The sequence below is a fragment of the Lichenostomus cassidix genome, chromosome 5, assembly GCF_008360975.1.
Source record: "Lichenostomus cassidix isolate B80296 chromosome 5, HeHo_3.0, whole genome shotgun sequence".
In the NCBI taxonomy this organism is placed as follows: Eukaryota; Metazoa; Chordata; class Aves; order Passeriformes; family Meliphagidae; genus Lichenostomus; species Lichenostomus cassidix.
In genome coordinates this window covers 9593125-9654228 of record NC_139486.1, presented here as the reverse complement: position 1 = coordinate 9654228, position 61104 = coordinate 9593125, and the positions used below count along the sequence as shown (strand labels likewise).

The 61104-nt window shown below is 44.5% G+C and overlaps 2 protein-coding genes and 3 long non-coding RNA genes across 6 annotated transcripts; 2 read left to right on the top strand and 3 right to left on the bottom strand.

The window, feature by feature from the left end:
- Positions 1-594: 594 nt before the first annotated feature.
- Positions 595-8683, bottom strand: CKB (creatine kinase B). 2 transcript variants are annotated; one of them, XM_085061274.1, is made up of 8 exons: positions 8527-8683; positions 7414-7626; positions 6146-6300; positions 5082-5214; positions 4014-4185; positions 2438-2561; positions 1537-1726; positions 595-955 (listed from the first exon to the last, which is right to left on the bottom strand). In XM_085061274.1, exons 2-8 carry the CDS (start codon positions 7604-7606, stop codon positions 777-779), a joined length of 1146 nt encoding a protein of 381 aa, XP_084917400.1. In that variant the 5' UTR covers positions 7607-7626; positions 8527-8683; the 3' UTR covers positions 595-776. The 2 variants fall into 2 exon arrangements, with proteins under 2 accessions (XP_084917400.1, XP_084917401.1); XM_085061275.1 differs by lacking the exon at positions 7414-7626 and adding an exon at positions 6782-6969 and having other exon boundaries at positions 8527-8636.
- Positions 8684-10269: 1586 nt separating this feature from the next.
- On the bottom strand, positions 10270-13751 carry LOC146435916 (uncharacterized). Its single transcript, XR_014852427.1, has 3 exons — positions 13328-13751; positions 12080-12258; positions 10270-11586 (listed from the first exon to the last, which is right to left on the bottom strand). It is a non-coding gene; the product is annotated as an uncharacterized LOC146435916 (long non-coding RNA).
- On the top strand, positions 13047-36905 carry TRMT61A (tRNA methyltransferase 61A). The gene is made up of 4 exons (XM_085061277.1): positions 13047-13189; positions 15777-16141; positions 26401-26667; positions 35492-36905. The coding sequence occupies exons 2-4, from the start codon at positions 15811-15813 to the stop codon at positions 35818-35820; spliced, it is 927 nt and encodes a 308-aa protein (XP_084917403.1). The 5' UTR covers positions 13047-13189; positions 15777-15810; the 3' UTR covers positions 35821-36905.
- Positions 36906-37163: 258 nt separating this feature from the next.
- Positions 37164-40464, bottom strand: LOC146435914 (uncharacterized). The gene is made up of 3 exons (XR_014852426.1): positions 39191-40464; positions 38967-39061; positions 37164-38772 (listed from the first exon to the last, which is right to left on the bottom strand). It is a non-coding gene; the product is annotated as an uncharacterized LOC146435914 (long non-coding RNA).
- A 6032-nt stretch (positions 40465-46496) lies between these two features.
- On the top strand, positions 46497-54119 carry LOC146435913 (uncharacterized). Its single transcript, XR_014852425.1, has 3 exons — positions 46497-48341; positions 51050-51320; positions 51408-54119. It is a non-coding gene; the product is annotated as an uncharacterized LOC146435913 (long non-coding RNA).
- The last annotated feature ends 6985 nt before the right edge of the window (positions 54120-61104 follow it).

Here is a 61104-nt window from a genome sequence, read left to right as displayed (position 1 = left end):
CTCTCTCTGCCCTGGCTGAGTCAAAATCACTTAAGAGAGAGGCATGGGCTGACTTAATCTAGGTTTCACCTCACTCCTTACCCTCAAAAGAACAACTGGTTGTTTGCACCAGCTCTCTGCACAGCCCAAGATTGAAGACAACCTTCTCCCCACAAACCAGCTCAGGGTCAGTAATACCATGGGCTGTAGCTGACCTGAAAGCCTTGCCCTGCAGCCCCCAGAGGGCCCCTCTGAGAAGAGCAGCCCTCAGTACACAACCCCATCTCCCCTCCCTCACAGGAGTCAGCCTGGCTTGCAGTACTGAGGATAATGACAGTTTACAGTTGGCATGAGCAGATGCACAAGTCAAAGCCTTGGAGGTAGGGCATGTTTGCAGTGACTCATGTTTAACACTAGTTCTTCAAATTTACAGCAACTACAATCAAGTTAAAAGGTTCAACTTTTGAAACTGCTTTAACAACATTTCAACTCAGCTGGTCTGCAGCAGCACACTCAGAAAGACGTGCTTGCACACAAAACCAGACCATCTAGCATAACTATGAAAACCAAGCCACTTAAATCTCAAAGACATTCAGTTAACGTATCTAAGACATCTCAGGCCAAACAATAGTTTATTTCGTTTTCAGCAACATCTCAACCATCAAAAAAATAAACTCTAACACAGATGGATGGAAGACTTCTCTACAGTGTAACTAAGTGGGCTCTGACCCCAAGGGTTTGAATTGGAGTGACATTTTATTCATCCAATAAGTTAGGAAGCATGAGAATAAAGTGCTTTATTTCTGAGCTGGCATGAGGTCATCAATGGACTGGCCTTTTTCAAGACGTTTCTCCATTTCAATGAGAAGCTTCACACCATCCACCACCATCTGCACCAGCTCCACCTCAGAGAAGCCAAGACGATCAGCATTGGAGACATCAAACACTCCTCCAACAGCAGCTGTGTCCACACCACCTGCAGCAAGAGATTCAGTTACAACATTGACCTCAGCTAGAGCAGGTGAGTCCACCTTTCTTCGCACCCTAGACTGAGGCAGGGACACAGCAGGACCATTCCCTAACAAGCTGCCACTGGTGCCTCCTCCTACATGCAGGAAGATAAAGCCATGTATGACTGCCAACATGAACCACAGAACATGCCACTAGGCCAGCTCTTTATTCTTCTGACCCATGAGCAATCTAACGTGAGGTCACAAGCACACACTGGAGCCATCTCCTAGCCAGAAGTTAAACCAGAATTCCCGTCTTTGCTTATAATGGGAACAGCTGCCACCAGGTCCACCTGATCTGGTGCTAAGAATGACACACAGAACATTAACTAGACAGCCAGACACAGTACAAGCAGAGCACAGGCACCCTCAACTCCTCCAATATACAGTTTCAAGGCTTTGTTCTCTCCTTGTGCTTACAAGGGTACCTTTTGGATGGTGTAACAGGCACTGATAGTGTAAACCAAGACATGGCTCTGGACATAACCAGGCTTCTGCTGGTGTCTTAGGGCAGACTGACTCAGCTATCAATGTTATCAACTCTCACCTGTGCCTCGTTTCTGCAGACGAAGCTTCTTGAGGACTTCTCCAAATTTCTCATGTTTCCCAAGGTGTGGGATCTTGATGTGCACACCAGCACGGAGCCCTGTTCCAAGGTTGGACGGGCAGGTCAGGATGTAGCCCAAGTGTGGATTCCACATGAACTCGTAGTTTTTGGCCTTGAAGAGAGTTTCTATCTATAAATAGAAAGAACGAATGTTTAGAGCTTGTTCTCTGCCTTAAGACTGTAGGACATCCATTAGTGCTCACGTGCAGCTTTTGTCACCCAGCAACAGCCACAGCACTCAGAACAGCTATTTCAGCCACCTAAGCTCCCTCCCTATAGAAAAAAGGGCCACCAACAAGGGGCTTTCAAGGCCTTTATCTTGCTCCTAGCAGTGAGAGAGGCTAAGTTTAAAAACTATGCTTCTTATGTCTCTATCTGCTGGGAAGCTGGATTTAGTACATGTCAAGCTGGCACATCTCTTAGGATCAGGAAAGGGGCCTGTAAAGCTTAAGATTATACTAAGACCAGAAGCAGAGAACAGCATCCAGTCTAAAAACTTGAACCCAGCTTTGCCCATCCACATTCAAACAATTTCACCCCAAGGTCTCTCAATGCTTTAGAGAACTATGTAGAATTTCATTAAATTACAGAAAAAACATTTGGATAATGGTGCCACCACATCAAGAGGACATATCCTAGATTTCACAGCCACAAGGCTTTTTGCCAATATGGGCATTTTGGAGCCCTCACAGCTCTGGACCTCATCAGGGTGTTTCCAGAGATACAGGCCATGAAACACAACCATGCAGGACTCCCAGAGGGGGCTTGGAAATTGCATTCTCAGCTCTACTCAGAGAACAATATATCATTTGAGCCTACAGCTCAGACAATACTGATTTACCTTTGTTAGCCCATCACAGAAGCGGGTAAATACTTCCTTCATGTTGCCACCTTTCTGCATGGAAATAACTCTAAGGTGATCCTCCTCATTGATCCAAACAAGGAAAGTCTTGTTATCATTGTGCCTAGGAGACAAAGCAAGCAATTTGAAATGTGAGGTGCAAAAGTGAGGTCCAAATTGCTCATCACTGTAGCTTTTAGTTCAAGAGGCTCACTTAGCTGCTTCAACAAGATTGGTCCTCCTTTTGCCCACGCAGGACCTGAGTTAAGCTGGTAGATGTTACCCTGCTCTTTTCAAGAGGTAATTTGAATTGGCCTTTACAGAGTGAGTAACGACATGGCATTAGCAAGTCTTACAGTACCAAAACCTGAAACCCCCTCATCCCCCTAGCTCCTTTGTGGCCCCAGTTTACAAATTTAAGGTATTTCTTCTGCTCAGCAATTTGCAGAAAGGTCACCAACAGACTTTGAGGGAGCCCTATACAGTAACGTTTATAATGACACCATGCGTAATGAAGCCTTTTTAGCAGAATTTTGTCAGATTCTGTCAAACTGCACTTTGTACCTTATTGTCACTAGTGATATTAAATCAGGGCTCTTCAGAGATGCTATATAAAAATCTTTTGAACAATGAGCCCTTCTTGTCCCAGCTTGCAGCTGACAGCAAGTATTATCATCAGTGTTTATCACGCTGGTAATTTCTGAACTTGATTAGGATGAAAAATTAGCTAGTAGCCGAGGAAAGTTATTTATGCAGACAACACTAAGACATTACACTTCAATGCTGTAGATTAGTCATGCTCAGATGACAGCACTATCTGGTGCTGGCAATCTGCAGGTAGATGATGCAATCTTAAAGGTGACCTACAGAAACAAAGCGTGCTTCCTCTGGGTTGTACTGGAACAGCTGCAGTAATAAGACTGGAGCATTCCTGTTGATAAAAACCCAGCCCTTAGCTTACAAGGGAGCAAGTTAATTATGCTGCAGAAGCTCCCGAGATGCAGAGTTTTATGTAGGTGACCTACATCTAAAACAAGTAGAACCCTTCCATTCCACACCTCTGCATCAGTCAACTCCTGTCACTGAGTCTCTGGGGGTAGGGGGAAATCTTATCACTAGTACAGGTAAAGCCATACTAGTCCTGCACCAGTGAGTTTCTGCAAGCAACGTGAAGAGACTACACGGGAATAACTACACATCCACTCTGAACTAAGACAATGGTACAGTTTGTACCTCAAGTTACCCTCAACTCTTGTGGGAAGAGCTGAATGTAGTGGCACATCTACTCCTTTACAAGTGATCAACTTCCATAAGCTGATTCAGTTTTTGCCTGGTGCTTCACTAACCTGTTCTGGATGGGCAGGCTCTGGTTCCAGGCTAGCTAAGCTGGTGTGTTCTTACAATGTAAGAACACTTGTCCAAATTCTGCTGGTTAAGCTGCAACTTCCCCCACAGACATTTCTCACCACATTCAGTAATACAAGGTGAGAAGCTGCTATTTTGTCCAACAGTACGAGTCAGCACCAAAACTGCAAGACTTTGACTTCTATGACTGCTTCCTTGCAGACGTACTCACCAGATACCCCTGGCATCAGGCCAGTCTCGTGCCATCCCAGATGCCAACAGAAGAGGAGAAACTGGCTTGTCAAACAAAAAGTGGTCGTCAATCAGCTGCTGCTGCTCTGCATCGGTCATGTTCCTCAGAGCATAGTATTTCCCCTTGAGATCACCTTCCAGACTACCCAGAGCTGAAAGAGAGAGGCTCTTTTAGAATGGGACTAAAAGTGCTAGACTTTCCCAGCACTTTGGAGACCACACACAAACTATGGCAATGTCTGATCTGCTGGGACGGGTTCCTCCCTTGCTTTCATCTGCAATGGCAATGCCCTTGTGGCATTACAGAACCTGAGGCAGTATCAGATGATTTGTCTGCACCTTCCAGGCTTATACAAGTAGCCTTTGTTCCCTTATGTGCAGTATAGAATCGTTACTGCTGCTGAACTGTACATGTGGAGACTGCTTTTCTTCCAAGGAGAACCAAGGTTATGAATGTAACAAGCAGTATTATTCTAGTCAAGGACTGTTACCCCTGCCCTTGAGAGGTTTTGGAATAACTACACTGTCTCCAAAACTGCTCCTTGAGCACTGGGAGGCAATAGAAAAAAAAAAACAAAAAACAGCTGAGGAGTTTCACTGAAAACCAGGGATTATTCTAGTCAACTACAGACTGGAGCAAGACTACACCTCTAAGCAAGCTGAAGATTAATAAAACTCAATTAAAAGCAGCCACAAAATACTGCACCCCATGACTCAAGCCCTGTAGTTGCTACATACCTGTTACATTTCAGGTTTGAGCCCTGATGAACCAACCTCTTTCCCCACACACAGACAGAAGCTTTGAGATCAGCAGAGGTCAACTTAATGCAGTCCAACTTTCCTCTGCCATGTACTCTTGCTCTCAGCTACAAACTGCAATGCTGAGGCAGCTCTAAGGTAATGAGCCTTTTCCAGGGAAAGCTCCATGTTCAGACTAAGTCTCCAGGGAGGTGGCTTTTACCAAGTGCCTCCACTTTCAAAATGCAAAGGACACTTCTTGCGCAAAGGACTGAAGTTGCTTCCCTGATGCACCCAGCTCTCACTTTACCTTCAACAGAGAGCTTCTCGATAGCGCGCCTCTCTCCTCGACTGCAGTGCGGGGGAAGGCAGAATCCACGGATGCTTCTGCCAGTTCTGACACGGGAACTGAGCACGTAATTGGGATCCAGGTCATCACCTCCCTACAAGATTAGGAAACCAGTGAGTATAACCCTGTTACCAAAACACCTCCCCTAAATACATGCAGCTCCCATGCATTTAAGAATGCACTTTACACCTGAGGTATTGACTACTTTGCCCCGTAAGCCAGTGCCTCACTTCAGGACTATTTTCTTCAGCATTACATCAAGAATCCATGTAACATAACTCTTGCTCTGAGGCCAAGGCTACAGCTACTAAGTAGTCCTAGAAGACAGGGATATCACCAGAACATCAGTTTTACGTCCATTTCAGATTGTGGTCTGGGCTTCTGTTACCCCTTCAGATCTGCAATCTAGAGATATCAACACGAGGCAAAACCTTGTTCACACAGGAGTTTACTCTTGCAAATGACAATTATTCATTACCATTCTCCCAAGGCTCTTATTTTCAATATGACCTATACCTAGCCAATCAACATGGCATTTCCAAGACACCAGCTCCAAGAGTTTACAGTAACATCTGAAATCCACAAAATTATTATGAATACCTACTCTTAGCTGTAAAAATGTCTACTCTAAACCATTACACTATCAGCTGATAATTAAGATCCAGGATCAGACAGAAGAAAGTGTTTAAATTTCATGATAGTCCTTGACTCCTAGGACAGTGCTGTTTAGCTTGCCTACTACAGCCCACAGCTCATGGAAAGAAATACATACTGAAGGTGTTTGGCACAACCCATGCTGCAACAGCACCTGAAGCAAGCTCCTGCTGCACGCCAGCTGCCTGGCTGTACCTGGCCACTGATACCCTACAGCAGCAAACTCTTCAGGCTGATTGCACCACACTCACAGCCCAAGCGTCCATGCTTGGTGGAAGCAAGGGGACAGAGCCTAGGCAATCAGTTTAGGCAGCTGCCAACAACTTTACAGTCCTCAGACCAATAATGTGTAACTGATCAAAATTTTATACCTGCAGGTTATCAGCATTCAGGTCAGTCTTGTGCTGATCACTTGGTTTGTAGCCACCATGCCTGTCTTCAATAACTGGATCAAAGAGCTCCTTGAATACTTCATAGGATTCTTCATCACCAGCCACGCATCCTACTGTCATTATGAAAGGATGGCCTGGAGTGGTAATAAAGTCAGAAGAGCTAAGTTTGGGTGATGTTTGGCTGTACTCCAGTGCAGCACTAACCAGGCGAGTTCTTTAGTGGCAAGCCTAGTCACTTAGAAATCCATTCTTACACAGAAACATTTGGAGAGACCCTACATTTTACATTTCACCCAGTTAGTCAAATGCAGTGCTATGGAAACCCATAGCTGTTGTCATTAAACCATGCTCATTTGTCAAGCTTGGTTTAGGACAAATTTGCACAGCACATCTAATTTCACTAGCTATTTTAGATCACTGCATAGAACCTTATGTCTAAACCATCATGCTTTGCTGCAAACAAGCATGCTTTGCTTTTTGCTCCTTCTGCTACAGAGCTACTTTTCTGTAGTCTGCTCATAAATACCACTTCCACAAGATTAGTTTTAAGTCACCATATTCAAAAGCACCAGTTACTTCAGCTGGTTCACACGGAATAGTCTCAATGCATTTTACCAGGATTATCAACCCCAGTCTGAATGACATCATCCAGGGTGAAGCCACTGGGCGTGACTCTGTCTCTCAGTTTCTTGTATAAATCCAGGGTTAGAACTTTGGCCATGTGGTTGTTGTGGTTGCTCAGGTCCGGGTACTCCTCATCAGGAGGCAGTCTTTGATTATTTAGTTGGGCCATTTTGATATTGCTAGAGTAAAAATAAATACTGTAATGTTAACATGTAAATACATCTGCTCCCCCTTTTTCATAGAAGTGCTACAGAACATCACATAACCAGTCTGGAATAAGAATAGACCAGGATAGCCAGGTAAACCAATTTTTCCCCCCCCTTCCCCAGTTGAGTTATAATTAGAATGCATTTGGTTTGACTTTTTTTTTCTTTCCAGATTGAAAGTATTTAGCAGAGCAGTTACATAATTGAAGTGTCTGGGAATTGGCATGTCAGATCACAGCATGGAACACAGCTTGATGGAAACATGGCCTCCTAACAGAGCCATGCCTTTAGAGCAGTCTCTCAATGCTTTACAAGATTTGCCCCTCAGTAGCTCAAGAACTTTGGGTGCCATTGTCAAGAAGCACTTCCAGTCACGAGGGAGAACAGATCATTATGCAGACCTAACGATCCCATTACCTGGGTTGTCAACCCCAGTCTGGATGCAATCATCCAGGGTAAATCCACTGGGAGTCTGTTTATCCCTCAATTTCTCGTACAGCTCCGGGGTCAGCACCTTGGCCATGTGATTGTTGTGAGCTTTCAAGTCTGGGTACTCCTCCGCAGGACTGAACTTCATCTTCAGGAGATTGTGGCTGTTTGAGAATGGCATGGCTGACCCTACCGCAGTCACTAGGGGAGAGAGATGGGAAGCCTATCACTGGGGGCTTGCTAGCCTCCGGACCGCCCGGGGGAACGCCAGGCACCCAGAAGGTCACCTTGGCTCACGTTCCACCCGCGCCTTTCACACCTCTGCTGCTACACCACCTTCCAAAAGCGCCAAGAAGGAGGAAAGAAAAGAAGTTCTTCACGTCCACCACTCGTGCCTTGTCCCCATCGTCCCGGCCGCAGGGGCAGAAGCTCTCCCGCCCTCCGGGGCGCCGCCCGGGTGAGGGGACGCGCGCAAGGTCGCGCGGAGCGGCCGTTGCAGCAGCGGGCAGACCCCGCGTGCGGCTCCGGGGCAAGGGGAACGGCCGGGCCGCCGCGGGCTGGGGGGTGCTCGGCCCCGCGGGTGCCCCGGGCCGGCCGGCAGGTGAGCGGGGCGGCACCGCTGCGCCCCCGGTGCGCGGCCGCGCCTCCTCTCGCCGCTCCCGGGAGAGGGGATCCCGAGGAGCGACAGCGCCCGGCGCCTTCCACCTCCGCGGAGCCCCGGCTGCTCCCCAGCCGGGGAGGGGAGGGCAGCATCCAACAAGCCCTTACACAACAGACGGCTCCCTCAGGGGACCTGGACGGGGCGAGCGTATGTAACTACCCTGCTAAATACCGGGTTAATCTGGTTTTAGAGCCCAGCCAGCCCGGTCAGCACCTGCGCCGGTCGCCGCTCCTCGCGCTCCTCGCGCCCCCCGCCCCGGCTGAGCCCCTACCGCGCGCCGCCCCTCGCGCCCCTCCTCACTCAGCCGGAGCAGCTCCACCCCACACAGCGGGGGGGAGCAAAAAAAAAAAAAGAAAAAGAAAAAAAAGAAAAAAAAAAAATGAAAAAGCCAGCTCCTTTGTTTTAAGGCTGCAGAACGGCTCGGCTGCCCCGGGACTTACCGGGCGCTTCGCAGCTGTTAGAAGAACCTCCGCTCCGTGCACTGCACCGCCCCAGTCCGAGTGAAGCTCCAGCCAACCGCCGCGCCTCTTTTATCTAGAGCGGGAGCCGGCGCCCCATTGGCCGCTATTTATAGCCCATTCATTCCATTGGGCCGTGCGTCGGAGGGAGGGGCGGGCGTTGTGCCGCCGGCCGGGCCCGCGCTTGCCGCCATTTTGCTCGGCGTCGGGGAGGCCGGGTGGCGGTTGAGGGGCGCTCGGGGCTCTCGCGGCGCTCAGGCGGCCCCGGCGCCCACCGTTCCTACGAGCGTGAGGGCAAGAGTGCATCCCGTGTGCCGCCGGCCAGGGGCTGCCACCGCACACCAACGTGGCCGGTTGCCGGTTCACACCTTTGTCGACACCTTGGTTGAGGGTTCAAACGCGTTTGTGATAACGCACCATCCCAGAAATAAAGGTTATGTGGTGTGCGGACTGGCCGTGCCGTGTGCCTTGTGCGTGGCAGCTGCTCCCGAGCTGGCAGAACCCCCTGAGGCGGCTGCGGATGTGGCGCTCAGCCCCCGGCAGCCTGGTTCTGCAGAGGAAGGACCTGCACCTCGCCTCCAGCACCTGTGAAGCCGTGGGCTCGTTTTACAGTTTGATTTGAAAGGAAGTAGGGTGGTTGTGTAAATTGCAGTGAATCCTCTGCTCTTGTCATGTGCCAAAAAAAAAAAGGTCTTCAGCTTTTATTGGAGAGTGGGTGATTTCCTGCTGAAGACAGGCGCAGGAACTCTGGGATCTGACCCATCTAAAGCTCACCTGAAATTCTTGAAAATAGTGACTTCCACTGGTCTTTTTGTAGGAATGAGCAGGTTTGTCCCCAAGCTAAGATGCAGCTGAGAATCCTACTGTTTGCAGAAATAAATGTATGTTAACAATGTGAATGAGTATCTTGATTTGACTTTCACTTTTACATAATGATATCTTTATCTTTCTCTAACGTGTTTCTCATAGCTCTCCCATGTTTATCCTCCTGTCCAAACAGAGTGTACTTATCCACGTGAATGTGGATCTGAGCCCCAGAGTTACTTTCCTTGACATGAACAGTGAATGTCAGGCAACATCACCTGAAACTCCCCCCACACTATCCTTTCAGCACCACGACCAGTACCCTCACCCTAACAACGAGAAGCATGTGCACTTTACAGAACTGCTTAGGACTTAAAAATAATAATATACATACAGAGGAAATCATTGCAAAATAAAAAGCCTAGACTGCTTCAAATAAAAATGTGCTGTGTTTGGCTGCCATCCAGATTTCCGAGTTATTCCAGGTCTGGTAGACTGAGATGCTGAGTATACAGATCTCCAGGAGAAGCCAAGAGCTCGGCATCTGTGCAAGTCCGGTCTCTTATCTTCCGGATCAAAGAACAAATCCTCTCTCTAGGTCTCCTCTGCACTTTTAACCTCACAAAATCTTCCCCTACACACTACTAGTTTCACACAGTGCTCATGCTTCAGAATAGTGTAAATCCCAAATAAAGTATGGCTAAATAAGTATTAAATGATTATAAGTGTAAAATTGTACCCATAGTCCTCAATAAATTACAATATAAATGTAATATTATTGGATTACCTCTGCTGCAAACATAATTCTGAATGTGGAATTTTTTTAAATGTAAAACACAGATTTTTTTATTTTTAATTTGAAACAGAAATATACTAAAACCATTTTCTTACATTACACCATATTTTTGTGGTGGTGTTCTCCACAAAAAGAAAAAAAAGGCCTATCAGGGTAGGTTCTGAAGGCTCCTTTTATCATATTGCATAATCTGTTGCCACACAAACAAAGAAGCAATCAACTGTTCTGTAATTTAATTGTTCAGATTTGTGAAGTCAAGGTCACCTCAAGATCCAAAACCCAAGGATCCATTTCTACTCACTGGATATGCTCCTTCCCTCCCAGTCTTGCAGAACAGGGAATACCAGTCATGGTAAGCAGGTAGTAGTCTCAGTGTGCCATACATTACAGCATTTCCAACACAAACACACACCTCTTCTTCACAGAACTTGGATGATATGGAAAGAGACTCACGAGCATAAAACCACTAAAATATATCCAATGTACATGTTTGATAAACAGTGCACCCTCTAACCCCCTTTTCTCACTACTCTTTGACAAATTTCTAGCATGCAGTAAGTCAGAAGTGTCTGGGTTTTACTCAGACAGCATTTTAACATTTGCTGAAAGCTGTGTGTAAATTGGATCCTATCTTTGTCACAGCATTCCGTGCCAGCTTCCCTAGTGGCTTAATTACAGATGCTGTGCCCTATGTCAACAGCCTCTGATCACCTGCTCTATCTGCCTCATCTGCTGGGAAACACTCACTTTGGATAAGCCTGTATAGCCTGTTAGACTGTGATAAAGGCACCAATACTCACTGTTCATGCTGGGATGGTATCTTAGTGAATACTGATTTATATGCCATGTTTCCAGATGGAAAGGTGGGCTGATTACTCCAGAGATCCTTGCACTGAGCTTTAACAATGAAGAATTAAGGGAAGTTAATCATGGGCCATGCAGCTAACTTCCTAAGAGGCTTAATTATAAATGTTGTGTGGTGTACAAGTGCAAGAGGAGATGGGTGTTAGCTAGCGAATGTGCCTTCTGAAATTACTTGCGTGAACGTAATATGAACCTGAAGAATTAAAGGATAAACATCATCTTGGAAACACAGAAGAATATTCCAAATTAGGAAACAGAAACTGGTTTGCTATGAACAACTGAATTGTTTCCAATTCCTAATCTACAACTAAACACCACTTAAAAATTAAACATAACACTCATGTACCAGTAGATTAAAAAAATTGGCCATAGCTGCATCTGCTTAACTTGTCAAATGAAACTTCTCTTCCCATTTATCACTTAAAATATATTTGCCTAGTTATTATCCTTGGTGTATTTTTTCTCACTGCTTAGGCAGTCTGTTGAAAATCACTGATTGTTTCCAGTGAGCTGAGTGCCTGTGGAAATGAGGAGCTGCTGAGTGTCTCAATCTTGCATACAGTCAGGCCCACAGTGATCTGAACAGCAGCCCATCATGGGAAAGAAAGGACACAAGAACATAAACAATGACAAATATAACCAATGACACTAAAAATGACAGAAAATCAAACAAAGTGGGTGCAAATATAAAGGCACAGTAGAGCCATGATTGCCAGTCAGAAAAACAGTTGAGTAGGAGTTTGCAGTTTAAGAAACCTCTGAAACTGCATACATTATGTTTAGATTAGATGGAGAAGAGTTTCATAACTAACAAAGACTACTGCAATTATGCTATGGGCAGGTCAACACCATAACAAAAAACATGTTCTCACTGAAGGTAATGGGAAAAAAAACCCTTATACTTGGTGGAACCACGTTAATAAAAAAAATCACAGATCATCATCTAAACAGCTCTCCGTTGCTGTGTTTATGATTGTGAAAGGATGACTTTTTCTCCATTATCATGTATTACAGGTTACTGGTGAATGCAGCACAGTAAAGAGCATTATCTGATTTAGCCAGGAACACTACCAGCACGTCCAGGGTGATTCACATGCTCCCTGCTATGCCCATACCGCTCCCATGCCAGGTGGCCTGGGCTTGTTGTGAGCAGAAGATGAGGTGATATTCTCCTCCTTTGCTCCTCCTTGCCTCCTGACTGCAGCCCCCGTACCACCAGGGCAGGCAGGGCTCTCCACATCACTGCAATCCTAAACACGAGACAGAAGTAGGAGTTAGTACCATGCTGTTAGGGGGTTAGATAACAATTCTGCTGCTTCTGAGCCCACAGTGTGGTTTCTCCTGCAGCCTTATGAAACCCCTGTGAAGAGCTTGGTTGGCCTCGAGCTGCCTTTCCCTGCGGCTGCCTTGGGGGAAGGGCATGTGGAATTTTCTGGAAGCTGTCTGCCTCGGCCCTGGAGGCAAGGCCTTGGTCTGATAATGGCAAAGGCAGAGTCATTCCCTGAGGAAAGGGCTGCAGCCCTGTGGGCAATGCCCTTGAGACACCCCACACGTTCAATGGGTGATGAATGCCGAGTTCCCATTGGGACTATCCGTCCCCATTGTGGCTTTTCACAGTGACCCACTGGGACCCCTCAAGTTAACCTGACAGGACAGCTGTCCAAGGCAGGAGTACACAGCCTGGGTGCCCGAGGGAGCTGCTGAGGGTGGTCAGTGACCGACCCCACTCCTCAGGACCCAGCAAGGAGCACTGAGAGGACAGGGTGGAGGGAGTCAGCAGGGGGCTGCGGGGGACAGGCGCCTCGATGGGCCTGAGGGGGACAGGTGTGCTGAGGGGGACAGGTGTGCTGACGGGGACAGGTGCTTCGATGGGACTGTGGCCATGACGAGATGAGGGCGACAGGCGCCTCGATGGGGCTGTGGGCATGACGGGCTGAGGGCGACGGGCGCCTCGATGGGGCTGTGGGCATGACGGGCTGAGGGCGACGGTCGCCTCAATGGGGCTGCGGGAACTGCATCTGACCGCGCCGGGCAAAGCGGCGGCGACTCCCCGGCTCCAGGCAGAGCTAGTGGGGGCGGAGGCGGCGGGAGCGTCAGCAGCCTGCGACCGGGGCGGAAGGAGGCGCTGGGCGGGCTCCGCGTGTGAGGAGAGCCGGGCCGGGCCGGGCCGGGCCTGGGGAGGTAACGGCTCGGGGCAAGGGGAGAGCCGATGGCAGGCGGGGGGATGCGGAGCGCTTGGGGCGAGTGCGTTCCTCCCCCGCAGAGCCACCGCCCGGGGCCGTCACGGGTTAACGCTGCGCTCCCGCAGGCGAATCCCACCTCTCACCCCTTCCCTGCCCACTCCATGCTTCTCATCCAGCCGCAGCTGAAGTCCCCGGGTCCGCTGGGACGGTGTGATGCGCTGCCGGGGTGCAGGAGGCGTGTTACCATTCTCGGAGAACGGGAGGGGGCTCAGGGGACCCTGGTACCGGGGTCATCTCTGAGCGGGGCAGGAGCGACTCCCCAGCCTCCGTGTGCCCGGGCGGTGAGGGGGCCGTGCTTGCCGCCTCTGCGGGATGTTCCCCTGCCCCGTGCCAAGCAGCCAGGCTTCAGGAGGGGGAAGGGGCAGCCTGACAGGTCCCTGTGGGAGCTGGTCGGGGAGAGAGATATGTTCCTGGGTTGTGATTGAAGTGAACACAGAACCAAATGTTAGTCGTTTAATTTGTGTGGCTGCGAGGGGTCGCCTGGGGCCTTGGGTTTAGGTCGCTGCAGCCATGGCAAGCTCACAGAAAAGTCCTGACTCAGTTTTCTGCCACTGTCATTCCCACCACTGCCACCCCCCACACCGTGTGGCAGCAGCGGTGCTGCACCAGTCCCCTGCGTGCTGCCCTGGGGAGAAATGGGACAGTGCTGGAGCCTCTGCACTGCCCGGAAATGGAAATATCGCGTTTGTAGCTCACTGTGCTCCTTGGCACGGGGTCGAGGCAAAGAAACTTCCCAAATTCCTCACAGACCCAAATTTTACCCCAAGTGGATGGATATAATATGTCAGGTGAGGTCTGAGCCTGAGAGGTGTGTCACTTGGGATGTCAGCGTGCACTGACATGGATGGACTTGCTGGATGTTAAAGGTCCCAACTTTGATGATTCTCTGATTCACTGCTGTGACAATTAGCTGTGGTAAGTGTAGTGGCTCCAAGGAAGGCAAGGAAGCTGGGAGCCAGTTGGTGTGATCAAAGGGAGAGGAATTCACTCAGTGTTCCTGCAGGCCTGCTGCAGGAATGTTCTTTTGCACATGGGTGTAACTGCAGTAAATACTGTGAAAGAAATGGATTCTATTTGAGGTCATTTCAAACAACACTTGTGAGAGCTGAAAACTGAACTTCATTAATAGTATCTGGAATGAGAGCTATAAGTGTCATTTTTAAGGTGCAAACTATAAAACACAGCATTTGTTCTATCTCATGAAGTACTTTATGTATACATTTCTGAATTCATGGGATGCCCTTCTTACCATTTCACCATACGTCCAGACAAGCCTCTTTTGCTTTGGCATCTGAGCACCTTACGCAATAAGTATGTCATAAGATTTGGAAGTTTCAGCCACAAACACATCTGTTTATCAGCCTCAGTGACTGCACTGGAAAAACTATAAAACTAGCTGCTTAACAGCAAATTGAGCTACATGGAGTTCTGGTCAACAAAACCAGACTACAATTTGAGAACTGAAGTTTTTTAATTAAAATGGTGAAGCAAGACCAGACTGTTAAACATTCAATACAAAAGTGCTGGAATTAAATAATTATTCTGAAACTAAAAGTAACACTGCTTTTAATTTTGCCAGGGATGACATACCAGAAATCTGACTTTCAAAGCCTTCTGACACAGGCTTTAATTTTTAACTTTGGGATCCTTATTACTTCATTAAACGATTATTGCATTAACTGGTCAACCTGCAGCTTAGATAGTTAACTGCCTTATCTGAAAAGCAGTGTCAGGTTTCATTGTAAGCTGCCTTCTGATTTCTAGTTTGTCTTCTCAAAGCCATCAAAATTTAATTGCAATTCTCTGAAACAGCTCTGAGACCATGGGGCTGAAGTGATTCAGCTGTTGGCATTAGCTTGCAAATGGTTGTTTACATTTAGCTGTAGCAGAGATCACTTCCCAGACAATTACTTTGCACCTCCAATGGCAAATTAAAGGCCACAATATTATTTTTTTTTTCCATGCAGTTAGTCAAGTTTATGCATAAATTAGTGCCTTTAACTATCTCTAAACATTCATTTGGAAAACTTTCAAGTATACTTTTGTTAGAGGTCCTAACAGCTGGTGATTGATGTCCAGGCATGTAGCAGAATGTCTTTATATTGTAAATCACCAAGAAATAAGCAAGAAGATGGGAATAGAAGTTAGTACTTAATAACACTCTCTGAGTGCTCATGAACTGTAATTGAACAGGGTGCTGAAATTGGTACTAACCTGCAGTAGCATTGTGGAGCAGGCTGAGTAAATTATAATGTATTTCCCAGTTTTTCTTTAAAATGTACCTTAAACCAAGAAAAATACTTGTTATATTCAGATCTGTGGGATCTTTGCATTGATTGTAATTGGATCAAGAGTGCAGCAGGGGGGAGGTCCCTGAACTTCCTGGAGCTCTCTTGCTAACATCTTATTTTCACAGTGTGGTTTTGTTCTGTATTGGGGAAAATAAAATTACTTGGTTTTATGTCTGTAGATTCAGTTCCATTGTGATCCTGTGAAACTCTCCTGACATATTTATTCTCTTCTAGGAGACAATCATCAGCCAACTACAAGATTGTCACAATGAGTTTTGTTGAATATGGAGATACAATAAAGGATGGTGACACGGCTATTGTGTTCCTGGGCCATGAGTCCATGTTTCCTGTGAAAGTCCAGCATGGCACTGTAACACAGACTAAATATGGGGTCATCAGGCATTCCACAGACCTCATAGGCAAGAAGTATGGTTCCAAAGTGACCTGCAGTAAAGGAGGATGGGTGTTCATTCTTCATCCAACTCCAGAACTGTGGACCATGAATCTCCCGCACAGGACACAGATTCTGTATTCCACTGACATCTCAATAATCACCATGATGTTGGAACTGAAGCCAGGCTCCATAGTATGTGAATCAGGTAATAATTACTATGTTGAAATCCGTTATTATGAACTAACACCAACACTTTCATGAAAAACAGGCTTTTCTTTATATTTTGCAAAAAGTTGCGCTTTTTTCCACTGTGATACAATTTTCCCTGCCTACATGTTGAGTAATTCAATTTCATGTGCACGTGTTATCAGCTGCTGTTTCTTCAAAAATTGATGCTACCTTGGTGTGCAGCCTCATGTATGGGTATATCTCTGAGCCTGTGTTTGGTTAATTCATCTTCTTAAAGTAAATATTTTTATTTCCCTTCTCTAAAACTGTTGTTAAGTACCTAAAAATGTCTTAATATACATTATTTGAATCAAGATTCAGGTTTTGAATTTGCAGTTTCAGAGGACATAGTTGAGATAACCTAGTGAAAGAGACTCTGGTGATAGGGTGTTGAACTAGTAAGAGAAATAAATTGGCAGTATTTATATATGGTGCCATGTAAGTACATATATTTCACTCTTCTCTTCCCAAGTATAATCTTCTTGTAGCACCACAGCCTCATGCAAAAATCACTGATATAATACAATGGGTGATGTGTTCATCACAGGGCTGTGTTTTGTTTCTAAACTTGGTTTAATTTATTACAGCTTTTGTGATTTTGCTTAATTTGGAAGTAAGGAGTGACCATTGACATAAATGTTTTCTTGGTTGCATAGTGTTTATAATAATGTCTTTGTAACTTTGTTACTGCAGGCAATATGAACTTGATTGATTTGAGTGAATCTCTGTAGTTTGGAGAAATAGGAACTGAGGTAGTTTGTCCTTGTTTTTTCTGGCTGTTTGAGTGTTTTTATGAAGCAGTTTCATACACTTCCCTCTCAAGAATAGATATGGCAAAGGATTAGCATGACAGAACTGTGATGCACTGTACTTTCTTGCATTTACCATTTCCAGTTCCCACTCATGCATAATTTTGGGCAGCTTTTCAGGCATAATGACCACTTTCCAACACAACTGAAACAGCACTTGTCTCTGCATCCAGTTTTACCCCTTAAGAACCAGGCAGTGCATGGAGCTGGTTGCTCTACAGCAGCACTTGAAACAGGCAAAGCCTTGTGTAGAAGCCTCCGATACTGTGAAAATTGTTGGGTCCTATGAGTTTGTAATTTGGTTTGTAGGACTATCAGACGTTTTTAGTTTTGTCATGGGAAGTTGCTGTATTCATCAGCCCTTGCCCTCCCTGCTATATTTAGACAGTATGGGAAAAGTAAACAACAGATTATTTGAGGGGGGAAATTTTAATTGCTCCGTGTCCTGTCTCATTTGGAGTAGACAAATTTACCGAGCTGTACGTAAAGTATTTTCAATAATGTCGAAGGATGTCAGATGTCTAGAGAGGATGAAACTGTTTAATCTCTTGCTTATCTAAACAGCTGAGAAATGGAAACTCTTGATGATTTCCAAAAATGTTGTGAGTCAAAAGTCATAGCAACAAATAGTCCTTTTTGCTAATGGGAAACTGTCCCCATATTCATTTTAATGCATGTACTGTCAAGGTATTGCAACTTCAGCTTTTCAGGCAAAGTGAACAGTTTTACTGCTGTAGTTATGCTTGTATTGCTTGCAAGGTTCACTGTTCACAAAGAAAGAGAAGGAAGAGTACTGCAACAGATCCATCTGGCTAACCTTGAAGCAGGAGACCTTGTTGCAGATTTGCTTTGAATTAAAAACTTGACAGGTATTGACAACTGGAGCCTCCAGTGTGGTGATGTAACCTGCTTTGGTGCCATCCTAAATTCAATGGTATTTGATGATCCAAAATCATTAGTTCCATATTAACCTTGTGTGGGCTAGACAGAACTAGCCCAATGGCAATGAGTAGAAACAAGACAGGAAATCTAGTAAGACTTGAGTCTGTTTCCTGCTGCTGCTGGTTTTAGGTGTATTTTAAGCATTGATTAGCAGAGGTCTGTCTTTTTTATTATTTGAACTTATATACACTGTAAGGACTGGCAAAACAGGCTCTAAAGAAAGCTGGGCTCTTTTCCTCTTGTCTTATTAACTCGACTGTGGAAGTGTGTCCTGTATTTAGTCATTGTAAGCAAGTAGAATTGTGGATTAGTCTCCACCCACAACTGTGAGAAGAAGTGATTGAAAAAGTATGATTAAATACTCTCTATGTCATGTTGAAATGCTGTGAATATGAGTATAAATGATCTTCTGCATGTGATTATAAAAATTGAGTAGAATAACCAGCCATTAATTTTGTATCATTTGAATTATATAGTTTAAATTGATTAGTCATGATTAGTCCTAAAAGATACAAACATATTAGTACAGTTTTTACTGTTTTTAATCATCTTTAATAAACACATAAAGAGCAAGCTTGTCAGCAGTACATGCATAATTAAAATGACCCTGGCATACTCTGTTGAGGAGGCTATAAGGAGACTCTGCATCTGCCTGATGTTTCATGATGGAGGTGTAGGAATATGATCCTTTTTCTGTCTCCTGCTAATTTCTAATTTATAAAGGTATGTTGAGTTTCAAAACTGTTAGCACTGTTGCTGCAGCTAAGGTCTCCTGAAAGCATTGGTCCCTGCTCTGAGGAATTCCCCACTCAGATACAGTTTTTAACAGCCCCATCTTTCCAGAACTATGATACTCAAAATACCTGCTTAAATACCTGCTGTGAGTGGCCCAATAGTCTGAAAGTTTCATTCTTGTCAGGCAACTCTAGTCCCATTTATGTTTATTGCATGTGTAGCAATGCCTAGATAAAGGAAAAGGCTGAATCTTTCTTTTGTGTCACCCCACTCTCCAAATCTAATCTTAATGTCAACTTCCCAGGCTAGGCTCCCTGCAGGATAGCAACTCCATTTGACAACTGATTTTGAGGGATTTATGTTTATTTTTAATACTGCACTGGAACCAACGTGAAACCTTTCAAATATTTTTTCCAAACAAAAGTCCCTTCTTTCCAGTCCCAACACATCAAGGCTTTTTACTGTCCTCTCTCCATGGTGAGACGTAAAAGAGTGTCTGTCCTAATAGTACAGCATGTGAAACCTCATTTAATCTGATAAATCTCAGAAATATTTGGCTTCGATGGAGCATAGTATTAAGACAAAATGTAATTTAGTCAAAAGTACTTAAACCACCATGCCAGTGATCCTTCAGCATTCACAAAATCAGACTCACATGAGCAAAAATGTTAATTGGATTTTTTGTTTCCCTTCAGCTAAATCCCAAATTAAAAATTGCTAAACCCTATTCATTGCCACACAGCAATGGATTTCTGAGCTCAGGGACTGGATTCTGAAGGCTGAGAGCAGTGTTCTGCGTCCTTATGGTTTCTCAGAGAAGGGGTAACAGGAGCTGCCACCCAGCCTTACGGTAGAGCTGCTCAAAAACAATTATGAAATTTTCAAAGTCACAGCCTGGGTATAGATTTTGTTGAAGAGTACACTCATAAAAAATTAATGAGGACTTAATGATTAATGGATACTTAATAAATGATTAAGAGTTTATTGTGGAGTCCCAGCAAGTCAGTTGTATGGTTATGATTCTTCTGAAGTGCTTATAGGCTTTTTGACAACTACTGCTCATGTCTTTACAATTTTTGTGTCATAAGTATATGTAAATTGTTTGCAGCTCTTTTTTTAGTGTAAAGTACAGACCAAAGTTTGGAAGTATTAATTTTATTCTGGAATGTGTCCAAACTAATTAAGTCTGGTTTTTATAATGTCTCCCTTATCTAGCTCTTAGCAGCTGTTAAGGTTAGAGTGAGAGAAGAATTAGAAAACCTGATCCTTGTATAGCACCTCTTGAAATATTAGAAAGCCCTCATCACTACAAATATTATAAAGCACAATATTCTCTTGCTATACCAAAGCACTGAACTAGTGCTGGGCCCCCAGCAGAGGGGCAGTAAGAAAGATGTGGATCTATTGGAGCAAGTCCAGAGCAGGCCATGAAGATGATCAGGGGGTTAGAGCAACTTCCCTGTGAAGACAGGCTGAGAGAGCTGGGGTTGTTCAGCTTGGAGAAGGGAAGGCTCCAGGGAGATCTTACAACACCTTCCAGTACCTGAAGGGGCTACAAGAGAATGGGGGAGAGGGAATTTTACAAGGACATGGAGTGATGGGACAAAGGGTAATAGCTTTAAACAGAAAGAGAGTAGATTTAAATTAGATACTAGGAAGAAACCCTTTACTGTGAGGGTGGCTGAGGCCTTGGCACAGGTTGCCCAGAGAAGCTGTGGATGCCCCATGAAACTGTTGAAGCCCAGGTTGGATGGGGCTTTGAGCAACCTGGTCTAGTGAGAGGTGTCCATGCCCCGGGCAGATGGGTTGGAACTAGAGAATCTTTAAGATGTCTTTCAACCCAGAGTGTTCTGTGAGTCTGTGATGATTCTGTGAACCAAACCTCTGACCACATGAGGCATCACTGTAATGTATTCAGACTTGTGGCTGTCATGCAGCTGATGAAGAATGCTGTTCATAGCCTAAAGCGTTTGTTTCCAGACTTTCTGGACTCACTTTGATCTTATAATTTCACCTGACCGCCAAGCACACTTCTCACGCAGCTCTGAACTTAACCATATTCTTAACCATATTGTGTCCATTCTGTAGAAGACTCTTCCCTAAAATTTCAGACTTTTGAATCCATAAGGAAAATTTAATTCTTCACTAGAATCTCTAAGGAAAAATTAATTCTTCACTGTGGCATTAAACGCACAGTCTCTAAGATGGTATGGCGAAGACACTTTATTGCAAAACTCCAGGGTTCTTAAACTGTTAGTTTGTTATGAGTTAATGTACTTGTGAGGTACAACAAATGCGCTTAACCAACCACCATAGACCCCGATAAGAACAGGCATCAGATGAAACCAACCACGAGCCCCAAGGTGTGAGCACTTATTGGTTCTAATAATTGTTTTACAATTATGTAAATTGTTTTTCACCTTTAGTTTAGTTGAGTCATTCCCAGAATGCTTTCTAGTTAGCCAAAGTAACAAAAGTGAGCAAGGGTTTTACAAAGGCAGCAAAGCCCTCACTTTGCAAGGCTTTTCTGCTCCACAACACTTCACATTCTTTTGTAGGCAGTGCCAGCCTTGAAAACCTCCCTGCATCCTTCCCTCAGCTCCTTAGTCTGGTCGGTGAGCAGTGGCCCTCTCTGACCTCCAGCCTGCTGCCTAAAATGCCTGCTTCAGCATGGTGTCCATGACAGATAGCCAGGAGAGAAGCTAATCTTCTGTAAAGGGAACTTCTTGACTGTAAAGTGAACTTTTTGATTAGCTGTTTTTTCTTTCAGCCATCAGTTCATCTCCTTGAAATTCTCTCCCTCCCTCTCGTCTTCCTTCTCTCTCTCCCTGTTCTTCCTGTGTCTTACCTCTGCCACCATGATTTGTGCCCTTGCCTATCTTCTCAGTAAGGCATTTGGGTTAATTTCCATCAAATGCTTAATATCTTTTCATATATTCATTAAAAGTCATTACACAAACTTGTCATGTACAGTGAGCAGTGAGCAATCTTCGTCTGCTCAGTATTTCTTGACAGATTTTAGCTGTGGAGTTGTTAGCTCTGTTTCAAGATTAATTTTCCCTTGGTTTTGAGGTTCCTTCCGTTCTCATGGCTGATTCATGACCTGTCTTACTATTTGCTAGGGCCAAGTGGCGTAGCTAGGAGACAAATAGAGCAACACTGACATTGTTTTGTTGTATTTACTCATTTCAGAATATCTTAGGTAGCCAAATTTTGCATCAGAAGCTTTTCACTAAAATGTTACTAGATATTTTAGGGACCAAGTATTAAATAACACTTTGCATACTTTTCTCTTTTCCTGTATCCAAGCTGTATGAACCTTTTTATGCACTTAAGAGCTTATTCAGCTTTATTCCAAAATGCTTTTGCTTACACGCAGCTATAAACATCTATACAGCTGTAAACATCTATAGATCCTAAATGACAATTTGTAGCTCCTTTTTTAAAAAGAAGCACCACGATGAGAAATTTCTAGGGAAGACAAGACAAGAGAAAGCCTGCAAAGAGGAAACATAGAGGAACACAGAATCAGGTCACTTACATCTATGGCATGGATAGGATTCCAGGAGATTAGAAAAATATCCTTTGCAATAAGGAAACCAGACTCAACAGAAAACAATATAAAATGTACCCTGTATTCTACATCAGTCAAGCGCTGTGCTTGATGCTGCGGTGACTCTCAGTCTGGGCAGTATTCTGTGCTGAAATAACATGCTTTGTTTTTGAACAGCTCAGATGTTGTCCACTGCAACTTTGAGAAGGTGAGAAATGATTTTAACGTGGACATTGTCTCAAGATGCCTGAGGTGTGTAGAGGTTTCTCTGTGGAAAACCTGTCACCTGAATAAGTGGAGAGTGAGAAGAACAGATCTGTTGGAGGTCAGGACAATTGAAAAGTTTGTCTGATCAATACTTTCTTGTCTTCAGAAGGAAGTATCAGTAGGTGCTGAGCTAGAGTGTTTCATATAGGTGTCCACTTGTTAGGAATGAAATCCTAAAACTGCAGTGTTCTTCTTGTTTTGGGGAGGGGCAGAAACACTCCCTGGCGAATGTCATGTGCTTGAGCCCAAGAAGAAGGAAAGGATCAGTGCATCAGTATGCAGGGCCATTAGCCACATAACTCGTGTGGGTTTAACACAGGAGCCTTTGGACTGAAGTGGAGTCCGTTCCTAATTTACAGTGTGCTGATCCCATGCACAGTGCTGCCTCCTCAAATTTTGAGCTTTGAGTGTGGCATATTGAGGCCCCTGCAGCATCTCATTAAATGCCTGCAATGCAGATGTCTGCTTTTTGACTAAGATGTTTGAGATCACAGAACAGTTGATGTAAAAGAGCATCACGTTTTCCAAATGAAAATTAGCAATGACATAACTGCTCACCTAAGTGAGCTCTAAAGCACCAGCTGTGCTGTTAGGGTTGTATTCAGTACACTTTGAATTGTTGTTGTTGTACCTCTCCTTTGTAGAGTCCATTCATGATTAATAGACAGTAGTTAAGTGGGCATTATCCTATGGTAGACAGCAAACTGTTTCTAAGGCTATTTATAGTGCAGGCTGTCAGAAAGGGGAGCATACTGGTGTAAAAATTATAAATTAGTTGTTCTAGTTGTCTTACCTTCTGCTTTCTAGGTCATATCAGGAACACAGGCATTTCACTGCACCTCTGTGAGAATGAAAATCCACTGAAGTTCTTCCAGTTCTTATCTTGCCTCTTCTGGTACAAAATAGTAATTTCTGAGTATCCATTTTTTGGCCGATTTGTATACAGGTAATTCTGGTATGCTATTTCTGGTTTGGTAGCATTCTAGTATGTGTCTTCAGTAGTACTCCTTGCATTTTGCTGCTGTCCTGACTGATTCTGTATCATGCTAAGGATATATTTCATTTCCCAAGGAAACCTGTACCTATCTAGAACTTACGCTGAACTGTGCCTAAGACTCTTTGAGTTATGCTTTGCTTTTTTTCAGTAGTGATTTTGAAATAAGTACAAGGAGAAGTTGAGAAGGTGGCAGGAGGACAGAAATGTTGAATGTTGCAGATTTGCAGGGAAGAAGGTGAATGTAAGCATTAATTCCCCCTTCTATAACATCACAGAAACATAGGTTGAACCCCTGCCTTCAGTAGGCAGTGCTGATTGGGCTTTAGGGCTTCTGGCAGATATGGACTCATGCCAGACTCATATTTTAATGGATCACATCAAGTGTGCTGATCTACTGGGCACATGAGAGTTAAGGGTCATCATCATGTCACAGGTCTGGGTTCAGAATATGTTTTCTCTTCAAGGAGAGATTTTACAATGGTGAGTAATTCATAACCATCTTGTGCCTTATTTCCTGCAGTTTTGAGTGTGTTGTCACGGAGAAGGCAGGCAGCATCTTCAGAAATACTCCCATTAATGCTGTTAATTTGAAATGTTAAAATGGGATACATATGTATTGTACTCATGTTTGTGGTAGCCAGTCAACAATAAATAATTCCTGGCAACCTTGTTTAACAAAAGCTCTGTCTGTAATACGCCTGCAAATGGTGACTTCCGACATCCTGGTTTTAGTTCAGGGTTTGGTTTGGAGTGTTTGTGAATAAAAGAAGAGTACGAGGAAAAAAAGCCAAAAAATCTTAATGGGTTTTCCTATGGAGGAGACAAATGGTGTCTTCTGTGGTGTTTTTGAAAGCATATTTAAAAGGAAAGTGATTAAAAATGTAAAAGTATATGAACAAGGAAACTGGATACATGGATAAGCTGCCTCCCTCTTCTGCTTACAGCCTAGCTGTGCTGACAGGCCTCCTGTTCACTCCTTTAGATTAGCAGAGATGCAGAAAGTGTGCAGCACTACACATTTGACAGGTAAAATAATCAAATTCACTCATTTTACAGTAGTTCTCAGTTGTGTAATCCTCCCTTTTGGTGAGAATTATAAAGGCAGAATTTTAGTCTTTAGTATCTTGTTAACAATAGCTCCCTGCTTTCGTCATTAAAAAAGTATCAATGGAATACTATTTCTTTGCAATGCACATTTATCATTGATTTTTCACAACCACATGGCTGCTGTGCTCCCATTACTCCTTTGACCAGGGAAAAGGTCACATTGACATTTAGATCCTTCAATTGCCATGACAGGGTAGTTTTAGATGTGTGCACGTGTAGTTGTGTTTTGCTTTTTCTTTGTTTTATTTTAATACTACCTTGAATGCCTGTATTTTCACTTTGTTAAATACATGTGTGTCACAGTTTCTCTCTTCCCTTGGAGCTCTCTGAAGCCAGTGCTAAAAGCTGTAGGTCCTTTCTCCCCCTCTAATCTGCCGTGCTGAAGCTGTGGGGGTTGCCAGTCTGCCCCTGGGGTCAGAGCCTCTCAGAGGGAAGCAGAGGAGCAGTGCTGATTTCGCGGTGCAGTCGGTTGATCCGGTGGCAAACATGGGCCCTGAGCTCTGTTTACAGTCTGAATGTGTCCCCTTTCAGAGCTGTCGGATTAAATACAGTGCCACAACAGTATTCCTCCCCTTATGTGACTGGAGGGCAAGAACCTTGGATCTGCCAGTGAACTCGGACTTCCTGTATGATTATGGAAAGTCCTGCGCCAATTAAGCGGCTGTACCAGCCCCTGTGCCCCCTAATTAATTTCCTGTCTACTTGTTTCTGAGCTGCTGGACTTCAGATTCTGTCCTTTATAAGTTTTTTAAGATTTATGTTAGCTGAAAGAGCTTGCCTCAGGCTGAACAGTTATTGAAAATAGCTAGAAATAGATTTTATTTCTACAGAAGAAATGTATTCCAAGTACAGAATTATGAATCAATAAGCACAGATAATTTGGGGTTGCTGTGGGGTTTTGAATTTGGGGGGTTACTCTGTTAAATGCCACTTGAATGAGTAATTTGCAAAGGGAATTGATATATAGGTGTTTTCTTCAGTGAAAATGTTCGTTATTAGTCATTCATCTATTTAATACGCCAATGGATCATTTAAAGTAAGTTTCCTAAATTATCAAACTAAAACAAGGAAAAAAAATCTGTCTTGTTAGTCCCTGTTTGCATGTGGTAATTGTAGTTACCTACAATTTTGTGATAGATTTTGTTAGACTAAGTTAAGCTTGTGTAGGTGTTTAGGTGTTCAAGTGACCTGTGAAAGCAGGTGTTTGATCTCCTCTGCAAGGAGCCAAGAGGCCTTAGTTTTGGGTAATTCCAGTGGGAGTTGAGGATGGCTCTTACGAGATCTGGGCAAAGCAAACTCGATATCCTGACAGCCATTTGTTTGCATGGATATTAATAGGATTTCCAAGCGCGGACCCTTGCCAACATATTTTCTTTGTTTAGTGAAGTATAAGGTTTTGAAAATCTGCTAAAATTTGCCTTAATCTCTTTTCACCCTGCAAGAGTCTGACACTTTGAAAAAAAGCTCTCCAGTTAATTTCCCTGAATTTTTCCTGTTGAATTTACTTCCTCCTCTTCTCTAGTGGCAGTTGTTAAATCTACAGCTGACCCTTGGCATTAGTTTCCTACTCCAGGGAGATAGGACAGATCCTGAGTTTGCCAGATTTTTTAATGAATGCTTTGAGGACCCTGCAGACTGTTTCCTAGGTCACCTAGTCCCTCTCTCCTTGTGAAGGAAGGACTGTTCTCTTTCAGTAGCTGAAGCAGGAGTTTGTGTTCATTTGCGTTTTGAGCAAGTGTTCCAAGCAGGAAGACTAATGGAGAAGACTTTTGTTCTGATGTTTGGCACTGACAAACTAGATTTCATGACTTGTTTGTCTTTTCTAGGTACAGGCAGTGGGTCTCTCTCCCATGCCCTCATCCGGACGGTGGCTCCCACTGGGCACCTGTACACAGTGGAGTTCCACCAGCAAAGGGCTGAGAAGGCACGGGAGGAGTTTCGGGAGCACGGGGTGGAGCACCTGGTCACCGTGACCAACCAGGATGTCTGCAAAAATGGCTTTGGGGTCTCAAACATTGCAGATGCTGTGTTCCTAGATATTCCGTCTCCGTGGGAAGCCATAGGACATGCAAAGTCAGCATTAAAAGCTGAAGGTAACTGCATTTTTCTCTTTCTGTTCAGGAAGCACTGTGCACACATCTCTGCCTTTGAGCCATGCACTAGATGTGCTCCCTTCCCTTGTGTGATCACTGTTCTCAGATGTCAGTCTCTAGGCATCTCTAAGGCTATAAAACCTTCAAAAGGTGTCTTCAATTTACAGTGGAAGATTTGACAGGAGAAGAACAATCTTTTCTTACAGGCCTGTGCGAGCTGCTACAATTAGCATGGGCAGTTTATAAAAACTCCTTTGAACCTTTCTCAAATGCATTTTGCTAGATCCAAGGTGTATGGGAAGCAGAAGTAACAATAAATGCTGAAAGCAAATTTCTTTGGCAATTCAGTGGAAAGGTGTTTGTATAAAAGGTGTTCAGCCTCAATTCACATCAATCATTGCAGATTTGTACCTATTTAAGAGAGCACCCCAATGGTAATGTTAAAAAACATGTGGTTACACTTAAATATGCTTGCCAGTTTATGTCCTAAATTTTTGTGGTTGGAGCTAGTGGGAAGTTTGCCGTTGGATACAGTGGGAATGGAACATAAAGGATGTTCTAGCTTATACCAGTTACTCTGGGATTGTGGCAGCAAGTGAGAACTTCTGTTGATGTTTTGCACAGATTTCATCACTATTGAAAAATAAGTTTCAGTGAATAAATAATTATTTTATGCTGGAATATGTTTCCCTCTAATTAATGTCATAATAGTGTGGACCTGAATTAACTTTTGCCAAATTGCTTCCACCTACTAAAGTGACTTTTCTAAACAAGAGAGTATGGAGTGCTGAACAGTGCCCATGCTGGGACAGGAGTTTAAAAAAACTTGATTACTTGCCAAGGCCCAGTTCTTCATTGAAATATATAAGCACAGGCTGGACTTCAAGTGAATTGCTAAGTCTTTTTGAAATCATAGGATTTCAGCTTGTTCTTAAAGGTCACTGAATGTGCAGTGCCTTGCTGAGTCAGGACCAGCCCTGCTGTTAGGCTACCTCAGCTACTACTGAGAATTTTCTAGAAAGCTTTGTGATGCCCACATAACACACTTTCTTTAAAAAGTGAATAAATAGAGTAAGCTTTGTTAGCACTCTGTACCTGCAATGGTTACAGCTCAATTTGTAGCCGCTTTCCAGTGTGTCCTGAGGGGGAAAAAAAAAATCACTGTACTGTACAATGCCCTTCCCATGCTCAAATTATCTAATCTAGTGAGCACAACACTCAGCTGACTTCCCAGCTTAGAAGGCGCTGCATTGCGCAGTCCAATTTGAATTATTTAAGTGGTGCATGCTTGGAATACTAAGCAGGGCTGCTTGAACAGTTCCAAGTTTTGAATTCTTGTCTCACTCCAGCATTTGAAATCCTAGAAAATGTATTATAGTCCCAAACCGGCCATACCATCTGGCTATACTTTTCTGTGCTATGCTACAAGGTTACATCTGCTTAGGCAATATAAATAAGACTTCAAAATCCCACATTTTTGTGTTTGTGAAGTGGCGTCATTCACTTTATGAACCACTCAAAAGGCAAAGTTGCTTATCCTTGCTGCAGTTTTTGCTGCAGCCAGCCACCCATGTCTGAGATCTGGTACAGGTCCAAGGCTCCTCTTTTGGGCAACTTGGTACCTGACTGACTGGGGGCATTTTATTTAATTTTGCTATTTTGCAAATAAACAAAAACTGTTTTTCATATAAAATATAATTGATTGTAGCAGTAATATGTAAGAACACAGACACTTTTCTGTTCTGTTCTGAGTCATGCAGGTAGTTTTGTTGTGGTTTTTTTACTGCTGTTAGATGTAAAATATGATGGAAGGTTATCTGTAACTGCTTCCTTTTCCGTACCACAGGCAGATGATTTAGTAGTGCTTCTTTGTTCGCTTTTCAAATAGTTAAAGCTCATTTGCAGTACAGCCTGTGCACATTCTGCTGTTATTCAACCCCATTCTGAGGGTTCCTGTAGTGATAAAGCATCACTGCAAGAAATTAGTTGTTCCACTCTTTTCTGTCCACACCCTCTCAGATCTGGACAGGGTCACACTTAATCCATTCACACTGTGGGTTTTATTGTGATGTGCCATGCAAAACTCACAGCTGTACTGCCAGATAGTGGTAATTTAGTCCCTAAAGCTTAAGGTGTTCTGAATTAAATCAGAGCTAAGCAAATTCAATATACAGCATTAGCTACTCTCTTCCTTAAAAAACTACAATACTCGTGATAGAGAGTTCAGCTGAGACAGTATGGAAGAGAGAGTTCTTAACAAAACCTTATCAGATCAGTGTTTTCTCTCCTACTTCAGCTCAAGGTACTGAATAGTTGTAGCTCCTGGGAGGTTGAGTGTTAATGTAGCTTTACCTCTTTACAGAGTACATTTATCACTCATGTTATGCCTTGCAGTATGTTCTAAATACACTACTTGCAGCAGCTTGGCCTCCCAGCTAAAGCATTGCCAACTTCTGAAGAGCTAAAAGAATAAAATGGCACATTAGGTTTGTGACTAGAAGGTTCTTGTTCTCTGATGATGCTCTCTGCCGACTTTCAGGTTTGCCTCTCAGCTGCATCCTTTTGTGCTGATGTCATCAGTCATACTTCCAGCAGAAACACTGCTTGTAGTATCTCTGAGGCACTGCTGCACTGCAGAACTTGCTTTCATTTCCAGACCTGCACTGTTTTCCTTCTGCAGCATCTGCTGATTAATGTTTTCTGCAGTCATAGCTGTTGTTCCTATTATCTGACCTTAGTGGTTTTTGCAAAGTTGACATTAACCCCTTCAGGCTAAAGTTTTAAAAATTAAGAAAATGAGAAAATTGTGATGTAACGAAAATATCCTCAATATTCTACAGTTCTTAAATGCCCTGAAACTTTTGACTCACAGTCATCTCACAGCTGAATGCTGTAGTGCTTTGAATATAATTCTGCACCCACCTACTCTACTCTCATAAATACTGTCTATTTCTTCCAAGGCTGTGGAAGATGAGGGAGAAACCCACTGGTATAATAATTTTCATACAGATTTTAAATTTTCAGGTAGGGGGATGGAAAATTACAGCTATATATTAGGTTGGATTAGCCTCTTGCATTTTAAGTTGCTTCTTGTGGTGTTTAACAGTCTGAGTCACAAAATTATTAAAACCACCTCTTTTATTTCCTTTCTTTCCTTAAAGATTTTACCCTTAAATTCAGACTTTCCATTCCCTCTTGAGCATCAAAAAGCCCCTAAATTATGAGTTTGTCAAATTGTGCTCCTTGAAACAGCACCTGAATCAGGAAACATGTTGCTATCAGTTCTCCCTCCAAAACTCTGCAGGTAAAGTTTGTTTTGAACATCTCCTTCTTCAGGCCTCTGCAATTCCATGTCCATGTAGGAAGTCTCACTGGCTATTTTTCTTGAGCTCCAGAGGTTATTCATGGTCCCATTTTTAAACCACCCACGTGTGGCTTTGAGGAGCAGCTGAAATCCCTGGCCACAGCTCTCACCCCTGTGTGGTATCTGGGTAGGGTTGAATCACACTGAGAAGAGGGCATCAAGGCTGATGTTGTTTGGGCTTGGGCTGCCTCAGGAACACACAGGGAATGTGTTGGGGCAGGAAGCAGAGCCTGACAGTCTAGCATGCTGTCATTCTCCACCCATCCAAGGGGTACTCCAGTTGGTAACACTTCTCATAACCCCTGGATACTGTTATGGAATAAATGGATGCAGCAATAAATGCTTGCTAAAATGTCAGCTCCAGCCTTTGATAGTGTAGCACCTGCTTTGATTTGAAGGAGAATTAACTCAAGGTGACGTTAAAGATCCACCAATTCACTTCAAATTGAAGCATATCCTCTCAACATTGAGAGGCCATCTGCTCTAATGCAGAGCTGCCCCACTAGGATCTATGACCAGGTGCTAACACACAAAGCAGCTTCATCTGTTCACCAAGCAGTGGCTGTTTGCTGAGCCAGCCCCAGTTGTATTTCATGTGAGGGCATTGCCCTAGCTTGGGTCTCTCAGGGCTTTGTAGGTTAGGTTCAGAGAATGGGCCTGGCCTAAAGTACAAGTGATTCTTTCACATGTGGAGAGTCAAGCAGAAGGATTCCTGCATCAAAATGCTCACTGTGGAATGACAGCCAAAGCTACTGGCTCTTACACAGTTTGAAAGAAGTAGTTTAGGATGAACGGATCCTTAAAGAAAGTTGTTAGGTTTTCTTCCCCACTATGGAGCCAACTGATTTTTTAATTTCCTTGGTACATGCTCTTACCAGCCCATAATAATGAGCAGGAATAAATTCCTTTTGAGTGATGCACCTACAAGTGCAGAGGTTAAGGTCACATTTGCAGAAAATCACATCAAGCTCCTATTAATGAGCTGGCAAGTGATTTGGAGAAAATTCTCTTTTCTGAATCAAGAGACATCCTTTAATTTCTTCCAACAGCCAGATCCTCTAATTTCACTTGTCAGGGAAGCTACATCAAATCGCCCACGAGCACACGCACTTAAAGGACATTCTGTCCCCTTTTGCAGAGACAATATTTTTAGTGTCCTACTAGCACAGAGTAAATGCCACGGTGATGCTGCTCAGTGACTCTCCTGCCTCACCCCTACACAATGATAATGCCTGTGTGGGTTTTTTTTCTTCTTGGAGATATTTGTAATGTAATCTTCCAATTATGACAGTGCAGTGAAGTCCCAAAACCCAAGCTGTGTTCTTTTGCCAGAGGTAAAAATGCTGTGCTGTATTCTTTGTCAGAGAATCATTCTAAAATTGCTGGCCCTTTTCCCTAAATCTTAATGGTGCTGCACTACATGGGTTCTTTTTGCATCTTCTGAGTAATAGTGGGATGATGAAAGAACCTGTCAGAGCACTTGTGACACATAAAATAACTTACAGAAGTGAAAGCACATTTCTTGGACATGTTTTCTGAATCATAAGCATGCACTGGAGTTCTTGTCAATTTGGTGGCACTGAGATTTTCCACACTTAATGCACTTATTAGCTAAATGGTACTGGTAGAGACGTTAGTCCTTGCCCAGACAAACCAGAAACAAAATGGTTTGTTGGAATTGCACGGGAACGTTCTGGCAACTTTCGAGGCACTGGCCTCTTGTAGAGATGCAGTGGTTGTCCCTCAATTACCAATTAGATACAGTCTGTTGAAATGTACACTGCTATGTGGATTAAATTCTTCCTTTCTATTTCCCCCTTCCCTTAAGCTCTCTTTTCTAATCATTCCAGTCTGAATTGTACTTCCATTTTCATATCCTCGTGACCCTGTTGCTGGTTACAATGACTGCCAGGACTGTGTGGGCTTGTTCCAGGCTATGGATTCAGGACATTTAACCTCTCCATTAAATACTTCAAACTAACTCACTCCCTGTAAAATTGAAGGTAGAAAAAAACTTAAGACGTTCATACAGTCTCATTATTCTCTTCTCCTCAACTGTAGCACTTGTCAGATGCATTATACATGAATAAACACATTTTTAGACAGCTCTTCAGATCAAAAAGCTCACACAGCTTCCCAATGTGAACAGGATTAATCTCTCGTAATTACTATATCAATTTATGATGACACACAGATCTCATTAACCAAATTTAGGAACGGTAGCTTTCCTAAAAGGAGAGCTCTGAAAGAACACAAACCCAATTTGTACAAAAAAGTTTCCATTCAGATGTTTTCACTGCTCACTAGTCTGGTCCACTCCTTTGTGATCCACAGACAGAGCAATGTGCCCCAGCAAGGAGAGGAGAGGGAGGGAGTTCATGTCTTTTCTTCATTCACTAAGGAATCCTTGGCATGGCAAGACAAAGCAATGCATATTCAAGTCCTTTAAGCCCTAAAAGCCTCTTGGTGTCTAAAGGACAAGAGGGCTCTCAAAGAATCTGAGAACTGTGAATGCTGAAATCTAGATTTATATCTGTTTGGTGGCTGTGACAGAAGGGGTGTTGCCTAGCTGGTAATCCAGTGGGGTACAGAGGGCAGCCCACAGTGTGCAGAATTCAGAAGCATCTGCTCTCTTAAATATGACAGTGTCTCTGCCTCTAGGACCGATGAGCATGTCCTTCTGAATGCTGGTTTTCTACTTTTTTTTTTTTTTTTTTGCTGGTCTAAACATACCATAGGAATTGAAACTTCCCAAATGTTTCTATTTTAGACAGCCTCTCACAGTCTGGAACTGCATTTTCATTTTTGCCTTCCAACCTTCTGCTAATTGTAGCTTTCCAGTCTTCTCTCCTAATATCTGCTTAATCAAATAATTCCAGCCTGTAACTGCAAGTCAGATCTGGCCTGCCTAATGGTGTGTACAGGAAGAAGCAGAGGGGACCCTCTCCCACTTGTTAGGATCTGTAAGGACAGATGCTTGATGGGCTCTAAGCTGTTTGTAGGTATATTTATGTGGGAGGGATGTATAAAAATAAGGAGAACAATGGGCATGAAAAGGAAAAAAACCAAAATTGGCAGAACTACTAAAACCCATTGGATGGTCTCAGTTAGATGGAATACCAGCAGTTCACTGTTTTCTCACCCTTCACACCTGAGAAGCTTCCAGCAGTGCAGGAAGTAATGTTATGTTTTGTGCTTCCCCTCTGAATATTGCTACTGCAAGCAAGAGCTTTCTTCCCGACCAAAAAGCTTGAAAGCCTGTTTTCTGTAACCCTACTTCCCCCAGCAGTTGTGAGGAGGCAGCCTGATAAATCTTCACCAAGTTTGGTGTTGACATGCTGTGCTCAGCTGACCAGCCCGAGGCAAGAGGAAGGGTGCTCTGCCTTTAATTGAAGGCTTGACAAGAACCGTAGGTGGCTTTGCAGCTTGTATGGCAACAGCTGTGTGCAGGCTTTGAGTTTTTTTACTGTAAATCCAGAGCATGTGAATTCAAAAGCCTAAACATGTATCTTCAAACCCTTCGAGTCAGAATAAATAAGAATAGAGTTACTGTAAATATAAATATATTTCGCTTTTTTATTGCAATATAAAACATCAAAACCGAAAAGCCTGAATGAAGTAGTAGTAAGTCTCTGGTCTCTCGGCAGATTCTTGCTTTGCAGACAAAGAGTTATTGTGAACTGACATTTAGTTAAGTCAGACATTTGTTCAGTTCCCTACACAATAAGAATATAAATTCTTTCTTTATAACATGCATGCATCATAGTAACTTTCTAATTATGTAACAGTTCTTTTCCTGAGCTTTTCTGTTTTACATCTACAGGCGTGGTAGAAGCATGTAGTGCTTTGGCCAGAAAAGATTAACTGTCTGATTCAGGAACATTTTGGTAGTGCTGGCCATCCTGATGAACATACAAATCTAATTTTATAGGAGTTAATGGACTGGGCATGCAATTAAATCGGCGTCAACAGACTTGGTTCATAAAGACACATAGCAGCATTAATTTTGCAGGTGATTATTAGATTTGGGTTTTAATTGTCACTCCAGGGAATTACTTGTCCAGGGTACTTTGTTCTGAAGATTCATGATAAGAACCCCTTGGTGCAGAGACTTTACTTGAGGACTAAAATTAAATCCTACTTAGTGTATGGTGGATTAATGGTTGTGGAAAGTGTTCTTCCCCAGGCAGTACCCAGCACATCATTGCTGCACAGTAACTAGAGTGCTACAGTGACGCTTTCAGACCTGATGCTTTCTTTTTTTAGAGATCTGACTTTAGAAATGAAAAAGAGGAAAAAAAAAAAGAAAAGGGGAGTTTGAGATAAAGCAGGCTTCATGTAGTCTCAGCATAGCCTCTATTTTTAGCAGGATGCTTTGCTCTGACTTGCACGGGTTCTTTAACTACTGAAATGACTGGTATTGGAAGGTTTCACTGGATGAGCCCGGGAGAGGACTGGGAAGGAATGCAAATCAGGTCAGCAGACATTTTCATCTAATTGTAATAAGTGAAACAATCGCTGAAGCTGCATTGCTCAGTGTTCCTTCCTCCTGCACAAAAGCTTTTCAGGAAGGGCAGTTGCCTTGGGGGACACTGTGTCCTGGGTGAAAGCACATGCCCTGGCTTTATGGCAGACAGTGTCCTTATAATTCTTTGATCTGATTTGGCTGTGGCTTTTCAGAGTAAATCTGAATCATTCTATTCTCAGCTGTTAAGGTGACATTGTAGCACTTAGAAAGGTGTAGGGGGGCTATTAATACTCTGAATTCAGGATCAAAAATCAGAACTGTGCACAGACAAGGAAACAAGTGTTAGTTTATCACTTAAAAGTCCTGTCCTAGAGTTTTGCAGCATTTACTGTAAGCCTGCGCGATGTGATACCCAGTAAACCTCAATGCTCAGGAGACATGCTTGACTAAAAGGGTAAAGCCTTAACAGCTCTCCATCTATGGCCTGGAGAGATCCCTTTATTCTGTCCACGCATACCATCGTCCTCAACTAAACACAGCCGCTTTTGTCAGGGGCGTGTGCACGCGCGCTGGGGCTCTAGCTCTGTACAGTGTGTGGAGAATGACTTCTGGCTTTGTGTACATGCCAACTGCAGTTTGGTGCCTCAGTCCACAACAGTGGAGAGTGATTCCAAAAGAGCCACTGCTCGAAAGGGATCAACTTTAACGGTTTTACTGTGAACAAATGTCGAGGGTAACGTTGGATGTAGAAGATGAATGAAGTTGCTGTTTCAGTTTTTAAAGGGTCTGAAGTATCCTGTAGAGTTGTCCACGTTTGATTTTGTGCTGACACTTTAAACCCACAAAGTTGCCTCGTGAAGATTTTCTTGAAGAATGTTTTCACTTTGTCTGAAATGAGATGTCTGTGGGCATCTGGGAGAATTTGAAAAAAAGATTAAATGTGCTTAATTTTGGCTTTTGCCCTCTTTTCCACTACCTGTCTTATTTTGCAGGTGGCCGCATCTGCTCTTTCTCCCCCTGCATTGAACAAGTTCAAAGAACCTGCCTAGCAATGGAAGAATATGGTTTTACAGAGATTAACACCTTGGAAATTCTGCTCCGAGTGTACAACGTAAGGACAATTAGCTTGCAAATCCCTGACCTTGGAAAAGCAGCTGAGGATAATTCTAGCACTGGCTTTGACAGCAGCAACCCATCACACCAAGGTAGCCCATGTGCTAATCTGCAGCAAGGGACTGTGCAGTTCAAGAGTGGTGTGCCACTGAGGGAGGTGGTTGGGCACACTGGGTACCTGACCTTTGCCACCAAGAGCCTGGTGTAGTCCATGCCCAGTTTGTGCAGTCTGGAGTGGAGTTGGTGTGCATTCTGTTTTCATGGCTCTTTTTTGTATGGCATCCAGAGTTTTACTTGTCGGGGAATTCCATATATAGTCAGATTTGGTTGGAATATGCTTTGTTTAAATAGCACACAAGCATTAAGCAGAGCAGCATCAAGGGAATGTTGAAACTCTGGAATGGTGCTCCACTTGCTGTCAGAAAGAAGATAAATTAATAGCAAATGACCATTCACTGGAATGTGCAGAATTAAGATCTCTTCTCATAAGAAAGCAAAACAAACAACACACAAATTACAAAGAAGTTGGATTTTTTTCCTCTTTTTTTTCTGAACTACTTTCCCAGGTTTATGTTTTTATTTTTTCCTAGCACCACTGGACACTTTTTTTTAAAGTTCTCTAGTGCCTGTGTTGCTCTTAAGAATGTGAAAGTGCCTACTTCCTCCATTTTAGATAAGAAAGTTCTGAGATTGTAGGGCTGCCAGGACAATGTTCACAGTATCAGTCTTTCCTTGGAGTAGTTTTCCAGAGGATTATTGGCAGTGTTTGGGAGCACAACCTCTTACTCCATTCCAGAGTGGCATCTGCAAATCATTTTGATTACACAGAGGTCGAAGAAGTGTGGTAATTGTTGGATTTAGTTAAATTGGTATATTGTGCTCATCAGTTTGTAGTAGAAATTTGAACCTGGATCCATACAGTAATTTTCTAATGGAACAACCACTTTTATAGTTGATGAATCCACTGTGAAAATTAACTGAACAGCTGGCTAATATTATCTGAACACCTCTTTGTAAGTGGTGTGGATGAGGTTCCAGTTGTTTGGTGGTTTATTTCCATTATGGTGTATTGTTTTCCTGCAGCTGAATGACAGAAAGATTGCTTTTGGCAGGATTTCTGTCTCCAAATTACATCAATAATGCAAACTTAGTAAAATTCTCAACCAGCCTTATTAATTAAGTTTTCAGATCATTTACTCTTTGGTCTTCCATACAGAGCTGGTGGGTGTGATGAACTGTTTGAATGCTGGATTACTTTTTGTATTTATGGATTAAAATAATTATGCAAATTTATTAAGTTCCTTCTTTATTTCTGATTTTATTTTTAATGGTAAGTTTATAAATATTTCTGTTCCAGTCACTAGTTCTGTCACTCAAAGCATTTAGCTGTGCCTTGCATTCGATACCTGAGCATATCGATTTCTGTGCAAGAAAAACAGCCATTCATAAACTGCTGCCTGAACATTTAACCTGATATCCCTCCCCCATTCTTGACAAAAATAAACAAAGCTAAGCTTTTAACGTGTTATAGCAGAACGCTAATCCATAACGGTTTAAAGAGAGCTCAACCGATCACGACAGCAAAGATAAACTGTTGAGCAGATTAAAGGCAGAAAGCAATTCTGTTCAGCTAAATCAGTTATGTAAGTTGGCCTACAACTGCAGCATTTCCCCAGAAATTATGGGGAAGTTCCCTTTCTGCTGCTGCTCATGTTCTCCAGGCCGTGCAGGAAACTGCTGACGCTGTGTGTGGGGCTTGGTGGCTGTGTTAGAACATGTGTGCATGTGTTTGTGTGTGCACATGTTTGTGTGTGCTGGGATCACCACCAAGCAGCACAGCTGAGGTACTGACAGACACCAGAAGAAAGGATGGGGAATTACAACCACGAGGTTCTTCTTAACTTCCTTCAAGGTGATTCTCATTCACTAACAAGTGGGATCCCCAAGCTTCTCCAGGGATAATTCCAGCCCTAAACTTGATTGTTTTTTCCTGACAGACCTTCCTTTAAACTAATGTAACATTTAAACAAGGTTAAAAAGGAAGAAAGTGACATTTCTGTGCTACAAATAGATGTGGAATGGAAATACCAATGTGTCTTCCTGGAGTTTGAAACAAGGCTGATGCCTTTTTGCCTACAGAGCCCAATTCAAAACCTCTTGAAATAAACCATTGACTTTGCTTGGTCCCATATTGATTTGATCCCTGATGAGGAAGGGCAAGCATTGCATAAGAGGAGAAGGATTTCATTTCTATCTCTGCAATATTAAAAAGGCTTCTGTGTTTTTGTTGCCAATGGTAGCCATGGCCAGCAGCACTGCACCACTTCCTGCTGTTGCTTTGTTGTCAGGGTGACAGGGAGGATCCCACACTGTCCAGCATGGACAGTACTGTGCTGCCAGATCCCCCCATGTTTAATGCTGCTTGTGGTCACCTGTGTTCTAAATTCTGGCTGCACTCCCTGCCAAAAGTGGTAGATCAGAAAGATGGCTCTTTCCCTCCACGCTGTGGGGAACTGCCTGGGACATACTTCTAGAGACTCATTTCTCTTTTGAATACATTTTAATCACCAGTATGGAACAAAACGCTTCTTCCTGCCCTGGTGAAATTCTGTCACATGTTCACCTTTTCACTGCTGCCATGCACCAGGATCCCTCAGTCATGGACAAGCACTAGCACATAGCTCAGCACGACAGCCAGGTGCTGTTGTGCCCTGTGCCCTGCAGGCTGGCATGGAGAGCAGGCTGTGACACCTGGCAGCCTACAAGGCAAACAGCAGTGACTAAGATGAGTGATTAAGAAACACTCAACTCTGTTGCCATTCACAGTTTACCTGTGTTTTAATTAAAGCATCACAGATCTGTATTGCACTGTGGTTGTTTCCTGTCTACCTGTTAGAACAACACTGAAGAAGAGATAATCATAAATCCTGCTCAAGAAACTTAAAGGGATAAAGTGGCAAAAATTTGAGGAACTCACTCTTCTGCTTAGTTTCCTGCTCTGCCTTGGCCTTAGGTAGTTTGGGATACGTGATGGTGAGGAGGTGGTTCTTCCTGGGAAGTGTTCCAGAGATGAGGGTTCTGGTTCATGCTCACTCCCTTGAGAGTACATCTGTGCTCCATTAGTCCTGGTGAATGGGCTGAGTGCGGAAGTCATGGTGACCTAGGAAGGAGGGGGTCCCAGAGATGTGTTTGGGAACACGAGTGCTCATCCCAGCAGGGTCTGCATCACTTGGGTGCTGGACTGTGCTGGGCAAGCCTGTGTGTTCATGCCTTACCAGGTTCTTTCTGGCCAGAGACTGGAGAACTGTGCCCTCCTGGGCTGCAGTTCAGGGGTGTTTGGTGCTCCCAGCTCACCTCTGTGCCAGTGGGAGCAGTGCAGGCTCGGACAAGGAGGGTTGAGACATGGCTGAGCTCTTGGAGGCTGTCGCTGGGCTCTGTCTCAGCTTTTGCTTGCACAAATAGGAGAGAGGCATGATAAGAGCAAAAGTGGGAAAGTCAGCATTGCATAACCATGATGTTACACCAAAGGTACGTGCAGTTGTGACCAGTCAAAGGGAGGAAGGGGGTTGCTCTAGTACCAGAAAGTTCTGTCAGTGTCACCACGAGGGAAAGCATTTACATTCTGCTTGGCCTCTCGAGTGCTCCTGAGGAATGATGTTGTTTAGATGCCAAAAGAGGGGAGCCAGACTGTGTTATTTCCTTTCTCCCTACATGACAGCTTCCGAACTGGAATGAATCTGTATCAGCATCAACACAGGGAACAGAGACACCTTGAATTAAATAGTGAAATAAAAATAATTCTTCTCACTGGTATCCAACCCTTTACCTGCATTATCTCATCCAGGAGCTCTTTGTCCTTTTGCAGGCTGTTCTCTGCTGCAGGGTAACAGCTTTGAACTCTGAGGTAAACTGGCTGACACACTGATAGGAACAACCACAAAGGGCAGCTGGGAACACTGTCCTGTGGGCATCTCACTGTACCGCATGTTCCCCCTGGCTGCTAAGGTTGATTGCCCACAACTGGGCTTACCTTGCAATGAGTGCTCCCTTCCCATCATCTCCCTGCTGCTGCCCTCAGACCCAAAAGCTGACAGCCATACCAGCAGCATGCACCAGCTCTTCCTGCTGCTCCCAGCCTACTGAGATTGTACAGCTAGGCTTTGGGCAAAGCATTTTCCTCTCCTCTTTACTGGAGTGCAGGACAAGGGCTGTGTTTTGCCACCCCATCAGGACCTGCAGGTACAGCTGAGTGCTCCTGACTGAGCACCCTGCAAAGAGCAGAGCAGCACAGCAGCATTCGAGCTGCTGAAGACCTCAGCCTGGAGTTATTTTGGTGGGGGCTGAGTGGGTTGATGCTAAATATCGTATTCCTTTATAGTTGTTAAGAGGGCAATTTGCATGAGTGGTTCCAGTGGAGCTGTGCAGCTCTCCCCAGGGGTACAGATAGCTGCAGGATACGTCAGAGACCAGAACTCAGTGAATTCAGAGCTTCTGCTCCCAGAGGTGCAAGCTGAGCAGCTAAAGCTATGTAAGGAGAAGAAGGATCTTTTTCCATCTTTTTCTGAAAGCTGATCCTGATTCAGCATGAAGCCCATGTGCATGACTAGGTCTAGTCAGCTCGGAGAAACTGTTGCTTTAGCAACCTCCCTTTGTATTAGGCACCGTGCAGGAAGGGGAAGTCTGCAGTGGGATTTTCCTCTCCCTCATGTTGCTTTGGGAGAGCTATAGTCCCCCCTCCTAAGCTGAGTCAAAAATATGTTTGCGGTAGTTTTGCCTAGCACGTGTCTGCAATTCAACGTGGCTGGGCCCTGGGCATGTGGAATGAAAGTCTGTGATGTCAAAGTATTCTGAGCCAGAAGTTTATTCCACCTGAGGGGTGAGGAAGATGATGCAGTTGTAGGCTCTGATACAACTGGCCCTCCATTCCCTTAGAAATTGTCCATAAAGCACTATTTCAGAACAATTGAAAAATCAAGAGCTGCCTATTCATAGGAATCAGCTGGGTTTGAGAACCAAATCTGCTTGGAGGAAAAAGGGGAAGAAGCAGTGGCAAGGTAGAGAATGATTTCTAGAAGAAAGCTCTTCCTTTCCTGACCCTTTGCAATAAAGAGGTGATTCCCCAGGAAATTCCAGATTCTCCCCTTGAAAGCCACAGATCAGAAATGCTCAATGGTCAGGATGTCAGTTCAATGTTCAATACAGTTCAGGCTGTATTAACAAAGCATTTAGGGTGGGATCTACAGCTGATGGAGTGGAAAGAAGGGAGGGAGAGGAAAAGAAGCCTACAGTCAGCTCAGCCTGCTGGATTTACAGGTGCATCAAGTCACACTGTTAGAGGAGTTCCGTATGGTCTAAGTTAGCTTAGCAAAATACACAATGTAGTTATATATGATACAATAAAAAATCACCCATTTCAGTACATTCCTGGGAAAGAACATTGAATAGGAGAGAGATTTGATTGCCTATGTTGAAAAATCAGGTTTAACTAAGAAACTAGCTACAGCTTCTGCATGTTCTCCTGATGTGTTTTTATGTCCTCTATCAGATAACAAAAACCAAAGGAAACATTGAAGAAAAGGGTAATACTTGAGTGGCTTATATGAGGGCTCAATGTTCCCCTCAGACTAAGTGGCTTTGCACCTGCCAGCTCCTTCTGTGCCACTTCTGACAGAGCTGTACTCTAAGTGTCAAGGTGCAGCGTGCTTCCCTAGGAAAAGAAAATGCAGTTCTTCCGCATGGTAAATCGCTGTGTGAGACAGGACTTCTGCTTCGTAAGGAAGCAGTTCCTCATTTCTCATGCAGCTTGACTTTGATCCTGCAAACATTTACTCAGAGGGGGGAAGGGATTTGCAAAATGGCTGTGGCAGGAGATGGAAGTACCTGCAGCTGTACAGAGAGCATGGTGATACCTCCATGTTAGGGAACTGCTGGCTGCCTGAAGAAAGAGCAGGTTTCTCAAAGAAGGTAAAGGGACTTCATGCCCCAGCTCCTACTGCCTTTTCTTACTTATTTATTTCAGTGGGATTTCAGCACAACTCCGTTGATCACCTGAGCCCTGGTTGGAGAGGCTTCTTTGGGAATCGCACAGCACCGTGCTCCTTTCAAAGGCTGATGTGTAAGGGGATTGTGTGAGGCAGTGGCAGAATGGAAAACAGGACCTGACATCCCAGATCTTCTCACAGCTCCTTCCTAAATAACAGTGCTCTCCTAACGCTCAGCAAGAATCTCCAGAGCAAAGCTCTCACATGGCATCACCTCAGTGCTCACAAGTTTTTACAGTACCTGGATGCAAATACAGTCAGATAATGTCTCAACTCATTAGCAAATCAGAGCATGCAGCCAAATCAATGCTTAATGATCTTCTGAAACTTTAATTCATTTTACTCTGTAGCCATTTTCATTAATCAGCTGCATTAATTTTTTACAGATTAAAACTGTAAGTCAATCTCTTTGAAGTAGAAAAGTGGCATTTTAAAATCTACATTCTATCCCAAGCCTATAAATACATCTGCCTTATAGAAATCAGCTGTTTATGGTAGTTCTTATAGCAGAGAGGGTGACTCAAAGAGGCTTATGTGCTGCATTAGTTTTATCAGAGCTGAAAAAAACCTCCCCAATTCCCTGTGAATTAGAAGGATCAGTGACTATAGATAGATCCTATGCTCTTCCCCCACCAGCTGAAACATGGCACTGGTTTTGGATAGTCTATCCAAAGCAGTCACACTAGCAGAAAACAGTCACATTTTGTTGCACTTTTACAGAATACTTTGTCAAGTGAAAATCAACAAAGCAGCAACACCACAGAGGCTGCTAATTGCTCAAAACACATAGTCAGTGTTTTCCTCCATGCCTGCCTCACTTAGCTGTAGAATACCTAAGACTGGTTGAATTCAATTATACACCCCAAAATAATATTAAAAGACCATGAGTAAGGCTGCAGAGCCACTCATGCAAAAAGCTAGGGAATCTAATAGAATTAAGATACTTTCTGAAGCCATTAGTTGTAGGATAAATAAGGCTGAGTAACGAGTTCAGGGATAAGGGACAGAGGGTTGAGGTCCTAGCTGGGTCTCACAGGAGTCTGGAGGTCACAAGTGGCGTCCTGGTGTCTGTGCTGGCATTTGTGCAGTTCAACATTGTTATAAATGACCTGGAATAAGGGCTGAGCACGTATTTGGGGGAGTCTGCTGATGGTGCACAGTTATTTATGGCACTAAGGATGGGGACAGGTTGTAAGGAACTGCAGAAAGACTTTACAGGTGAGTCCTGCCTGATGACTGACTGGGCAATAAAGTGCAGGTGAAACTCATGCAGATAAATGCAAAGGGTTAGCAGGGGACAATCCTGTTGGGAATTGTGAGTTGATGGTTGCTGGGGCTGCAGCACCAGGAGAGAGAAGCTCAGTGCTCAGCTGACTGCTCCAGGCTGAGAAACACCATGAGAGCAGCACTGTCATGCTCTGAGGGAAGTACAAGCTTGTTCCTTTTCACAGGAGCTGTTTTAAACCTCCTTGCAGAGCGTGACTAAATTGAGCTAATCTAGGAGATCATTCCCATTTACTCCAATGTCCCTCTGTACTTTCCTGCGAGTGATGGTCTAAAGCTCTGTGACACTTCCCAAAACATGTAATGGCTGCTTCCTGCAGCTCAGAGTCAAGTTCCAGTTGTGTTTTCAACAACATAATAAGATTTATCTTGCAAAACTCGAGTGGTTCTTAGCAGTACATTTGCCCACTTGTAAGATGGGAGGTTTTCGTTATGACTTTGTTTCCTAAACATTTGAAAGCCTTTGAAAAGCAGAGGGCTTGCTCAGGTGTGTCCATAAACATTCAAATTATACTTGACTTGTTCTCTACCCTGTATTTATCCTCTGTGTGTGTGTGTTGCCATTTAGCAAGTGCAGCAGTCCTGGGAGACCAACGACGGCAGAAACCTCCTACCTGCAGTGCAGCCTGGGGACCTAAACCTCCTGGCTCCCATGCTTGAATTTGTGATGGACCAGAGAGCAAGACTTTAAAATTACTCATTTAAACTCCGTTACACCCAAAAACGAGGGCAGCAGCCACTGGAGCGCCAGGAAGGGCACAGCCAGGTAGCACCTTTGGTTGCAGGGCATCCCTCCCTGCCCTGCGACTGCCCCTCCCAGCCCATTGCCGGCTCCAGGGGTTTGGCTCCCGTGGCTGCGGCGGGCACCAGCCCTGTTCCCCTGCCTGGCAGCTCCAGTGTCCTTGGGAGGTAGCACAGTTCAACAGCAGCAGCTTGTTTTACAGGCAGTGGGATTTTACAAGGATTTTTAAGAGGCAGCTCTGCCTTGGGAACAGGCGACGCAGCAAATGCTGGTGACGGTGCTCTCCCCTGCAAGGCACCACACAGCTGTGGGGTTTATCTGTTTCACTGCTCCTGATCACAGCTGCCCATCATATTTCTGCTTATTTATGACAGCTATAAGTCCAAGTTTTCTACTTATTTTGGAAAAAAAAAGAAAGAAATGCAATAAACATACACTACAATTTGCACAAATTTTTTCAACAGCCCAGGCTAAAATCGGTGTTTATGTGCTTGGAATTTATTTAAAATAATTGCTATTTATGCTTTTTTTTTGGCTTTTTACCAATCTAATCAGCATAATTTGACTGTGCTGGAACAAATCTACAAGACTCTAGAACTGCTCTTGCAGATCATGCAGATTAAATATGAACTAATTAGTAGATTTCTCAATCTCTAAATCCACAGCTTTGGAAAAAGCTGACAATGCCCATCAGTCTTCACACAACAAGAGAGAGACAAAACCCAGACATACAAGAAAAATAGCTACAGATGGACGTACGTGTGAGAAATCTTTGCAAAGGAAAAAGATTAAAAAACAAAACCAAAAACAACAAGAAAAAGACATTGGGATACTAAGCAACAGCATTTTGGTTTTTTTTCCTAAATATTTCAAGAAAAAAGGCTTTTTTCTGTCTTTAGTTCACTCTTTTGTGGAAATTACACATGATTTTGTAAGTTCTACTGGCCATAAACCTCCGTGGGATAAAACGGGAAAAGTAGCAGAAGCTGCAAAGATGAATATTGAATTCACCCACGAGTTAGTCTGAGCACATCCAAAAGCCATGACGTCAGTAAAAGGGAAAAAGTCTGACTATCGCCCTGGGAATGAAACCAAAAATTTGCTTTGCCAAGATGTGAAGGTTTCTGAAAGTCTTCAAAAAGTTTCCTCAGGAGACAACAATAACTTGCTTAGAAATGTTCCAGCAGATGATGAAGAACAATAACAGCTGCTCCAAAGCTCATGGCAAACAATGGAAAGTCCCAGTTGATTTGTTCAGTCTTGAACAGGGTCCAAAATTCACAGAATTTTGCAGAAGAGGTAAAACCAGCTGTCTGCCTGTGACAGCAGCATTCACGCAGTAAGGGGACAGGAATGACCCCATAATTCAAGCCCTGTCCAAAAACTGCCACTGACAGGCAAGAGCCTAAAAACAGGCACTGGAAAAGTGGGCTCAGCGCTGGTCTGGAAGAAGGATGCTGCCTTGCCAGGCTTGATGGGATAACATGGACAAACTTGGAAAGGTCTCTCTGGGATTAAACCTGTCATGGATAAGTTGACATCGTTAATTCCTATGCCTTAAGGAGGTGTTTTTACCTTCCTGCTTGGTTGGTCACACGCAATCAGAGTGTCCTCCTGATCTCACTGGTTCCAGTTTTATGGGAGGTCTCTTGTCTGCATTTTCAGGCACTGAGCTTATCAAGCTGCCCATGGGGGCTGAATGGGCAGGGAAGGCTCTGCTCCTTGCTCTGATCTGATAAACAGCCCAGACCATGTCATCTTCTGTGCTAACCTGGGGGATACCTGCTCTATTTCTCGTTGTCATCACCACCTAGGGCCTTCCTTCCTTCCCTTCCAAGAGCAAGAAGCTGCCATGTCTCTGCCCAGAGTCCTGCTTCCCATGCCCACTGCAATTACAGCCTGTTGTCATACCCAGTGCAATTAGAACTAATGAGGAAATTTAAACCAATGACATCAGAAATGCATTTATCTTGTTGTCTTTGAAAACTCACATAAAAGAGGCAACATAGCCTCAAAACTATATGACAAATGACCAAGTGCTGGAGTCTGAATTCCTGCACTGCAGCAACACCCAGAGAGCGCCAGGCTGAGTGGCACAGGCTGTGGATGATGAAACAGCCTTGTTAGGAATTTTGCTTTGGTTTAACTATGGATAAGGAATTGTAGGGGCAACAGAGTAAGCAGTGGGTTTTGCCAGTGGAAGGACAAATTCCTCTTTCACCTCTTGAAGACCTTGGAGTAAAACTGCTCAGCAAAGCTTTATGCCTTCCCACAGTTCAGAGCAGAGCAGCTTTGTGCTGCAGCACAGGAGCTGGGGAAAGTCAGCAGGAATAAACTGAATCCTAAATAACATGTGCTTTGCTTTCCTAGTTTTTCCCCCACCACCACCTCACAAAAAGAGAAGCATTTGGGAGCTCCAAGTGATGCTGTCCCCATGATGCAGCTTAAAGCTGGTTTCAAAAGAAAACCACACTTCTCTGCAAATGAAGCTATAACAGCAATATTATTTATTTAGCAGGAAAATCAAGCCAAAAGAAAAAAAAAAAAACCCAAAACCAAAAGGCTATTCCTGAGCCTTTTACTAGGTACATGTTTATTTTGTCATTTCTCACAAAACTAGGTAGTCTTGTATTTGAAGGGAGTTTGTGTTGCTCATACCCTCTTGACCAGGTACAATAAATACTCCTAAAAATAATCCTAATGAGCCTTGTACAAGCATGCACATTATAAGCATGCTCCCTTCCCAAATTCCTGTCCCTGTCCCGTGGAACTGAAATCAGGCTTTTTCCATTACATGGTTAAAGCCTGTGCAGAGGCTGTGGATACTTGTCCTAGTAGTTAAAATCCCTCTGGAATTTGTGTCAATTTATCCAAAGGGCTACTTGGAAATACTGTGCAGGGCTTAAACCCCCCTCCTCTGTGCTATTTTCGAGCACAAGCTCTAGCAGCTCTGAAGCATTTATTCCCAATTGCACCCACAACTTTTCTTTTTGGTCTCTTTAATGTGTCAGTTTCAATCTCTTCCCCTTCCTCAGGCAGCTCTCGGGCTGTGCGGTGGCGTCGGGGCTGATGCCTGAGAACAGGAACAGTGCAAAGTGCTCTCACAGCAGCAGCACTTTTCCATTTCATGGCATTGCACATCTTGGTAGGCACGGGAAAGGCTGGTTTGTGCCCCAAAAGGCATGTTGGCACTTTGGCATGTGCAGAGGCCATGCAGTCAGCAGCCTTTGCTGTATCTCCAGAATCACCTTTATAGCTTCACCTGCCTGCGTCATGTGCTGCAAATTCAGACATTAGTTACGGATGAGCTTTTCTTGCACTAAAGGTTTTATTTGGGGAAAATGAATCAGTTGTATCTCCACCAAAAACAATCCAGCTAAGCCATCAGTCTGCACTAGCAAAGCAATAGAAAGTTCTCCCCTGAGCTGGATGTTCACCAAGGGCAATGCTGCTGTAAGCTGCAAGAGCAGGAGGATCACATGTGCACTGTGCCCATATGTCCCTGTCACCTCGTGGGACACTGCAGGGAACGGATGTTATCCCACTGGAGGAACCATGCTGCCTCCACATCTCTCACCAGGAGCTCACGAGGAGGGAGGAGGCAATTTCAGAAACTCACACCCCAGAACCAGGAAGGCTTTTTCCATGTTCCTTGCTGAAATTAGTCTTTCCACTTCTCTGCCAGTCCTCCTCCTCCCAGTCAGGCCTGTCGCTGAGGAAATGCTAAACTCCAGGAACACCAGTGCGGGTCTGGGGTTGGCACAGGCAGGGAGGCTGTGCCTGCTCCTCCCTGGGGAATGAATCCCTCAATTGGCAGGGCAGTTTCTTGCAAATTCAAAACAAAGAAATCAAGGAAAATGTGATTACCTACAGGAAAGCTTCAGCTGATGGAGCAGAGCCAGTGTCCCTGCTTGCTGCTGCCAAACCGGGCCCTGTGTCCGACCTTGGATGGGTCACTTGGGTCCAGCACAGCACTGTCACAGGCAAGGACTCTGCAGTCAGCCAGCACGGGGCCAGGCACTGCTGCTGGCTCTGCCCTTAGTGTTCTACTATTCTTTTATTATTCATATAAAGCCTTCTAACATGCTTGTTTATAATATGACTTTCTACTCTGCGAAGGCCATATGGACATAATGATCGATTATATGCTAAAAGCAAAGTGAAGGGTGCTTTATAAAATCAGCTTATTAGGGGTTTATTCAGTAAATTAATGCCTTTTAGAATGCTTAGGTACACAGAAACAAAGATTTCTCATAATTACATCATTCAGGTCTACAATTTATATTGCGGAAAGCCAGGAAAAGTTCCAGTATAATTCAGCCCCATCTCTGCACAAAATAAGGACTCTGTACTCTTCATCTAATAAGAAAGCAAAGTGGTTGAAGGTCTCTGGAGCAGAGTTGTAGTAGCCAAGTTCAGCTTTAAGACATACTATCAGGGAACCAGATGAGCTTGTAGTAGCACACATCATAAAGGGATTAATGTGATGCAGCCCTAGGGCATCTCCTCTCACCTGCATCCCACAGGCCTGGGTTACACAGGGGCAATGCTTCCATTTAGTTAAGAAAGTGTTCTGTCATTTGTCTCCTGATCTTCACAAGATATCGCCTGTTCTCAATGTAAATATCAAGAATCTCAAAAAGTTCTCCCTTGCACACAAAGGTAAATGAAAATGCCCCTTCCTTGGAGCTGGCAATGTTTAAAAAGCCTTAATGAGCTTTTCTTATTCATAAAAATGCCTGGTTTTTAAAAGCTTGCCATTTCCTTAACAGCTTTAAATGTGTCTTTTGCATCTCTCCAAATCTGCAACTCTTTTCCTCCCACTTTCTTCCAAAGTCCATGTTACAGAGTATACATGATATACTCTGGAAATGGACTTGCAGCTGCTTCTCCTCAGGAAAGTCTAGCAGCTCACAAAATGGCAACCAGGAGAAAGTGTCAGTGGGGAAAGTTCATTTTAATGGGAAGAAAATGCCCAGAGACAAAAGTCAAAGCCAGCTTGAGTTGTCAGTGGAAACCAGTTGGTTCTGTGGGACACCCAGAAAGCACACTCAGAGAACTTGAGTCATACAAACACCTTTCTTGGGCTTTTTCTCAAACTTTTTTTCTTAAAGTCCAGCCTGGCACAAGATAACATGGACATCTTGCATGATGTTTCTCTCAATTCTGCCTGCCTGCAAAAAATTGAAGAATTGGCATTCTCTGTTAATTTCTTTTCCAAACAAGAGCTGTTTTTCAATTACAGGTTTTAAGATGGTATAATGTCACTCCTGTGTTCTCAGGCACCATGCTGTGTGCTTTTGCAGAGCAACAGTAATACCTGGCAATGATTAGATCTTTATAAGCCTGTTGTCCTTGTTAAACAAAGAAGACTTTGATTCCACAGTAACATTGCATTTGGTGAAAACCTGATTTGCAGACAGTCCTTTCCCATCAGCCTATTATAAAACTCACCCAGTGACCTTCAAAGGCTTTTGAGTTCATGTCTAGCAAAGCAATGGCACAGTGAGCACCTGACTTCCAATCCATTTGTCAGACCTGCCACTGCTGCCCCACCTCAGCCTGTAACCTTCAGCCATGGATTTGGAGCTTGTAGTCAGCTCTTTTACCACCTGAGCCCTTTGAAATGCCTTTCAGCCCCATTGCAAATGGTAATACCAGAGATAGAGAGAGATTAAAGGCTGATGGCGGATGTCGGAGCAACTGTGGTATCTCTCCAATTCTCTGCCAATATTTTCCAGGAACTTACTTCCTCTTATATAAGCATATAGATATATTTTTTTTAATTGATCTGCCTCATGCAAATATTTCTTATCAGTAGATAATGCACTTGCAGCACCAGACATATGTGATTAGGGAACCTGGGCTCGAGGTGACGCAGTGGTAGCACATGGTACCGTGCAGAACAGCATCTGGACTCCTTCCACCTAAAAAGTTATTTGCTCTAACTATAAGGAATGAACCTTTAAGCACAAATGACCCGTTTAGCAAATAGCTTTACAGAGCACCACTGAGTGGACCCTCCAATGTGGCCTATATGTGCCAGTTCAGAATTGGGGTGAGGGGAAAATGTGTCTTTCATCCCTTAAACTCTTGAGATTAGCAAAATAATATAAATGTGTATAATACAAATTGCATGTCTGATCAAAGGTGCTTGCTATTGTGGCACCCACAAGGTCACCAGCAATGGTTCCTTTCTTCTCCTGACAGTAATTTCCAAGGCTGCCATGTATTCAGTGTTTTCCTGCATGAAACCATTCTCAGAATTTGGGGGTCAGACTTACAGCCACAGACGTCACTGAAAATCCTCCCATTGATTTCAGCAGCCTGTCAATCAGCCCTTAGCTTCTGTGGGTGCTGTGGGAACAGGGATACACAGTGCTCTGGCAGCAGCCTCTTAAAAATGTATGTGGGATAATTTCTCCCTCTGGCAACCTCTAGTTTAGCAGCTTAATCATCAGACAGGAATAAGAGTAGCTGAAAGATCTACTTTCCTACAATGAGTTAATTTTCTCCCCTGCTATATTAGCCGTCATACATCTATATATACTGTCATTTGTTTCTCACCCTCCTCCAGATCAGAGAGCTGCTTAATCACTGCCTGCCAGCTCCCGCCTTGCCATATTTCAGCCTGTTCATTTCAAATGTTGTTATTTGCTCCCTGGGCAGCCAGTAGTAAACCAGAGAAGCAATCAATAAATGTCCTTAACCGGAGCTCAGGCTGCAAGCGGAAGCATTGTCTAAAGCAACGGGGGGAGGATAAATCCCTGTTTCCTTCCCCCGGCACTGCTGATTGCACATATGCACTGATTCACTTGTCAGCTTGCCATTAGCAGACACGCTCTGCCTCCCAAAGCAAAGGGGTTGTGAGAGGAGAGAGAGCAAAGCCACACACAGGAGCAGCCACTGCTCCCGTGGCTGAGCTGTCTCCTCTCCTGGCTGGACTTACACCTCCAGGACACCTCTCCCTGGGGAGGGTTGGGCACCTGCAGCCCATCCCCATTCCCTGCACCTAGGATGGTCTGGCACTGGCTGGCATGTCACAGCCCCAGAGCATGCCACAGGCAGGCCACACTCCCAGGAAGGCCATGGCATGGCAGCGGCACATCAGCATCCCCACCAGGGGCTGAGCTTTGTGGCTGCCCAGCACTGAGCTGACCCCAGCGTTGCTGGTGCATCTCTCCACCAAACCCCCCGAAGTTGTGGCACAGGGAAACAGGGTCTTCCCAGCCAAAGCAGGTCTGGCAGATGGAGGATCCAGGCAGGGAATGTCCTTTGGTGAGGCAGCAGGCAAGAGGCACAGGTATCTAAGCAGGGACAAAGAGACTCTTTCAAGGACAAGACACAAACTGTCTTTGTTGCTCTGCAAGCCAAGACATCAAAGGGAACAAAACCCAGGGGGACCACAGCCACAGCTGTCAGCCCATGGACCTGCAGGTTGGAGCTGCTGCCCCTTCAGAAGCAGGGAGGATCTGGTCTCCTCTCCATCATGACAGCTTGTGCTAAGCTGCTCCATCCTTCCCACCTGTTGCCTGCTGTGCAGCTCATCAGAAGGAGCCGGGGATTTCTTTCTGGCCTTGAGCAGCACCCCAAAGCCTCCAGACCTATAGCTATTGTCAGAGCTGCAAGCATTCCTCAAATGTAAGTAATATCCCCTTTCTCTCACTCTCCCAACTTCCTGTGTTAGGATTCTTTGGATGAAAACTAAAGTTGTTATGCTCTTGCCAGCCATCCCTTTGGAAACTAGAGGGATTATTCTTCTTTTTACCAGCACTTTGTACTTGGACAATACCACAAGACTACAATAAAACAAAAGCAAAAATCCATCCTGAATGTTGCCCAGTGCAGTTAAATTCAAAGTCATGGTCCAGACTGCAAAGTTGCCTCCTGTTGTAACTTGGCAATTCAGTAGAGGTACCAAATGAGTCTTTAAAGGGCAACCTAAATAAGAGCTGTTAATTCCACTGCTGGCACAACCAACAACTGCTTGGAAAAGGGTTGGTGGATGGAAGCTTGGAAACCCCTCTAGGTACTGATGCCACTTAGTCATTATTTAATTTTTAATTCAATACTTGTGCTCTGATCATCACTGTTGACCCAAACATAGCGTGACAATTATTCTACAAACCACAGAGACAGATGAGAAGTCCTTTCCAAGTGAGCAGAGGGATTCCCAGGGGTGCTAAAGCAGATCAGAAGTAGATATAGCATACAGCAGCTGCAAGTAATAGGAGGAGGGAATATTGTTGGAAAAGAGTAAAGGAAACAGAAGGTTACACAGATTGCTCAAAATATCCTTTAATTCCTGCCAGATATTAGTCAGTCTTGTCTCCAACCATAGCACATCTTCTACTAAAGAAGCACCATTCTCGATCCTCCTCCTCCAAATGTGATCCAACATCTTCTGCCTTGACACTGGAAGCTGGGAGCAGTCACCCAGCTGTCACATTTTTAGCTGCCAAGATGGAGAGAAAATATTCAGGCAATCCTGGCTGATCTACTCGTGTCTGCCAGTGATCAGCTGTCAGCAGTGACTGGCTGTCCACATTGTCCTGTCCCATACATTCTCTAAAACCTGAGAGCTGCACACACAAATGGACTTGGCCCACACCTTTAACAAATTTTTCCTTCTGCCTCCATCTTCTTTTGTAACAAACCATCTCCCTGGATGGGTCACACGACAGCAATACTCCACTGGAGCACCTCTTAGGTACAACCAAAGTTTGAGAGATGCTACCATGGTGCTGCTTAAGAAGAAAATACACTTTGTAAACTCCATTCTCAGATGATAAAATGTGTCTCATGAAGCATCTCCATCCCAGCCCAAGAGCACTATTAGTGTCAAGGGCAATAATAAAGAAGATAAGGAGCGCAGAAGAGCATGTGCAGTCGACTCTAATTACTACCATCACTAACAAGTCAGTGAATCAAAGCATAAAAGTGAATGTGTGCAAAAATGTGTAAAGCTGAAGAAAGCATCCCTTATTCCCTGACAGAGAGGGAGAATGCCTGTGTCAGCAAAACAAAGCCTCAAAAGCAGTATGAAAAGTTGAGCCTGAAGCTGTGCTGGCAACATTGTGCCCTTGGGTGACTTTGGATAATGTCAATGTTCATTCTACAAAATAGGGATGGTGCCTCCTTTCCTGCACTGTTACTCATCTGGATTTGGTGTTTTTCCAAGTTCCCCTGGTAGGTGACCACCCTCTGCCTAGCACAGAGAAACTCCCACATTTAGGCAAGAATCCTCAAAACCTAAGCAACAGTCTGCACAAACTATGTTTGCCTGCATTACACACAGAGGAAGTGAGGCAAGAGGCTCTGTAGTGGGCTGAAGACTACTAGATATTCTCTCTGGAATCAGGACATCCCTGTAAGGAGATTGAAAATATCCTATTTAGCACCCTTTCTCCAACACAGTCATCATTACTGGTCCAGAATACTCCTCTTTGTATTCCTCTCTCTTGTCTCCACTGCAGAGGGCCTGTGATATTGCAGCAAACTGGCAGAAAATGAGAGCATTCAGGCAGTTTTTAATCAAACTATGCAATGGTTTCCCTTCTCATTCTGCCAGCCAGGGATTCTTGCCATCATGCTCTGTAAACCCCTCTGTTCTGGAGCAGGAGCATCAGCCTTGACCCTGACTCAGGTTCTCCATGTCTGGAAGGAAAGGACTCATTCACAACCTGATTCAGAGCCTCCTGACACTCGGGAGAAGGGCTCTTTCCAGTCCTGATTCACGCTGTTGTGATCTGATTCAAACCCTCCTGGCCCAGCAGGGAAGTGGGACCATGACTCAGGTTTCCAGGTTCAGAGCAGGGTGACTCAGGACACACATGGACCACAGCTGGGACAACTTCTCCAAAAACACCTCTGCTACCTACTGGGGGACATGCAGCTGCCTGGGTACTTGGGATGAGCTGTTCCAAGATGCACTTTGGACCAGGTCAGTACAACGAAGTACAAGGTATGTTCAGGGAAGAGGAGGCGCCAGGACATTCAGGCTGAAGTTGCCCTCTGGGTAAATAAGTGCTAATCCACCTCTGGCAATCACTGCATTTTCAACCTGTTGCAAGAACCTGCCTGGCAGAGCCCCTCCTCCTGGCACAGTGCCAGGACTTGTCCTGCAGACGCTGTTGGATTGATGCCCTTTGCGTCCCGCCGTGAAGAATTCAATGAGCTTTTTCGGCTTCAGCAGCTCAGGGCTGCTGGGTTTTGTACCTCGTGCTTACACTTATGGGACCTGACAGTGGCTCTTTAATTCTTAATCCTTCTGAGAAGCAGACTGTGTGTTCCTTCCAACTTGGATCAGTCTGGACCTCATTAGCTCCTCTCACTCGGTTGTGCCCAGAGGAGGTGGCAGATGTACAGACCCAGGAAAATCACAGTCCGTCACTATGGTGCTACTGCAATCCAGCCCCGTGAATTTTATACTAAATTGGAACTGAACTCCTCAATAAAGCCCCTGAGGCTTTCCTGGTATTTCTGATTTCCCTTGCTATACTTTCTTTTTTTTTGCCTACTAGAATTCCACTTGTGTTCAGAACAGGGGTTAGGGTAGGTCACGGGATGCAAAGTGCTGATTTGCTCTCTCTGGGGGCCCTTACTCTCAGTAGTGGTAGGTGTTGACTGGATCCACATCTTCAGGGGCAGGTATTTGGGCATGTGTACATGGGGGAGGCTGGAAGCTTTAGAAAATCTACAATGACATCATTGATAAGCAGTGAGAAGAGCAGTCAAAGACTTTAAAGAATCCAGGACATGATCAATGATGTTTTCTTGTGAGCAGGAGTCTTCTGCTGGTGCTCTTGGTAAGCAACCTCCTTGGATGAGGCCTGAACAGGTCAGCTTTCAGGGTTCTCAAGAAACCAACGCACCCCACTGCATCCCAATGCTCTCTCCAGGAGCAGAGATACATTGCCCATTGCTATGTGGTTAGATGGGGTTGGACCAGCCTTCCTTTGGTATCTCAGATGGGCAAACCACACACAAAGAATTGAACAGAAAGGAAAAGTAAAAAAGAAATGGAGAATCAAAGCAAAAGGGAGAGGGGAGGGAGGGAGGAGGGAGGGGAGGAGGGAGGGGAGGAGGAGGGAGAGGGAGGGGAGGGGAGGGGAGGGGAGGGGAGGGGAGGGACTGGTACCAACAAGCACCATGGCTGCAGATTGGGCTTGTGTAAACTGTCAGCTAGGCAGGTTCTCCAAAAGGACCAAAGCTGATCAAAATGAAACACACATAAAAATGTCACTAAACATAGCAACATTTGGCCCCTCCCCACAGGCCTGGGAGCCAGGAACCAAAGAAGGAAACCAGGATGTCTTTAGCATCAGCTGCCTCTGGCTGTTAGCAGGGGGCTGGAGTGAGGGACCCAGCTCTCTGGCTTGAAGCCCTTACACAACTGAAGGTCCAACCTCCCACAAGAAGAATTGAGGCTTCAGAAGCCCAATTCATAGCAGACCCCAATGTGCAGTGAGACCAATAAGAACATTTACCATGGAATTTTATACCAAGAAATGCAGAGTTTCCTTCTGCCCTTTAAGTTTTCTTTTGCAGAGCAGTGTCTAGTTCAGAAAGGGAAAAAATGCCTGGCACGCCTGGGTGCTGCCTGAGCACTCAGAATGGAAAGAGGTGGAGCTTCTCCTAGGCACCACAGCCCTGGGATTGTTTGCCTTACTAAAAAAAGTGATCCTAACTTGTTTTAACCCTGTGATCCCCATTGTTTTCCACTGTGCACATTGGACCAGTCACAGGGAGCTGAGGCTGAGGGCTTGGCATCACGGATGGAAGCATCCCCAACTCAAGAAAAGTCCATCTCTATGGGCAACAGAAAACAGGCAGGGCCCTTTGTTGAAGGGGAGCAGGATTATTTGGGCTGACTTTCCAAAGGGGCAAGCAAGGACCAAAGTCAGGCACCAGCACACCTCTGAAAAACCCACTTTTTAAGAACTGAGAAAAGTTTCATTGCTATTTGCTGGTTTTGTCTTGGCCCTGTTATGTTAAATGTGGCAGAGCCAGAGAGGACACGCAAATTTTGTTAAGGAGTTAAACCTTCACACAGGATCTCAGGGAAACTTTCTTCCTCTCATGTTGCTCATACTGTGAGACTTCAAAATGCACCAGTCTTAGCCACTAAGCAACAGCCTCCCAACAGTTAATGCAAAACACACTTTACCACAGTTAAGTAATTCTTTCTCATATGATGCAGCTGCAATTTGTCCTTCATTGTCACTAAAACCAAAAAAAGCTGTGAGTAAACTGTTTTAGGGCAGAGCTAAGAGCCCAAAAATCCTGCTACTATGTTGGCCCTGAATATTTTTTTTTCTAGAGATTGATGCAGGCTGAGATATTTGCATTTGCTCTCCCACTCTCACATGATCAGCAGTGTTCCACTCCCTCAATTTTCATCACAAGAAGTGTATTAGCAGATAACTAATCTCTGCAGCCACGTTACCACTTTCCTCTCTGAAGAGCAGCATGTGCACTGCAAAAAATCACTGACACAGCCAAAATACAGAAATCCATTGCTCCAGGCAGCAGGAACAGCAGAGGTAACAGCCTGGCTTTGCAGGATCAGCTCTCCTTCCAGTCACATCCAGCACCTTGGGTGACCTTGCTGACTTTTCAAGCAACACAGGTCATTTATCTGAGCATTGTGTGAGCCAAACATAGTCCTGCATTTGATAAACTGAACCTCTGGTGCTTGAGTGACAGCTATGTGTTTGCAGGTTTTCCTTTTTCTAGTAAAATATTTCCTGGCCCCTTTTTCAATAGGGGCAAAACTGGTAGGTTGGGGAGAGCCAAGGTAAATGCAGTCAATCTGAACAAAGTCAAACAAATGACTGGTCATGTGGTTTATGCTGAATTAATAACCTGGGCCTCCACTGATTTCATGGTTGTAGCTCCACTGGTTTCACAGCCCTCTACCTGTTCCTGTGAATTTTCTTTTTGGCCCCTCAAGATCACTTTGTTGAAAGAATGCAGCACCACACTTCTCCAGCACCAGTGCACCTGCCCCCTGCTCTGTTCCCAACCTCATCTTGAGCACAAACCCACTGATGCCAAGGACCTTTGCATATTGCAGAGGCCTGCTGGCATTCAAGTCACTCCCACAACATTTTTCTTTTTTTAATTAAGGAATCAAGAGGAAGTACAATCATCACAGAAATTACGTTTTTCTATTATCTGCTGGCCAACTTTGGAAGGTGAAGGTACAAGAAAAATGCTGTTTGTGAAAAAAATAGCCCTTAGCTGAAAGAGGTTCAGGCTCTTGTTCCTCAGTCAGAAAATCCCATCTTAGTTATTAAAGTCACAATCATCTTTCTTTACGTCTGATTTTTTTGTGGAATATATGCACAAGTTCCTGGCCCCTGCTCTTATCTGACCTTTACTGAATGACCTTTCTTAGACCTGGCTGTTGTGTACCATGCTGCCAAACATCTCCTCCCTTCACCAGCTGCATGGGAGCTGATTTAATTGCTTTTTTAAAAAATCATCTTCCCCTAGACGTTTCTTCTTGTAATTACCCAAACTTTTGTTTCCCTTTCACTGCCTGAGAAGTGCTATTTATATCCACAGCTGCTGAAGTATCTTCTTCCCAATAGCAGGTGAAGAAGATTCCTATCACAGCACATGCTCTAAAAATCTTAATCTGCTTTCTGAAGTCATTTGATGCTACCTGGTTTTTGCCTTCTGGAAACTGCCTCTCTGTATTTTGGTGGCATGTTCAAAATGACAGGAATATCCCTGGGAGGAGGGTAGAACAATGAAAATGAAAGGAAAGGACCAGGACAATACAGCTGAGCTGATTGCAGAGCTGAAAATGGTGATGCCACCACCCCTCACCTACAGTGAGGCACTGGGGTTTCTCCATGTATGTGGAGGAACCAAACAGATATCCTCCTTTTCTTTGTGGAATTAGTTTTTCTGAGTGTCCTTCTCCTTAAACCTCCTCACTGCTGGCACAAGAGGAAAAGGGGGAGCAGCAAGGGGAGAAGATGGTGGAAGAAAACAGCTTTGCATCCTGTGCTGCAAACCTAATGCAATGTTGCAAACCACACTCAGACTATGCTGCAAGCCTCACCCAGACCCATTCCAACAGCTACACCCAGGCAAACATTCCCAGAGCCAGCAACACCTGTGCTGCAAAGCCCAGAGTCAGATTTTCATCTGTGGTATCAAGAAAATCAAACTTCATTACACCTGGAGATGTTGAGCTCTGCCATTTGTATCTCCTACCACAGAGCAGAATTCACACCTGAACTCAAACGGGCTTGGATCCCTTGTGTGTCTGTCAGTCTTCAAAGCAATTGTGGTTAAAATTGAAGCTTGTGTTAAAACTGACCCTCATATTAGCAATTTCACTGTAATTACTGAGAACCTTTTCCATTTAACCCTACACAACAGTGCCTTCAGGCTCTGCTGCGTGACCAGTGATTAAAATTAAGAAGTCCATCCCAGACAAATGAAGAACAACACTACAGAACTGGCTGAGAAAGGAGCTTAAGTACAGCTCTCTGTAGCTCAAGGGCTGGTTTCTGCCACATTGAAATTTGCATGCCAAAGCACAGAGGCTCTGGCAAGAGCATGGAACCTACCCACTGCAGCTGTGTGCCAGGCAGCAGAACTGATCTGGGCTTAGTCACATCAGTACCTCAATATCCAAGGAAGCCATTGCAGGATTCATCCTTCGGAATCTATGCAAATTGCCTGGGCATGTGAAAGGGTGAACCAATGTGCAGCAATCAGACTTCAGTCTTTAAAAGTTTTGCAATTGCTCCTTGTACCAAAGGAGGAATGAGCCCACTGTGGGTCTTTCCAGAGAGAGGTCAGCAAAATGCACCCCAGAAAATTGCTGATGGTCTCTGCTGGCTCCAGCTTTATCAGGTGCACTGCAGGCACTAATGTGCTACACAAATTAATCTTAATTCAAGTGCCAGCACCTTGTGCTCAAGTTCAATGTCCTGGCCTCTCATGTGAGACAGACAAGATGTGTCGTGGTTCTGGGAGCTCTCGTAGCTCTCCAGTGCCAAATACTTTAAAGGCATGTTGATGCTAAAGGGATTCTCTGAGTTATTTGCACCAGAGGCAGCTGGATTGAGCCACTGTAGCATCCATGGGGACAACTGCCCAAATAAACACAAAAAGTGCAGAACATGTAATGATGTGTCACATGAAAACAAAAAGCAGGCACTGCTGTGATTCCCGAGCTCCATGCCATAAAGAGAGGCAATAACTCCATATTAAAACTGTTACAAGGTTATACACGGAGGGGAAAGGGTAGGGAGTCAAAACAGAGCCATGAGAAAAAGAGAAGAATGTTCCTGTTAGAAATGAAGAAAAAGTCTTCAGAGCGAGATGAGCCATTGGGAGAAGACAAGCCCTTGGAAAAGAGCTGAAACAGCACAGTGAGAGCTTTGATAGACCACATTATGGCCACATATGTCTGGACTCTGAGGGCAAAAATGCCAGTCTTGTGCAAACACCTCTGCCAGGACACATTTATTGTGGTTTCTACCTGCTGTGCCAAGCCAGCATGCCAGTGCCTGTGTGTCACTGACACCAGACAGCAAAGGTGAAAGACTGTGTCCTGGGACTGCACAGGTGTGCTCTGGTGATGAGGCAATGTCTAATAATGCATTGTGTGTCGTTTGAACCTATATAATAATCTCTACTCACAAAAGTCACTCTGATTTTGGACATGTTTGCCTTGGAAAGCCTTGTGATGCTAGCACACCTGAAAATGTCCTGAGAAACTGCCAGGTAAAAACCACAGTCCTTGTCTCAGTCTTGCTTGGGGCTCCTGGGAGCAGAGGTGCCTGGATCCAGCAGCCACATCCTCCAGTGAGCACCATGCAGGCCAGCAGGAGCGATGGCCCTTCCTCTGCAACAGGGACACAGCAGCAAAGGGACACAGCAGCAAAGGGCCCTCCACACCGCGGGCTGACAAGTGCAAGGGTGAACAAACACCCTGTGCCTTCCTCAGGATCTGTTGCCTCCCTTGGTGCACTCTCAGGGCCCTGATCCATGATTACTTTGTAAACAGAGGTGTGTTTCCTGCAGCACGTTCCCGACTGGGCTGGTTGGAGCTGCCTTGGCAGGGCAGAGAGCAAGCATCCGCCCTTCATGTGCTGCAAGACAGGTGCTGGTGGCACAGCGCCAGTGACAGCCATGCCACAGGGTTAGAAGCTCTTTGCTGTTCCTCAGGAAAGGTCCACATTCCCCAGGGGCTGGCAAGGGATCCCTGACTGTCCCTGAAGCTCCCATGCACATCCACATTTATCTGTGGGCACAGAGGGGCTCCCACCCACAAGGTGCTCTGAGCTCCCCTGGACAAGTCTTGGCCCCCACCAACACATGCATCCCCTTCCTCCTCAAAGCATCCCCCCAGTTTTCACCAAAATGACCTGACCTCATTCCTAGTACTCTCCCCAACAGTGGCACACATGGAGACCTCTGGCTATGTCTGTCCTCAAGGATTGCCTCTCCCTGCAACAGCGCTGGGTACGAGAAATCCCGTCTGCCCCGTCCCTTCCCAGGACAGATTTGCATATTGGGTCAGGCAAGTGTTTCCAGCCACTTGATTTCCAGGGGATAATATTATTCATGAAGCTATCTGCAGTCCCCAAATCCTTGGTTGCTGTTTGTTTCTTTCTCACTCCTTCTTCCCTGCTTTTTACTCCCCCCTTGGCTGTTGGTCTGTTTAAAAAAAAAGTTTCCCTTGGGCTGCACTTTTAGCAGGACATTTCAAAGTCAGGCTGAGATGGGTATTAAATGAGGATAGATGCCAGGTTCCTTTTCACTACATCCCAAACTACTAGAATAGCACTGAAAGCTGTAAATTAGGTCAGCTTTGCACAACAGCTTCCCCAGCCTTTTCTGGGAGCGATACTGCACAGCCTTCGGGTGACTATTGCTTTAAGCAGATCTGGTGCAGCTTGTCTCGAGGGACAGGTATGATGCAGTGACAGCTCTCCCAGGGCTACCCCCTCCTCTATATAGACACAGTTTGGGACCCAGATCTACCCCTCTGAGGGTGCACAGTCAAGGGGAGGCACAGGAACCCCCCATCATCCCAAAGCTGGGACCTGATAGTGATCATAAATATGGGGCAGGGCCCCTGCCCGCAGAGGGGACAAGCTGTGTGCAGGCAATATGGGCAGCAGCAGCTCCTGGATGAACAGCAACAGGCTGAGCAGCAATGCTGAGGTCTGAGATTGACTGGGGGAGTTTCCCATCCAGTCCTGTGTGACTTCCAGCACATCGTTACAAAGGCTCAAAAACTTCTTTCTGGATACTAGGAGGTATTGCTGGTGCTAAGATGATGCACTCTGCGCCTCTGGACAGAGGGACAGGTGGCCATCTGCGTGACCTCTCTTGCTGGATGAACCATTGCCACCTTGGTACACCATTCACAAGGTGAGGCCAGTTC

Excerpts from the sequence above, each read along its gene's own strand:
- TRMT61A (XM_085061277.1), top strand. The coding sequence starts at position 15,811 with ATGAGTTTTGTTGAATATGGAGATACAATAAAGGATGGTGACACGGCT. Across the intron at positions 16,142-26,400 it reads CTCCATAGTATGTGAATCAG|GTACAGGCAGTGGGTCTCTC; the intron begins GTAATAATTACT and ends TGTCTTTTCTAG. Across the intron at positions 26,668-35,491 it reads GTCAGCATTAAAAGCTGAAG|GTGGCCGCATCTGCTCTTTC; the intron begins GTAACTGCATTT and ends CTTATTTTGCAG.
- CKB (XM_085061274.1), bottom strand. The coding sequence starts at position 7,606 with ATGCCATTCTCAAACAGCCACAATCTCCTGAAGATGAAGTTCAGTCCT. Across the intron at positions 6,301-7,413 it reads GACTGGGGTTGACAACCCAG|GCCATCCTTTCATAATGACA; the intron begins GTAATGGGATCG and ends TTACCACTCCAG. Across the intron at positions 956-1,536 it reads TCTGCAGAAACGAGGCACAG|GTGGTGTGGACACAGCTGCT; the intron begins GTGAGAGTTGAT and ends CTCTTGCTGCAG.